Source organism: Oncorhynchus gorbuscha, unplaced genomic scaffold (assembly GCF_021184085.1).
Source record: "Oncorhynchus gorbuscha isolate QuinsamMale2020 ecotype Even-year unplaced genomic scaffold, OgorEven_v1.0 Un_scaffold_3341, whole genome shotgun sequence".
Lineage (NCBI taxonomy): Eukaryota > Metazoa > Chordata > Actinopteri > Salmoniformes > Salmonidae > Oncorhynchus > Oncorhynchus gorbuscha.
In genome coordinates, this window is record NW_025747604.1 from 1 (window position 1) to 50848 (window position 50848).

At 49.1% G+C, this 50848-nt stretch overlaps 1 protein-coding gene and 2 pseudogenes across 1 annotated transcript; 2 read left to right on the plus strand and 1 right to left on the minus strand.

The window, feature by feature from the left end:
• The first annotated feature begins 1136 nt into the window (after positions 1-1136).
• On the plus strand, positions 1137-11982 carry LOC124027535 (annotated as a pseudogene).
• A 3032-nt stretch (positions 11983-15014) lies between these two features.
• Positions 15015-29226, minus strand: LOC124027536 (annotated as a pseudogene).
• Positions 29227-33526: 4300 nt separating this feature from the next.
• Positions 33527-46082, plus strand: LOC124027534 (coilin-like). Its single transcript, XM_046339945.1, is given in 10 exon segments — positions 33527-35353; positions 35812-36793; positions 36796-36910; positions 37076-37185; positions 37419-37508; positions 42611-42658; positions 43150-43256; positions 44507-44511; positions 44544-44596; positions 46023-46082. Coding segments are annotated over 10 exon segments (1821 nt in total). The 5' UTR covers positions 33527-35102.
• Positions 46083-50848: the final 4766 nt, after the last annotated feature.

A 50848-nucleotide genomic window follows, 5' to 3' on the forward strand; every position in this document is an offset into this window, starting at 1 on the left:
CTCTCGCTCCACTCCCCCTTCACCTCTCTCTCTCCACTCCCCCTTCACCTCTCTCTCTCGCTCCCACTCCCCCTTAACCTCTCTCTCTCTCCACTCCCCCTTAACCTCTCTCTCCACTCCCCCTTCACCTCTCTCTCTCTCTCCACTCCCTCCTTAACCTCTCTCTCTCCCACTCCCCCTTCACCTCCTCTCTCTCTCTCACTCTCTTCACTCTCTCTCTCCTCTCTCCTCTCTCTCCTCTCTCTCTCTTCACTCTCTCTCTCTCTCTCTCTCTCTCTCTCTCTCTCTCTCTCTCTCTCTCTCTCTCTCTCTCTCTCTCTCTCTCTCTCTCTCTCTCTCCCTCTCTCTCTCTCTCTCTCTCTTAACCTCTCTCACCCCCTTCAACTCTCTCTCCACTCCCCCTTAACCTCTCTCACTCCCACCTTCAACTCTCTCTCTCTCTCTCTCTCTCTCTCTCTCCCCTTAACCTCTCTCTCCCACCTTCAACTCTCTCTCTCTCTCTCTCTCTCTCTCTCTCTCTCTCTCCTCTCTCTCTCTCTCTCTCTCTCTCTCTCTCTCTCTCCACTCCCTTAACCTCTCTCACTCCACTCTCCACTCCCCCTTAACCTCCCCCCTTCACCTCTCTCTCTCTCTCTCTCCACTCCCCCCTTTACCTCTCTCCACTCCCCCTTCACCTCTCTCTCTCCTCCACTCCCCCTTCACCTCCCTCTCTCTCCACTCCCCCTTCACCTCTCTACTCCCCCTTCACCTCTCTCTCTCTCTCTCTCTCTCTCCTCTCTCTCTCTCTCTCCACTCCCCCCCTCTCTCACTCCCCCTTCAACTCTCTCTCTCTCCACTCCCCCTTAACCTCTCTCACTCCCACCTTCAACTCTCTCTCTCCACTCCCCCTTTAACCTCTCTCACTCCCCCTTCACCTCTCTCTCTCTCTCCTTCACCTCCTATCTCTCCACTCCCCCTTCACCTCCTCTCTCTCTCCACTCCCCCTTCACCTCTCTACTCCCCCTTCACCTTCTCTCTCTCTCCCCTCTCTCCACTCCCTCCTCTCTCTCTCTCCCCCTTCACTCTCTCTCTCTCTCTCTCTCTCTCTCTCTCTCTCTCTCTCTCTCTCTCTCCTCCCTCTCCCCCTTCACCTCTCTCTCTCTCTCCACTCCCCCTTCTCTCAGAGTGTTTTTCTCAGCGTGTGATGGTATCTTCACCAACTATAACTGGACAGAGCAGAACCTGGAGGGAATGAAGGCCTACTCAGCTGCTCAGGGCCGGCTGGCGGACATCTTTGTTGGGGTGGACGTGTTCGCCAGGGGAGAGGTGGTGGGGGGGAAGCTGGAGACTAATAAGGTTAGAACTGGGAGGGTAGGAGGGGGAGGGTAGGTGGGGGAGGATCGGAGGGGAGGGTCGGAGGGGAGGGTCAGAGGGGAGGGTCGGAGGGGGGGGTAGGAGGGGGGTAGGAGGGGGAAGGGGTAGGAGGAGGGAGATGGTGGGAGAAGGGTGGGGTGTGTGGGTAGGAGGGTGGGAGGGGGAGGGGAGGGAGAAGGGTGGGAGGGGGGGGGTAGAGAGTTGGTGGGAGAAGGGGGGTGTGTGTCAGTGCTTAGTCACAGGTACGTGTGTGTCTTCTTAAAGAAGTGGAGTTTATTATGGTTGTGTGTGTGTGTGTCTGTGATCATAAAGTGGTGTGTGCTCGTAACAATATATAAACACCAGTCCCTCCCTCCCCAGGCTCTGGAGATGATTCGTAAACATGACTTCTCCACGGCCATCTTTGCTCCAGGCTGGGTGTACGAGTCCATCCCAGACAAGAATGACTTCAGGAAGGAACAGGACAAGTGAGATGAACTTCTGCTGCTTTTACTGTCTAGTGTAGCGCTGTGGTTGTTTTGTCTAGTGTAGCGCTGTGGTTGTTTTGTCTAGTGTTGCGCTGTGGTTGTTTTGTCTAGTGTAGTGCTGTGGTTGTTTTGTCTAGTGTAGCGCTGTGGTTGTTTTGTCTAGTGTAGCGCTGTGGTTGTTTTGGGGATTTTGTCTAGTGTAGTGCTGTGGTTGTTTTGGGGATTTTGTCTAGTGTAGCACTGTGGTTGTTTTGTCTAGTGTAGTGCTGTGGTTGTTTTGTCTAGTGCAGCACTGTGGTTGTTTTGGGGATTTTGTCTAGTGTAGCACTGTGGTTGTTTTGTCTAGTGTAGCGCTGTGGTTGTTTTGTCTAGTGTAGCGCTGTGGTTGTTTTGTCTAGTGTAGCGCTGTGGTTGTTTTGGGGATTTTGTCTAGTGTAGCGCTGTGGTTGTTTTGTCTAGTGTAGCGCTGTGGTTGTTTTGTCTAGTGTAGCGCTGTGGTTGTTTTGTCTAGTGTAGCGCTGTGGTTGTTTTGTCTAGTGTAGCGCTGTGGTTGTTTTGTCTAGTGTAGCACCGGTTGTTTTGTCTAGTGTAGCGCTGTGGTTGTTTTGTCTAGTGTAGCGCTGTGGTTGTTTTGTCTAGTGTAGCGCTGTGGTTGTTTTGTCTAGTGTAGCGCTGTGGTTGTTTTGTCTAGTGTAGCGCTGTGGTTGTTTTGTCTAGTGTAGCACTGTGGTTGTTTTGTCTAGTGTAGCGCTGTGGTTGTTTTGGGGATTTTGTCTAGTGTAGTGCTGTGGTTGTTTTGGGGATTTTGTCTAGTGTAGCGCTGTGGTTGTTTTGTCTAGTGTAGCGCTGTGGTTGTTTTGTCTAGTGTAGCGCTGTGGTTGTTTTGTCTAGTGTAGCGCTGTGGTTGTTTTGGGGATTTTGTCTAGTGTAGCGCTGTGGTTGTTTTGTCTAGTGTAGCGCTGTGGTTGTTTTGTCTAGTGTAGCGCTGTGGTTGTTTTGTCTAGTGTAGCGCTGTGGTTGTTTTGTCTAGTGTAGCACCGGTTGTTTTGTCTAGTGTAGCGCTGTGGTTGTTTTGGGGATTTTGTCTAGTGTAGCGCTATGGTTGTTTTGTCTAGTGTAGCGCTGTGGTTGTTTTTGTCTAGTGTAGTGCTGTGGTTGTTTTGTCTAGTGCAGCACTGTGGTTGTTTTGGGGATTTTGTCTAGTGTAGCGCTATGGTTGTTTTGTCTAGTGTAGCGCTGTGGTTGTTTTGTCTAGTGTAGTGCTGTGGTTGTTTTGTCTAGTGCAGCACTGTGGTTGTTTTGGGGATTTTGTCTAGTGTAGCGCTATGGTTGTTTTGTCTAGTGTAGCGCTGTGGTTGTTTTGTCTAGTGTAGTGCTGTGGTTGTTTTGTCTAGTGTAGCACTGTGGTTGTTTTGTCTAGTGTAGCGCTATGGTTGTTTTGTCTAGTGTAGCGCTATGGTTGTTTTGTCTAGTGTAGCGCTGTGGTTGTTTTGTCTAGTGTAGTGCTGTGGTTGTTTTGTCTAGTGTAGCGCTGTGGTTGTTTTGTCTAGTGTAGCGCTGTGGTTGTTTTGGGGATTTTGTCTAGTGTAGCGCTATGGTTGTTTTGTCTAGTGTAGCGCTGTGGTTGTTTTGTCTAGTGTAGCGCTGTGGTTGTTTTGTCTAGTGTAGCGCTGTTTTGTCTAGTTGTTTGTTTTGGGGATTTTGTCTAGTGTAGTGCTGTGGTTGTTTTGTCTAGTGTAGCGCTGTGGTTGTTTTGTCTAGTGTAGTGCTGTGGTTGTTTTGTCTAGTGTAGCGCTGTGGTTGTTTTGTCTAGTGTAGTGCTGTGGTTGTTTTGTCTAGTGTAGCGCTGTGGTTGTTTTGGGGATTTTGTCTAGTGTAGCACTGGGGTTGTTTTGTCTAGTGTAGCGCTGTGGTTGTTTTGTCTAGTGTAGTGCTGTGGTTGTTTTGTCTAGTGTAGCGCTGTGGTTGTTTTGTCTAGTGTAGTGCTGTGGTTGTTTTGTCTAGTGTAGTGCTGTGGTTGTTTTGTCTAGTGTAGCGCTGTGGTTGTTTTGTCTAGTGTAGCGCTGTGGTTGTTTTGTCTAGTGTAGCGCTGTGGTTGTTTTGGGGATTTTGTCTAGTGTAGCGCTGTGGTTGTTTTGGGGATTTTGTATGATGTCGTGGAATGTTTTATCGAACACCACACCTTAAATGCCTCTGGGAAATATGAAGTGATGCTGTCTATCTAAGGACTTTAGATGAGTACAAGGCATGTAGCTAACACCTGGCGCTAACACCTGACGCTAACACCTGACGCTAACACCTGACGCTAACACCTGGAGCTAACACCTGATGCTAACACCTGATGCTAACACCTGATGCTAACACCTGATGCTAACACCTGATGCTAACACCTGATGCTAACATCTGGTGTCATGTTTGTTATACATGGTCCCTGGACCCTGTTGAATAAACTAATAAAATAGACTATATTTTCTCTCTTATAAAAGCGCTCACTCATACCACACGTAGCATAGCCACAGTAGAAAGTGACCCTCCTATGTCGTATCCGACAATGTCACATCCTGTTTCCTGTGTGCAGGTTCTGGTCTCTTCTGTCTGACTTCCTGTATGTCCACCGGCCCTCGTCGCCCCTCCCTTTCGTCTCCTCCTTCTGCCACGGTGCTGGGACCAGCCTCTACTGGAGGGGACAGGTGAGTGAGTCAACCAATCAGAGGACGGGTTCTATGTCTAGAATATTCATAAAATTGCCCCCACCATGGCTGCCTGGGTATTGTGATGCAATTTTATTTATTATTTTTTATATATTTTTACTTTCCATGATAATGTAGAATTTTCATTCAAATGATGTTAACTGATGTGGCTCATGCAATATAATGTATTTGTCAGTTGAGTTGTATCAACAAATCACAGCACATATTGACGGGTACACTTCCTGCTTTGCTCCTATGGGTACACTTCCTGCTCTGCTCCTATGGGTACACTTCCTGCTCTGCTCCTATGGGGTACACTTCCTGCTCTGCTCCTATGGGTACACTTCCTGCTCTGCTCCTATGGGTACACTTCCTGCTCTGCTCCTATGGATACACTTCCTGCTCTGCTCCTATGGGGTACACTTCCTGCTCTGCTCCTATTGGTACACTTCCTGCTTTGCTCCTATGGGTACACTTCCTGCTCTGCTCCTATGGGTACACTTCCTGCTTTGCTCCAATGGGTACACTTCCTGCTTTGCTCCAATGGGTACACTTCCTGCTCTGCTCCTATGGGGTACACTCGCAATGGCTGCCAGTCCACCCATTATGCCATAATTGACTTGAATGGGGACGCCTGTTCTATTCATTTTATTTCTATGGCAGCACATGCAGTTAGGAGAGGAGAAAATGTGCTCAGCGGTTATTACGGAGACTGCGGTCGTTTGGCTGCCCAATTATCGGTGTCCAAAATTCCATGACTGTCACACGACTCATAACAACAAGGATCTGGGTCTTCTTTGGAATGCATTGTACTGCAATATGTATCATTGGATGGGATTCTGTCCTCTTCGTGTCCTGTAGTTACCCTCTGACCTTTCCTGTGTGTGTCTATCTGCTGGGTTGTGTAGCGTGAGGTGGATCGTAGCTGGTTCAACCTGGATGCCCAGGAGCTGCAACCTCTATACTACAGAGAGACTCTCGAGGGGGAGGGGTGGCTGAGGACCCAGGGCTGCCCTGAAGATGCCTGGAGCGGGGGCAGCTCTCTGCTCGTAGAGGGCGTCCTACCCTCCATGCTGTCTAAAGTCTGCGCCAGGTAGGGGAGTGTGTGGGGGAGTGTGTGTTCATGAGGGCTTGTATATTCCTCTTACAGCTTTAAGGATTCAAATGCTATGGCCCCTCTCTTCCCCTTCCCATCGCTCCCTCTCTTCTCCCTCTTCCCCTTCCCTCCCCCTCTTCCCCTTCCCCTCTCCCCCTCTTCCCCTTCCCCTCTCTCTCCCTCTCTTCCCCTTCCCCTCGCTCCCTCTCTTCTCCCTCTCTTCCCCTTCCCCTCCTCCCCCCTTCCCTTCCCCTTCTCCCTCTTCCCCCTTCCCTTTCCCCTCTGCCCTCCCTCCTTCCCCTCTCCCCTTCCCTCCCTTCTTCTCCTCCCTCCCTTCCCTTTCCCCTTGCTCCCTCCCTTCCCCTTCCCCTTCCCTCTCCCTTCCCCTCCCCTCGCTCCCTCCCCTTCCCCTTCCCCTCGCTCCCTCCCTTCTCCCTCCTTCCTTTCCTCTTGCTCCTCCCTTCTCCTTCCCTCCTCTCCCCTCCCTTCCCCCCTTTCCCCTCGCTCCCTCCCTTCCCCTTCCCCTGCTCCCCGCTCCCTCTCCCTTCCCCTCCCAGGCTCTTTTCCTCCCTTCCCTCCAGGGTCTCCCTGATCTCGCTCCCTCTCTTCTCCCTCTCCCTCCCTTCCCCTCTCCCTCTCTCCACAGAGGTCTCTCTCTCCTTCCCCCTCCCTCTCTTCCTCCCTCTCACACAGAGGTGTTCCCTTTCCCCTCGCTCCCTCCCTTCCCCTTCCCATTGCTCCCTCTCTTCTCCCTCTCCCCTCCCAGGATCTTTTCTCTCCAGGTGCCTCTATCCTCCAGGGTCTTTGTGTCTCTGATCTATAAGCCGTCTCCTGGGGTCACTGTCTATCTGGAGTTAAAGACTGCTGATGCTACACTCTGCACACACAGAGGTGTTCAGGATATACCTAGTGAGTCATATCACACAGAGGTGTTCAGGATATACCTAGTGAGTCATATCACACAGGTGTTCAGGATATACCTAGTGAGTCATATCACACAGGTGTTCAGGATATACCTAGTAAGTCATATCACACAGAGGTGTTCAGGATATACCTAGTGAGTCATATCACACAGAGGTGTTCAGGGTATACCTAGTGAGGTCATATCACACAGAGGTGTTCAGGATATACCTAGTGAGTCATATCACACAGAGATGTTCAGGATATACCTAGTGAGTCATATCACACACAGTTCACGATATACCTAGTGAGTCATATCACACACAGTTCAGGATATACCTAGTGAGTCATATCACACACAGTTCAAGATATACCTAGTGAGTCATATCACACAGAGGTGTTCAGGGTATACCTAGTGAGTCATATCACACAGAGGTGTTCAGGGTATACCTAGTGAGTCATATCACACAGAGGTGTTCAGGGTATACCTAGTGAGTCATATCACACAGAGGTGTTCAGGATATACCTAGTGAGTCACATCACACAGAGGTGTTCAGGATATACCTAGTGAGTCATATCACACAGAGGTGTTCAGGATATACCTAGTGAGTCATATCACACAGAGGTGTTCAGGATATACCTAGTGAGTCATATCACACACAGTTCAGGATATACCTAGTGAGTCATATCACACACAGTTCAGGATATACCTAGTGAGTCATATCACACAGAGGTGTTCAGGGTATACCTAGTGAGTCATATCACACAGAGGTGTTCAGGGTATACCTAGTGAGTCATATCACACAGAGGTGTTCAGGGTATACCTAGTGAGTCATATCACACAGAGGTGTTCAGGATATACCTAGTGAGTCACATCACACAGAGGTGTTCAGGATATACCTAGTGAGTCATATCACACAGAGGTGTTCAGGATATACCTAGTGAGTCATATCACACAGAGGTGTTCAGGATATACCTAGTGAGTCATATCACACACAGTTCAGGATATACCTAGTGAGGTGTTCAGGATATACCTAGTGAGTCATATCACACAGAGGTGTTCAGGATATACCTAGTGAGTCATATCACACAGAGGTGTTCAGGATATACCTAGTGAGTCATATCACACAGAGGTGTTCAGGATATACCTAGTGAGTCATATCACACAGAGGTGTTCAGGATATACCTAGTGAGTCATATCACACAGAGGTGTTCAGGATATACCTAGTGAGTCATATCACACAGAGGTGTTCAGGATATACCTAGTGAGTCATATCACACAGAGGTGTTCAGGATATACCTAGTGAGTCATATCACACAGAGGTGTTCAGGATATACCTAGTGAGTCATATCACACAGAGGTGTTCAGGATATACCTAGTGAGTCATATCACACAGAGGTGTTCAGGATATACCTAGTGAGTCATATCACACAGAGGTGTTCATAGGATATACCTAGTGAGTCATATCACACAGAGGTGTTCAGGATATACCTAGTGAGTCATATCACACAGATATACCTAGTGAGTGTTCAGGATATACCTAGTGAGTCATATCACACAGAGGTGTTCAGGATATACCTAGTGAGTCATATCACACAGAGGTGTTCAGGATATACCTAGTGAGTCATATCACACAGAGGTGTTCAGGATATACCTAGTGAGTCATATCACACAGAGGTGTTCGATATACCTAGTGAGTCATATCACACAGAGGTGTTCAGGATATACCTAGTGAGTCATATCACACAGAGGTGTTCAGGATATACCTAGTGAGTCATATCACACAGAGGTGTTCAGGATATCCCTGTGTTGTATTATTATTGGTGTGTGTGTGTGTGTGTGTGTGTGTGTGTGTGTGTGTGTGTGTGTGTGTGTGTGTGTGTGTGTGTGTGTGTGTGTGTGTGTGTGTGTGTGTGTAGCCAGCAGTATTGAGCCCGTTGCTTTAACAGAGGACCACCAGTTGATGAGACAGTTCTCTCAGAGCTGTGGACAGTGGAACCCAGACGGATGGACTGTCAGGTAAGAAGACCTCTGTGTTGGAGCTGCAGGGCTGTGCTCTGAGGGATGTGTGAGTGTTGGAGCTGCAGGGCTGTGCTCTGAGGGATGTGTGAGTGTTGGAGCTGCAGGGCTGTGCTCTGAGGGGTGTGTGAGTGTTGGAGCTGCAGGGCTGTGCTCTGAGGGGTGTGTGAGTGTTGGAGCTGCAGGGCTGTGCTCTGAGGGGTGTGTGAGTGTTGGAGCTGCAGGGCTGTGCTCTGAGGGGTGTGTGAGTGTTGGAGCTGCAGGGCTGTGCTCTGAGGGATGTGTGAGTGTTGGAGCTGCAGGGCTGTGCTCTGAGGGATGTGTGAGTGTTGGAGCTGCAGGGCTGTGCTCTGAGGGATGTGTGAGTGTTGGAGCTGCAGGGCTGTGCTCTGAGGGATGTGTGAGTGTTGGAGCTGCAGGGCTGTGCTCTGAGGGATGTTGTGTGAGTGTTGGAGCTAGGGCTGTGCTCTGAGGGATGTGTGTGTGTGTGATATAGGCTAGTAGTACTGTTTGTAATAACGTGGTGTGTGTGTGTGTGAGTGTGTGTGTGTGTGTGTGTGTGTGTGTGTGTGTGTGTGTGTGTGTGTGTGTGTGTGTGTGTGTGTGTGTGTGTGTGTGTGTGTGTGTGTGTGCCTGGTGTTCCCAGTTGGAGCTGCAGGGCTGTGCTCTGAGGGATGTGTGTGATATAGGCTAGTAATACTGTTTGTAATAACGTGTGTGTGTGTGTGTGTGTGTGTGTGTGATATAGGCTAGTAATACTGTTTGTAATAACGTGTGTGTGTGATATAGGCTAGTAATACTGTTTGTAATAACGTGTGTGTGTGTGTGTGTGTGTGTGTGTGCTAGTGTGTGTTTGTGTGTGTGTGTGTGTGATATAGGCTAGTAATACTGTTTGTAATAACGTGTGTGTGTGTGATATAGGCTAGTAATACTGTTTGTAATAACGTGTGTGTGTGTGTGTATGTGTGTGTGTGTCAGGTGTTCCCAGTTGGAGCTGCAGGGCTGTGCTCTGAGGGATGTGTGTGTCAGCGTGCAGCGTGATGGAGGAGATAAGGACACACCCTTCAAATGCCGGGTCGGAGAGATTATGGTGAGAGAGAGACCTCACCACAGAATTACCCATCACCAGAATCATATCTGTCCCCGACTCTTAGGCCTGGGGCCTCACTTATCAATGTTGTGTAGAAACTGTTTTAAAATACGGAATTTAGAATGTTCGTACGCACAGGGAAAAAAAGTGAGATTTCTAGAACAATCCTAAGAGCATTATAGGCCCACCGGTAGGATATAACCACATACAGTAGAATGAACCAGTCGTGTTTCCCACCTGGCCACCACATACAGTAGAATGAACCAGTCCTTCTTCCCACCTGGCCACCACATACAGTAGAATGAACCAGTCGTGTTTCCCACCTGGCCACCACATACAGTAGAATGAACCAGTCCTCCTTCCCACCTGGCCACCACATACAGTAGAATGAACCAGTCGTGTTTCCCACCTGGCCACCACATACAGTAGAATGAACCAGTCGTGTTTCCCACCTGGCCACCACATACAGTAGAATGAACCAGTCCTTCCCACCTGGCCACCACATACAGTAGAATGAACCAGTCGTGTTTTCCACCTGGCCACCACATACAGTAGAATGAACCAGTCGTGTTTCCCACCTGGCCACCACATACAGTAGAATGAACCAGTCGTGTTTCCCACCTGGCCACCACATACAGTAGAATGAACCAGTCATGTTTCCCACCTGGCCACCACATACAGTAGAATGAACCAGTCCTTCCCACCTGGCCACCACATACAGTAGAATGAACCAGTCGTGTTTCCCACCTGGCCACCACATACAGTAGAATGAACCAGTCCTTCCCACCTGGCCACCACATACAGTAGAATGAACCAGTCGTGTTTTCCACCTGGCCACCACATACAGTAGAATGAACCAGTCGTGTTTTCCACCTGGCCACCACATACAGTAGAATGAACCAGTCCTTTCTTCCCACCTGGCCACCACATACAGTAGAATGAACCAGTCCTTCTTCCCACCTGGCCACCACATACAGTAGAATGAACCAGTCCTTCCCACCTGGCCACCACATACAGTAGAATGAACCAGTCCTTTCTTCCCACCTGGCCACCACATACAGTAGAATGAACCAGTCCTTCCCACCTGGCCACCACATACAGTAGAATGAACCAGTCCTTCCCACCTGGCCACCACATACAGTAGAATGAACCAGTCGTGTTTCCCACCTGGCCACCACATACAGTAGAATGAACCAGTCCTTCTTCCCACCTGGCCACCACATACAGTAGAATGAACCAGTCCTTCCCACCTGGCCACCACATACAGTAGAATGAACCAGTCCTTCCCACCTGGCCACCACATACAGTAGAATGAACCAGTCGTGTTTTCCACCTGGCCACCACATACAGTAGAATGAACCAGTCCTTCCCACCTGGCCACCACATACAGTAGAATGAACCAGTCGTGTTTCCCACCTGGCCACCACATACAGTAGAATGAACCAGTCGTGTTTCCCACCTGGCCACCACATACAGTAGAATGAACAGTACCTGGCCACCACATACAGTAGAATGAACCAGTCCTCCTTCCCACCTGGCCACCACATACAGTAGAATGAACCAGTCGTGTTTCCCACCTGGCCACCACATACAGTAGAATGAATCAGTCGTGTTTCCCACCTGGCCACCACATACAGTAGAATGAACCAGTCGTGTTTCCCACCTGGCCACCACATACAGTAGAATGAACCAGTCCTTCTTCCCACCTGGCCACCACATACAGTAGAATGAACCAGTCGTGTTTCCCACCTGGCCACCACATACAGTAGAATGAACCAGTCCTTCCCACCTGGCCACCACATACAGTAGAATGAACCAGTCCTTCCCACCTGGCCACCACATAAGATATAAGATGTCTGTCTTTGTCTCCCTCCTCCCAGATCCTGGACGCTGAGTCCCTCTCCGTTCCTCCCCTCCCAGTCCAGAGTGTGTGTCTTTATGACGTGGTGTGGCTGAGGGGCGCCAATAAACTTAATCTCAACGCCACCCTGCGCTGGCGCTACCCTGCCCAACTCGTACGCCACTTCCTGGTGTACTGGCGCCGGCTGAGGGGTCCAGACCCCGGATCCCATCTGGCAAGCTGGCCCTGATTGGCCGAGCCTACTGCCCCTTATTCCGGGTGACCGAGCTGACGGTTCCAGAACCTCCAGGTCTTCTAGAACTGGTGGTGGAACCCGTGTCCCGGGAAGGGTTCCGTGTTCCTGAGTCCCAATGGGGGAGGAGGAGTCTCAGTTATACTGAGGAGAGGACGGACCAATCATAAGACACTGAAAGGGTAGCAATGTACTGGCTGTCCCAAATGGAACCCTATTCCCTATATAGTGCACTACATGGACCCATAGGGCTCTGGCCAATGTAGTGCACTATATAGGAATAAGGTGCCATTTGGGATGTACTACTATCACTTCCTGTCTCCTGGCCAGTCAGTGATAACCTGATTCAGTAAGCTAGTTTGTAGTGATGTGATCCTCCTAGTCACCTATAGAGTTAAACCATTTTATTCTAGTCAAGAAAGTATTAAAAATATATATGTAATTATCTTCCCAGAACAATTAGGGGAACTCAATTAAGGCCAGAAGTCAACATGAAGCGCTGTAGGTACTTCCTGATTGAGCCGACATCTGCAGCTCTTACTGTGAATGCAATCTGAGCAGATGCAGGGACATTGCCTTTAAAAGGTGCATTGTTGAGAGCTCTCTACAACGTGCCCCCAGATTGAATCCTCGGAGAGCAAGCAGGACTGGACAGGAAGCCAGAACACAGTCCGGTGTCTTCTGGGTGCAGAGCAAGGGAAGGATACTTCAAGCAGAACATAGAGACTCCCCGCAATACATATAGAGACTCCCCGCAATACATAGAGACTCCCCAATACATATAGAGACTCCCCACAATACATATAGACTCCCATATAGAGACTCCCCACAATACATATAGAGACTCCCCACAATACATATAGAGACTCCCCACAATACATATAGAGACTCCCCACAATACATATAGAGACTCCCCACAATACATATAGAGACTCCCCACAATACATATAGAGACTCCCCACAATACATATAGAGACTCCCCACAATACATATAGACTCCCCACAATACATATAGAGACTCCCCACAATACATAGACTCCCCACAATACATATAGAGACTCCCCACAATACATATAGAGACTCCCCACAATACATATAGAGACTCCCCACAATACATATAGAGACTCCCCACAATACATATAGAGACTCCCCAGAAACAATACATATAGGACTCCCCACAATACATATAGAGACTCCCCACAATACATATAGAGACTCCCCACAATACATATAGACTCCCCGCAATACATATAGACTCCCCGGAGACTCGACTCCCCACAATACATATAGAGAGAGACTCCCCCAATACATATAGAGACTCCCATTACGGACTTCCACAGAGGATGCACCAGAGTCTCAATCGCGGAGATCGAGGAGGCTGTGGCCCCTCCCACACCCAGAGGATTTTATTTTTTTTCTAAGGAGAAAAGCAAGCGTTTAAACTACACGCTACGCATCCTTTCATCTAGAAAAACATTATTCACCACATGATAAATTAATTGAAGCATCAATAAAGATACTTAAAAATAAAAATTAAACACATTCTGAATTTTGTTTTTGAGTCATAACATTTTGTTCCATGTTGGTTACTGAATGTCTGACAAGAGATCTGTTTGACAAAACATAATAATAATAATAATATATGCCATTTAGCAGACGCTTTTATCCAAAGCGACTTACAGTCATGTGTGCATACATTCTACGTATGGGGGTCCCGGGGAATCGAACCCACTACCCTGGCGTTACAAGCGCCATGCTCTACCAACTGAGCTAAAAGGACCCAACATCACGGAGGACATTTTAGAAATGTATGAAAGAATTAGAGACTTAGTTTCATATTTTAGTTAACAAAATCTCCACCAAAAACATTCAAACAGGCACACTATTTAGAAAAAAAAAGCTTTTTATTTATTATTGTTCTTAAGCTCAAATTTACAAAGAAAATCCAAATCAGTTAAATCAACAGATCTTAAGTACTGGTCCGTATCCCCTGTAGTAGCTCTGGTGCAGGGTGTCTTTCAGCTGCTCTCTCATCATTGTCCTCCAATAGTGAAGAGCGAAGCCGGAGAAAAAAACACCCTGGACCAGAGCTACTGCTGCAAGAGACGAGCTGAACACTGATATAGTGCACCATCTGAAATGGCACCCTATTCCCTATATAGTGCACCATCTGAAATGGCACCCTATTCCCTATATAGTGCACCATCTGAAATGGCACCCTATTCCCTATATAGTGCACCATCTGAAATGGCACCCTATTCCCTATATAGTGCACCATCTGAAATGGCACCCTATTCCCTATATAGTGCACCAGTATGGAAGCAGATTCTGTGGTGGATAATGGTACAGTGTGGATGATGTGGGACTGAGCAGTTGGTCGTCAGTAATGGTACGAGATAGAGATCAATATATGATGCTGGACTGAGCAGTCGGTTATATTTGGTGATTCTTCCTGATTGCCTTATATCTGACAGAGCCATTCCAGCTGGCATCAGAGAGAGTGTGTGTGTGTGTGTGTGTGTGTGTGTACGTACTAGAGCTGGGACGATAAACCAAAAAATTACAGACACCATCTTCCTCATACCAAATCGTTTTGGGTTATTTTGCTACACTACGTTCCTGTGGATTGTTCTAGAACCATTCTTTGGGGGAATTTTGCTACACAACGTTCCTGTGGATTGTTCTAGAACCATTCTTTGGGGGGATTTTGCTACACAACGTTCCTGTGGATTGTTCTAGAACCATTATCTGGTCAACAGTAATAGCCTATGCATCGTTGTTGATTCCTGCTATGAAAAGTCTCAGCCTGTCCCTCAGGGCTGGCAGCAGGATGAATCAGTTGGACTGGCATTTGATTTCCATAAGAAGACACATGTTTTCTTCACGGGACTTCCTGTGTGTGAAGACATGTCATTTAACTGTGAAAATGTATGACCTTTTAATGTGGCATGAACACTACATGTCTGGTTTTATCTGATTGTCAAACAAATCACCATGAAGTAGGTTAGTATTGATCTTCATGCTTGAGGGACACATGATATTCTAGGAGATTTAAATGTTGGTCAAAAGGAAATAAAATTATGATGAGGGGAGAACGAAACTACCTGTGTCCTAGCTAGCTAGCAACCAGTGTTACCGCTGCCTCCCGCCTTGTGTAAGGGAGTCCTAGCTACCAACCAGTTACCGCTGCCTCCCGCCTTGTGTACCGGAGTCCTAGCTACCAACCAGTTACCGCTGCCTCCTGCCTTGTGTACCGGAGTCCTAGCTAGCTACCAACCAGTTACCGCTGCCTCCCGCCTTGTGTACCGGAGTCCTAGCTAGCTACCAACCAGTTACCGCTGCCTCCCGCCTTGTGTACCGGAGTCCTAGCTAGCTACCAACCAGTTACCGCTGCCTCCCGCCTTGTGTACCGGAGTCCTAGCTAGCTACCAACCAGTTACTGCTGCCTCCCGCCTTGTGTAACGGAGTCCTAGCTACCAACCAACCAGTTACCGCTGCCTCCATCCTTGTGTACCGGAATCTTACTTTTTGGATCGTAGTCTACCATCTCAGTTGTCTTACCTGGCCCTGGAAACACACGTCTAGAGCCCTGCCGCTAATTTACATTTAAAAATGGGTCATTTAGCAGACGCTCTTATTCCCTCATCTTACAGAAGATGCTCTTATTAGCTCTTCGCTAATGTAAAGTAACTAACCATTAAACATGATAGCTAGCTCTTCGCTAATGTAAAGTAACTAACCATTAAACATGATAGCTAGCTCTTCGCTAATGTAAAGTAACTAACCATTAAACATGATAGCTAGCTCTTCGCTAATGTAAAGTAACTAACCATTAAACATGATAGCTAGCTCTTCGCTAATGTAAAGTAACTCACTATTAAACACAGTAGTTACATTCATCACGATAGGACTTTTAGTCCATGTGGTCCGGCTTTAGCACACCTCCCCCAAAATAACTGATTTAACAATATTGCAAAAAATAAAAAAGGAAATATATCATAATCTGGATTGGTTTGTCTCCATATCGTCCAGCTCTAGTGTGTGCGGTATGCGTGTGTGTGTTATTAAGTGAGAGAGTGTGTGTGTGTGTCAGTCCTGCTGTGTGATCATCTTCAGCATCTGCAGTGCCATGGGTCCCTGGTCCGAGGGGATCTGATAACAGAGAGAGAGCAATGAATCATGGGAGTGCAAGACAAAAGGGATACTAGGGGAGGATCTCAATTGCATAACCTTTCTCCTTGTCTCCTTCTCAAAACCCATTGGATGAGAAAGCCAGAGGCCCCTCCCCTCTTATCTTCTCCTCCAACAGGCTTTGAGAAGGAGAGAGGACGCAATTGAGATATTCCCAATGAAAGGCTATAATGACTGAATACTGGGGTTCAATCTTCTGCATCACCTTCCTACTCAGACACTAGGCTCACGTCCCAATAATCTCTCCCTCCTGAAGTGTACACTCATTCACTACTCTCCACCATTGTAAAAACCAAGGGATTTATGTAGGCATGGGCTATAGAGGATGTTTCCATATACCAGTCATTTTGTTTCAAACCCACGAAGGGAAGTAAAACAAGGTTGCACTTTGGGAGAAAAGGAGAGATCAATATTACTGTTCCAACTGATGCTTGACCCCGTCTGAAAAGCTAATAAATATAATGTTGAAAAGAAAAAAGAGATTTTAGGACACACGTTTCTGTTTCCTCACCATGTGACCAGCCTTAAGGATCCAGTAGAAGGAGAAGTTCTTGTAGGTCTTGTAGAAGGCGCCGGTCACCCCCGGGAAGGCAGGGTCATTAAGGGCGGTCCATTTCATTTGGCTGAAGCTCTGGAGCCCCAACCACTTCAGCTGCTTCACCCATTGCTCCTGACCTGTGATAAGACATAATCAATCAATCAGTAATCAATTGATCATCTGTATCCAAATCAACAATCCTCATGTATGAAAGTATCAGGGACCAATAGTCAATGTATTAATGGTAATATTGATTAATGGTTGACTGCACTATAGTCAGGGTTGGGGAGTAACGGATTATAAAAATAAAATAAAAAATCTGTTACCAGCTAAAATATAATCAGATGACTACAGATACTTTTGAAAAACTAGATCACTCAGATTTCTTTTAAATTCAGAAATAATGTTTGCGTAAGTCTTCAACATTGAAAAAAGGAGTAAATTTGTTCCACCTGAGACAGTCTGACCACCAATCAGAAACCACTATGATGACACCAAATGATCCACGTCGCCCCCCCCCCCGCGTCCAGATCCACATTGGGCCCCCCCCCATCCACATCACACCCTGTCAAGCTGCTACTAACTGATTTCATTCAGAAAGTAACATCCCCTGACGACACCTCCCCGGACGACACCTCCCCGGACGACACCTCCCCGGACGACACCTCCCCGGACGACACCTCCCCGGTCTCCACTGTTTATGCTTCAACAGATTTCACTACAAAATGTAAGTGTTGCATGATGATTCTGTGCCCCTCCACCGGTAAACAACTCTCGCTAGGGGAATCACTGACCCATGGTGTCCACTATGAGGTCCAGCTGTCCGTTGTAGACAGTGACGTTGACCCCGGCATCCAACAGCTGATCCACCACGTCCACCACTGGCTTCATGAAGTCACCTGACATGCTGCTGAACACTGCCTCAGCCTGACCTAGAGGGGGAAGGGGTGAGAGAGGAGGGTGAGAGATTGAGAAGTGGAGCGGGAGATATGAGAGACGTCAGAGAGAAGGGTGAGAGATTGAGAAGTGGAGCAGGAGAGAGAGGTCAGAGAGGAGGACACACTTATTTTTAAAGAAAAGGTGCAATATGCAACCATTTCCTGGTTACATTTAAAAAATGTATATATATATATACTTTTTAAATAGTTCACCTAATTTCGGTTTGTGACAAAACAGTCATTGTGTAGAGAATCATTGTACCATCTAAAGCGCGGTGCAACAGCTTTCCATAACCAAAAATATTGTATTTGAGCTGTTTGAAGATGGTGTACAAGACACACAAAATGTAACTTAAGAATGTGACGCATAGAAATAGCACACCTAGAATAGATCTACCGCTTCTTAGACTTCCTTTCAAGTAGAATGACAGATTTATAAAACATATGTCTATGCGAATTTGGTCGGGTTGCCAAAAAAGTTAAATATAAGCACTTTTTAAAATGAATCAATTTTTTGACTCAGTAGCAGTGTCTTACCTCCCCAGGTGACATTCTGAGGGATGATTCCCAGCTTCTTCCTGATTGGCCCGTTCATCAACTGGCTCAGTGATTGGCGGTGGAGGGGCTAATGTGGTGCCGCATCAGCAGGGCTGTGGGAGGGACCACGAAAAGTAAACCAACTTAAAAAACAGGAAGTGACAGTGTAATCTAGAAAGGACAATCTTTTCACAGATTGTATATTTTGTATCAAAACTTGTTTTACTTGTGTTTTAAAATATGTCATACAATATGTACCAGGATGTTCAAATAAACCATTTGTTTGTTTGTTTGTTATTCTCTGGTTTAAGACGGAACTGAAAAGGCATCTTACAGAGGAATCCTTCTCCAGCCACGGAGGACATCTCCTCATCAGGTTCCTGGGTGAGGATGTTGTAGAAGTTGACTCCGTTTGTGTTCTGAAATCAGACGGGAGCTGAATGACCATGGAGTTCACACACACACACACACACACACACACACACACTGACACCATTCTCTCAGTGATTCACACCAACACACACCACTGACCCGTTCCACGACACTCTCAGTGATTCACACCAACACACACCACTGACCCGTTCCACGACACTCTCAGTGATTCACACCAACACACACCACTGACCCATTCCACGACACTCTCAGTGATTCACACACACACAAAACTGACCTGTTCCACGACACTCTCAGTGACAGACCAGAGCTCTGTGGCCTTCAGGTACTGCCCCTGATCCACCGCCTGCTTCACCGCCTCTGCTGCACTGCTCACCTCCCGCAGGCCGTAGTCATCTAGCAGGGACTGGAGGACAATGGGGAGACGGGTCAGAGAACTACATTACCCAACATGCACCACTGCTCACCTCCCGCAGGCCGTAGTCATCTAGCAGGGACTGGAGGACAATGGGGAGACAGTCGAAGAAGAGAAACTACAATACCTAGGTACCAAAACAAGCTGCATTTTGTATTCTCCAGACTTTAAACAACCCAGTCTGCAGAAAGAACTACATAGAATGTAAAACACATCAAAAGCTAAATGTGCCTGTAAAAAACAAACATGGAAAACGCATTTTACTAGGCTGTGTGTGTGTGTGTGTGTGTGTGTGTGTGTGTGTGTGTGTGTGTCTAACAGAGTCTGCAGATGAAGAGGAGAAGAACGTTTGCTGCTTGCTGTGCAGTTCATTAGGCACCGAATGGGGACAAAAACAGAATGGGAAACGGAGGGGACTACCTGGACCGTGGTGTACAGATAAGGACCCCAGGTCATAACAGAGTCTGCAGATGAAGAGGAGAAAAGCATTGCTTTGCTGTGCAGTTGTGCATTAGGCACCATGAATGGGGACAATAACAAATGGGAAAGCACTGTGAACTTGGGACTAAGAGGATATGTATAAGCTGGGTTACCACCTAGCCTATACAGTGAGCAAGTGGACTGAAATCACTGATCCTCAGTGATAAGGGTTAGTGGTCAGGGATTCCACCTGTTTAGTGCTTAGTTAACACGGCCCAGATGTTTTCCCAAATTGAACCTTACCTCTGACCTCTTCAGTTGGTCATACGCGTCAGTAGTGGGTTCGAACACCCACTGGTTAGCTGTAAGCCAGGTCTGTCATATATTATTTATTTATTTATTTATACAGTCAGTAGGAAACACACTGGTTAGCTAGCCAGGGTCATACCGTCAGTAGGGAACACACTGGTTAGCTAGCCAGGGTTATACAGTCAGTAGGGAACACACTGGTTAGCTAGCCAGGGTCATACCGTCAGTAGGGAACACACTGGTTAGCTAGCCAGGGTCATACAGTCAGTAGGGAACACACTGGTTAGCTAGCCAGGGTTATACCGTCAGTAGGGAACACACTGGTTAGCTAGCCAGGGTTATACCGTCAGTAGGGAACACACTGGTTAGCTAGCCAGGGTCATACCGTCAGTAGGGAACACACTGGTTAGCTAGCCAGGGTCATACCGTCAGTAGGACACACTGGTTAGCTAGTCAGGGTCATACCGTCAGTAGGGAACACACTGGTTAGCTAGCCAGGGTTATACCGTCAGTAGGGAACACACTGGTTAGCTAGCCAGGGTCATACCGTCAGTAGGAACACACTGGTTAGCTAGCCAGGGTCATACCGTCAGTAGGGAACACACTGGTTAGCTAGCCAGGGTTATACCGTCAGTAGGGAACACACTGGTTAGCTAGCCAGGGGGGGGGGGGTGGAACAACGCAGAAGCAACCAGGGCTGAAACCGAAAGGGGACCTACCTGAACTTCTCCAATAAGAAATGAGTGTTCACGTTGCAAAAACAGTTTGCTACGGGTGTGCACTTATGAACACACCCCTGGTGACTTTGACCGGAACAGTACAACAACCCCTCATGCATGAAGCTGTTCTGAGCCGTCCAGACAAGGGTTTTTACAAGAGGAGAAACCTGCAGCAGTAGATTAACCGTTTGTTCAGTCAGTCACATGACCACACAGGGAACAACAGCGGAGAACCAAATTACACCTTATTTCCTGTTAGGCCACTACGGTTGACCAGGACCCATAGGGCTCTTGACGTAAGTAGTACCCTATATAGGGAATAGTGTGGCATTTGGTACGCAGTGTGTTCACGTGTGGTTAGTGAGCCTGAACTGGACACTAGTGGTAAATCTCAGGCGTTTCAGGGTTAGAGTAGACCTTTCTGGCCAATACAGTGTTGTACAGACTGGTCTGACTTTTAAACAGCTGTCTGCTGAAGGTTTTATCAGACATGTTCTGATATTCACAAGGGAAAAGTCACGTCCCCACGCTCTAAGTGGGCGTCCCCACGCTCTAAGTGGGCGTCCCCACGCTCTAAGTGGGCGTCCCCACGCTCTAAGTGGGCGTCCCCACGCTCTAAGTGGGCGTCCCCACGCTCCGTCCCCACGCTCTAAGTGGGCGTCCCCACGCTCTAAGTGGGCGTCCCCACGCTCTAAGTGGGCGTCCCCACGCTCTAAGTGGGCGTGTGGATGCTCTAAGTGGGCGTCCCCACGCTCTAAGTGGGCGTCCCCACGCTCTAAGTGGGCGTCCCCACGCTCTAAGTGGGCGTCCCCACGCGTCTACGCTCTAAGTGGGCGTCCCCACGCTCTAAGTGGGCGTTCCGACGCTCTAAGTGGGCGGTCCCACGCTCTAAGTGGGCGTTCCGACGCTCTAAGTGGGTGTCTGGATGTTCCGTGCTCTGAGGTAAATACTGACCCAGTGGAGAGATCCAAGAGTCTCCCAGAGCCACTCCGACAAAGTTACACTTCAGGGTTCCTTTTTCTACGGCCTAGAGAGAGAGAGAGATGTGTTACAGACAATTAGAGAGAGTGTGTGACACACACAATTACTAGTCTTTAACATGCCATTACTAACAGTCATTTTACAACTGGTACCAGAATTCTCGTTATGTATTGTAATTGCTGTTAATATTATTACCACCACAAAGATAATTATTATTGCTTCACCACTAACAGCCGAGTATATTCCGGTCTTATTTGACCATCGTTGTTACACGTTTACTTTGATTCATGGGAAGGTTTTACTTTTGTGGTGCCGATGAAGTGAAGTCCCCCTCAGTTCCCCTCATTTGGGGTCGATGGAGAACAGAGCCGATGAAGTGAAGTCCCCCTCAGTTCCCCTCAGTTGGGGTCGATGGAGAACAGAGCAGATGAAGTGAAGTCCCCCTCATTTGGGGTTGATGGAAAACAGAGCCGATGAAGTGAAGTCCCCCTCAGTTGGGGTCGATGGAGAACAGAGCCGATGAAGTGAAGTCCCCCTCATTTGGGGTTGATGGAAAACAGAGCCGATGAAGTGAAGTCCCCCTCAGTTGGGGTCGATGGAGAACAGAGCCGATGAAGTGAAGTCCCCCTCAGTTGGGGTTGATGGAGAACAGAGCCGATGAAGTGAAGTCCCCCTCAGTTCTCCTCAGTTGGGGTCGATGGAGAACAGAGCAGATGAAGTGAAGTCCCCCTCAGTTCCCCTCAGTTGGGGTTGATGGAGAACAGAGCAGATGAAGTGAAGTCCCCCTCAGTTCCCCTCAGTTGGGGTCGATGGAGAACAGAGCAGATGAAGTGAAGTCCCCCTCAGTTGGGGTCTGATGGAGAACCAGCCAGGCTACATCCCAGATGTACAGGTCCGTACCAAGAGACGGCGCCGCGTACCAAGAGACGCACAAGACGAATAAACTGCTCTACGCGTACCAAGACTGAATGTCCAAGAGGAGGTCAGAAGACAGTCTGTCAGCAGTACACCAAGTGATCTGCATGGGTTACCACCAGCCAGGCTTGAGAGCCCAAGAGACGCGCGTACCAAGAGACGCGTACCAAGAGACGCGTACCAAGACGCGTACCAAGAGACGCAGAGAGACGCGTACCAAGAGACGCGTACCAAGAGACGCAGAGACGCGTACCAAGAGACGAGAGACGCGTACCAAGAGACGCGTACCAAGAGACGCGTGAGAGACGCGTACCAAGAGACGCGAGACGCGTACCAAGAGACGCACCAAGAGACGCTGTACAAGAGACGCGTACCAAGAGACGCGTACCAGACGCGTGCCAAGAGACGCGTACCAGACGCAGAGACGCGTACCAAGAGAGAGACGCGTACCAAGAGACGCAGAGACGCGTACCAAGAGACGCGTGCCAAGAGACGCGTACCAAGAGACGCGTACCAAGACCAGCGTACCAAGAGACGCGTACCAAGAGACGCAGAGACGCGTACCAAGAGACGCGTACCAAGAGACGCGGACCAAGAGACGCGTACCAAGAGACGCGTACCAAGACGCAGAGACGCGTACCAAGAGACGCGTACCAAGAGACGCGTACCAAGAGACGCGTACCAAGAGACGCGTACCAAGAGACGCGTACCAAGAGACGCGTACCAAGAGACGCAGAGACGCGTACCAAGAGACGCGTACCAAGAGACGCAGAGACGCGTACCAAGAGACGCGTACCAAGAGACCAAGAGACGCGTACCAAGAGACCAAGAGACGCGTACCAGGAGACGCGTACCAAGAGACGCGTACCAGGAGACGCAGAGACGCAGAGACGCGTACCAGGAGACGCAGAGACGCAGAGACGCGTACCAGGAGACGCAGAGACGCGTACCAAGAGACGCAGAGACGCGTACCAGGAGACGCAGAGACGCGTACCAAGAGACGCGTACCAAGAGACGCGTACCAAGAGACGCGAGACCAAGAAGACGACGCGTACCAAGAGACGCGTACCAAGAGAGACCAAGAGACGCGTACCAAGAGACGCGTACCAAGAGACGCGTACCAAGAGACGCGTACCAAGAGACCAGGAGACGCGTACCAGGAGACGGACGTACCAAGAGACGCCAAGAGACGCGTACCAGGAGACGTACAGAGACGCACGTGCAGAGACGCGTACCAGGAGACGCAGAGACGCAGAGACGCGTACCAGGAGACGCAGAGACGCGTACCAAGAGACGCAGAGACGCGTACCAAGAGACGCAGAGACGCGTACCAAGAGACGCGTACCAAGAGACGCGTACCAAGAGACGCGTACCAGAGACGCGTACCAAGAGACGCGTACCAAGAGACGCAGAGACGCGTACCAGGAGACGCAGAGACGCGTACCAGGAGACGCGTACCAAGAGACGCGTACCAAGAGACGCGTACCAAGAGACGCGTACCAGGAGACGCGTACCAGGAGACGCGTACCAAGAGACGCGTACCAAGAGACGCAGAGACGCGTACCAAGAGACGCAGAGACGCGTACCAAGAGAGAGACGCGTACCAAGAGACGCGCGTACCAAGAGACGCGTACCAAGAGACGCAGGAGACGCGTACCAGGAGACGCGTACCAAGAGACGCGTACCAAGAGACGCGTACCAGAGAGACGCGTACCAAGAGACGCAGAGACGCGTACCAGAGACGCGAGACGCGTACCAAGAGACGCAGAGACGCGTACCAAGAGACGCAGAGACGCGTACCAAGAGACGCAGAGACGCGTACCAAGAGACGCAGAGACGCGTACCAAGAGACGCAGAGACGCGTACCAAGAGACGCAGAGACGCGTACCAAGAGACGCAGAGACGCGTACCAGAGACGCAGAGACGCGTACCAGGAGACGCAGAGACGCGTACCAAGAGACGCGTACCAGGAGACGCGTACCAGGAGACGCGTACCAGGAGACGCGTACCAGGAGACGCGTACCAGGAGACGCGTACCAGGAGACGCAGAGACGCGTACCAAGAGACGCAGAGACGCGTACCAGGAGACGCAGAGACGCGTACCAGGAGACGCAGAGACGCGTACCAAGAGACGCAGAGACGCGTACCAAGAGACGCAGAGACGCGTACCAAGAGACGCAGAGACGCGTACCAAGAGACGCGTACCAGGAGACGCGTACCAGGAGACGCGTACCAGGAGACGCGTACCAGGAGACGCAGAGACGCGTACCAAGAGACGCGTATTGAAAGAGAGAAAGAGTCTGACTTTTTCGTCCCATTTTTTTGTGACAAAGAGAAAATGGAGCCAATAGCACAAAATGACAAAGTAAACACGTTTTCTTAAACACTGTTATTTTATATGAACCTTTATTTAACTAGGCAAGTCAGTTAAGAACAAATTATTAATTTGTGACTGTAATGATAACGGAGCAAGTGACTGTAATGATAACGGAGCAAGTGACTAATGATAAATTATGACTGTAATGATAACGGAGCAAGTGACTGTAATGATAACGGAGCAAGTGACTGTAATGATAACGGAGCAAGTGACTGTAATGATAACGGAGCAAGTGACTGTAATGATAACGGAGCAAGTGACTAATGATAACGGAGCAAGTGACTAATGATAACGGAGCAAGTGACTAATGATAACGGAGTAAGTGACTAATGATAACGGAGTAATTGCCTGTAATGATAATGGAGTAATTGACTGTTCATTAAGACAATTGTTGATATAGGATTAAGTGGTATAACGGCTAGTGATAACTACCGATAAAGTTTATTCAAAAGGTCTCCAATCCAACCCTTAAATGGTGACCCTCAGATTCATTTGGATAGGATAACCTAATTTTATTTGATTTATTTCACCTTTATTTAACCAGGTAGGCAAGTTGAGAACAAGTTCTCATTTACAATATCGACCTGGCCAAGATAAAGCAAAGCAATTCGACAGATACAATGACACAGAGTTACACATGGAGTAAAACATACAGTCAATAATACAGTAACCAAATCAGATCAATGAATTATTCCAGGAATTAACCAGTCAATTATTATCTTGAATATCATTAGCCAAGAGGCACAACTCCTCCCATGTCATTAAAGTATATTGAATTGAGAGAGACAGAGACAGCTAGAAAGGCCGAGACAGACAGGAACCCAAGGTACTGTGCTGACCAGTGTGGGTAGAGGTTTGAGGAAGTAGGCCCCAACTTAGCACCAGTCATTAGTTCCTCTCTGAGTCATGCATGGCTCAACACATGACAGTGAATATCAGTCTTTAGTTTGAAAACCCTGTTCCATTATCGAGTCAGGTACAACTGAGCTACCAGTTTCTCCATGCGTGGTTCCTATTCACTTACATACCAAGTGTTAGAACTGGAAAAGGTTTCCCCACAGCAGAGACAGAAGGTTCTCATCCCAAATGGCTCCACTACTCCCTTTAGAGTGCACTGCTTTCGACCAGAGCCCATATACACTATACAGGGAATAGGATGCAATTTGTGCCTACCTTAGTGAGTTCCAGTGAGATCGCGGCAGCCATCTTCCCTCCATAGGACTCTGAGAATATGTAGAAGGGCACGCTCTAGAGAAGACAAAAAATAACAATAGGTTAAAAATCTATATTATTTTAAAAAATAATTTAAAAAATGTAAATTTAAAAAATGTAAATGTATTGAGTAGTTTGAGACAATACAGCCCCGACCCGTGTGAAGCTGAACCCACCCCTGGTGATCCGACCCGCGTGAAGCTGAACCCACCCGGAACTCTCCCCTGGTGATCCGACCCGTGTGAAGCTGAACTCACCCCTGGTGATCCGACCCGTGTGAAGCTGAACCCACCCGGAACTCACCCCTGGTGATCCGACCCGTGTGAGGCTGAACCCACCCCTGGTGAGGCTGAACCCACCCCTGGTGAGGCTGAACCCACCCCTGGTGATCCGACCCGTGTGAGGCTGAACCCACCCCTGGTGATCCGACCCGTGTGAGGCTGAACCCACCCCTGGTGATCCGACCCGTGTGAGGCTGAACCCACCCCTGGTGATCCGACCCGTGTGAGGCTGAACCCACCCCTGGTGATCCGACCCGTGTGAGGCTGAACCCACCCCTGGTGATCCGACCCGTGTGAGGCTGAACCCACCCCTGGTGATCCGACCCGTGTGAGGCTGAACCCACCCCTGGTGATACGACCCGTGTGAGGCTGAACCCACCCCTGGTGATCCGACCCGTGTGAAGCTGAACCCACCCCTGGTGATCCGACCCGTGTGAAGCTGAACCCACCCCTGGTGATCCGACCAGTGTGAAGCTGAACCCACCCCTGGTGACCCGACCCGTGTGAAGCTGAACCCACCCCTGGTGACCCGACCCGTGTGAAGCTGAACCCACCCCTGGTGACCCGACCCGTGTGAAGCTGAACCCACCCCTGGTGACCCGACCCGTGTGAAGCTGAACCCACCCCCCACCCCTGGTGATCCGACCCGTGTGAGGCTGAACCCACCCCTGGTGATCCGACCCGTGTGAAGCTGAACCCACCCGGAACTCACCCCTGGTGATCCGACCCGTGTGAGGCTGAACCCACCCCTGGTGATCCGACCCGTGTGAGGCTGAACCCACCCCCCTGGTGATCCGACCCGTGTGAGGCTGAACCCACCCCTGGTGATCCGACCCGTGTGAGGCTGAACCCACCCCTGGTGATCCGACCCGTGTGAGGCTGAACCCACCCCTGGTGATCCGACCCGTGTGAGGCTGAACCCACCCCTGGTGATCCGACCCGTGTGAGGCTGAACCCACCCCTGGTGATCCGACCCGTGTGAGGCTGAACCCACCCCTGGTGATCCGACCCGTGTGACCCACCCCTGGTGATCCGACCCGTGTGAGCTGAACCCACCCCTGGTGACCCGACCCCGTGTGAAGCTGAACCCACCCCTGGTGACCCGACGACCCGTGTGAAGCTGAACCCACCCCTGGTGACCCGACGACCCGTGTGAAGCTGAACCCACCCCTGGTGACCCGACGACCCGTGTGAAGCTGAACCCACCCCTGGTGACCCGACGACCCGTGTGAAGCTGAACCCACCCCTGGTGACCCGACGACCCGTGTGAAGCTGAACCCACCCCTGGTGACCCGACGACCCGTGTGAAGCTGAACCCACCCCTGGTGATCCGACCCGTGTGAAGCTGAACCCACCCCTGGTGATCCGACCCGTGTGAAGCTGAACCCACCCCTGGTGATCCGACCCGTGTGAAGCTGAACCCACCCCTGGTGACCCGACCCGTGTGAAGCTGAACCCACCCCTGGTGACCCGACCCGTGTGAAGCTGAACCCACCCCTGGTGACCCGACCCGTGTGAAGCTGAACCCACCCCTGGTGACCCGACCCGTGTGAAGCTGAACCCACCCCTGGTGACCCGACCCGTGTGAAGCTGAACCCACCCCTGGTGACCCGACCCGTGTGAAGCTGAACCCACCCCTGGTGACCCAACCCGTGTGAGGCTGAACCCACCCTTGGTGATCCGACCCGTGTGAAGCTGAACCCACCTGGAACTGTTCCTCCTTGTTGAAGAAGTGTTTGAGCAGCACCAGCATGTCGGAGGCGACCGTAGACACGTCAGTAGCGAAGGCCTCGTCTGAGTCCGTGTAGCTGAAGCCTGTTCCTACCGGGTTATCAACGAACAATACACTGGAGTACTGAACCTGCAGGGGCAAAACACACACACCTTAAACACTGACATCACAGTTTCCATTGATGAGCCGTGTGTGTGTGTGTGTGTGTGTGTGTGTGTGTGTGTGTGTGTGTGTGTGTGTGTGTGTGTGTGTGTGTGTGTGTGTGTGTGTGTGTGTGTGTGTGTGTGTGGAGTTTTTCCTAGGCTCAAGGTCTCTGTCCAGGGGTCCGATCTCCTCAAAGTTCCCGAAGCCACAGCCTGATCCTCCCGGGCCTCCCTGGAATGGAGACATGTACCACTATTAGAGATATATCCTCTACCCTCCCTCTCCCTGTAAGAGATACTTCCCTCTACTCTCCCTCCCTCTCCCTGTAGGAGATACCTCCTCTACCCTCCCTCCCTCTCACTGTAAGAGATACAGAGGGAGGGATGGTAGAGGATGTATCTCTTGCAGTTCCACTCCAGTCATTATCATGAGCCTGCCCTCCCCAATTAAGGTGCTACCAACCACCTGTGGTGTAAGGTTACCCACTTGTAGCTAGGTAAGAGTCGTGTAGTGTAAGGTTACTCACTTCACTCCCAGATGGGTAAGAGAGTAGTATAGTGTAGACTAGTGTAGTGTAAGGTTACTCACTTCACTCCCAGATAGGTAAGAGAGTAGTATAGTGTAGACTAGTGTAGTGTAAGGTTACTCACTTCACTTCTAGATGGGTAAGAGAGTAGTATAGTGTAGACTAGTGTAAGGTTACTCACCTGCAGCCACATCACGAGAGGCAGCTGGGAGTAGCTGGCGGACGGGCTGTCAGCATAGTAAAGCCACCAGAACATATGTGCCCCCTCGCGTACGTCAACATATCCCCAGGATTCTTTTGATTTGAGGGGATTCGAGAACCCTGCAAACAAGAGTTGGAGACATTGAAATGATGTTATTAAAAATGCTGCGGTTGGTCTTTAAATGCAGTCTAATTGCAAAATCCCCAGCCCGGATTGCTGCAGCAGACGTCGTGGAACAGCGCAGTGGGGGGGGTTTCTGATCAGGAAAACGTTAACATTGTATCTAGCCAACTTTTGCTTTCACATTGAACGCTGACATGAAACCCGACCAAGTAAAGCACATTAATCGATTTAATCCATTTGATTGCTGGAGCCTGAGTCACCGTACTTAGCGGACTAAACTCTGTGGAGTCACCGTCGTGATTTCAAGCATGTTTGGATAACGGCGCAGTTAATATTCAAACTGGAATTGAACTATTTGAAACACAGATATATCGGACACAATCACTAGACAGAGCTAACTAATTACCTGTATCAATTGCCACGACAAGTAGCAACACAACGCTGCAAGCGCTTGTTTTCGTCAACCCCATCATCCCGACTTGATCACAAGAACTTCACAATGACAACACTTTTCATTACACTATTGTGTCATGTCAGACTTTAGTCACATGACTGACCGACTCCTCAGCTGACCAGAAAATGGGGAGAGACCATCAGGATATTTAGAGCCAATCAATGAGCATTGTGAAGCTAGCCACGCCTACGCTCCGCCTTGAATTGTGTCAAAATAAAAGTCCCGGGCAAAATGTCCTGTGAATTTTCCATATTAAAAGCCACGGAACACAGGAGCGGTATAAAATGAAGATTGACCAAGAAAAATACATTTATTTATCAAGTCATAAGAACGCAATGATGGTCGTATACTTCGGCCGGAGGACAAAAGAGCTAATCAAATGAATCAATCAATCTCAATCAATCAAACCTCCAAATCAAGTGACTGACTCTGGAAACTTTTTTTTCAAACAGCACCTAGCAACAAATTTAGCTACTTTTAAAACATTTATTTTGAACTTTTAGCGACTTTTGAAAAGTGACTCATGTTAAAATGCACGCATTTTCCCTCTAAATGACACAAAAACGTTTTTCTGTCACACACTCAGTCACAACACACGTGCCTGACTGTAAAAGTGCATTGTGAGTGACGTCAGCAGCAGGCGCTCAGCTCGTGCACAGGCAGCAGCAATTTCAACAAATTGCAAATCATTGTTGGATGACTGCAGCTGCAGTGGCACGGGTTTAACAAGCCAAACCCAATGAATATAGTTGGTCACGAATGCTTGATCTTGAACAGAACTTACAACATCAATCAAAATTGTACAGCCATAAGAACAGAAACGAGTGGGAGTCGGTACCTGAACAAATGTCAAATCATATTTTTCGCTGAGATGGCCAGTAGCCTAGTGGTTAGAGGGGCGGCAGGTAGCCTAGTGGTTAGAGGGGCGGCAGGTAGCCTAGTGGTTAGAGGGGCGGCAGGTAGCCTAGTGGTTAGAGGGGCGGCAGGTAGCCTAGTGGTTAGAGGGGCGGCAGGTAGCCTAGTGGTTAGAGGGGTGGCAGGTAGCCTAGTGGTTAGAGGGGCGGCAGGGTAGCCTAGTGGTTAGAGGGGCGGCAGGTAGCCTAGTGGTTAGAGGGGCGGCAGGTAGCCTAGTGGTTAGAGGGGCGGCAGGTAGCCTAGTGGTTAGAGGGGCGGCAGGTAGCCTAGTGGTTAGAGGGGCGGCAGGTAGCCTAGTGGTTAGAGGGGTGGCAGGTAGCCTAGTGGTTAGAGGGGCGGCAGGTAGCCTAGTGTTTAGAGGGGCGGCAGGTAGCCTAGTGTTTAGAGGGGCGGCAGGTAGCCTAGTGTTTAGAGGGGCGGCAGGTAGCCTAGTGTTTAGAGGGGCGGCAGGTAGCCTAGTGGTTAGAGGGGCGGCAGGTAGCCTAGTGGTTAGAGGGGCGGCAGGTAGCCTAGTGGTTGGAGGGGCGGCAGGTAGCCTAGTGGTTAGAGGGGCGGCAGGTAGCCTAGTGGTTAGAGGGGCGGCAGGTAGCCTAGTGTTTAGAGGGGCGGCAGGTAGCCTAGTGTTTAGAGGGGCGGCAGGTAGCCTAGTGTTTATAGGGGCGGCAGGTAGCCTAGTGTTTAGAGGGGCGGCAGGTAGCCTAGTGTTTAGAGGGCGGCAGGTAGCCTAGTGGTTAGAGGGGCGGCAGGTAGCCTAGTGGTTAGAGGGGCGGCAGGTAGCCTAGTGGTTAGAGGGGCGGCAGGTAGCCTAGTGTTTAGAGGGGCGGCAGGTAGCCTAGTGTTTAGAGGGGCGGCAGGTAGCCTAGTGTTTATAGGGGCGGCAGGTAGCCTAGTGTTTAGAGGGGCGGCAGGTAGCCTAGTGTTTAGAGGGGTGGTGGGTAGCCTAGTGTTTAGAGGGGTGGCAGGTAGCCTAGTAGTTAGAGGGGCGGCAGGTATCCTAGTGTTTAGAGGGGTGGCAGGTAGCCTAGTAGTTAAAGGGGCGGCAGGTAGCCTAGTGGTGAGAGGGGTGGCAGGTAGCCTAGTGGTTAGAGGGGCGGCAGGTAGCCTAGTTGTTAGAGGGGCGGCAGGTAGCCTAGTGGTTAGAGGGGCGGCAGGTAGCCTAGTGGTTAGAGGGGCGGCAGGTAGCCTAGTAGTTAGAGGGGCGGCAGGTAGCCTAGTGGTTAGAGGGGTGGCAGGTAGACTAGTGGTTAGAGGGGAGGGGCGGCAGGTAGCCTAGTGGTTAGAGGGGAGTGGCGGCAGGTAGCCTAGTGGTTAGAGGGGAGGGGCGGCAGGTAGCCTAGTGGTGAGAGGGGTGGCAGGTAGCCTAACAGAAGAATACGAAACGGGTGGGACTATCCTGAATTTGTCCAATAGAAACTCTTGTTTTCATTGCAAAATTTTTTGCTCAGTGTACACTAATCAATACACTCCTGTCTGAACAACAGGAGTGTGGCGCAAAAGGTTATCTACAAACTTATTAGATTACTTTGGAATGTTGTTGATGCAGTTCATGTTAGCAATCAACTAAATATAACTTGAAGCAATCCTACATCTTTACATACTAGGTAGTTTCTTTATGTAGCTCTGATATATATATATATACAATACTACGTTGAAGCAATAAGACCCGAGGGGCTGTGGTATATGGCCAATATACCACAGCTAAGGGCTGTTCTTTCACGCGATGCAGTGCGGAGTGCCTGGACACAGATCTTAGCCGTGGTATATTGACCATATACCACAGCCCCTCTGGCCTTATTGCTATTATAAACTGGTTACTAAAGTAATTAGAGCAGTAATAACACATGTTTTGTCATACCTGTGGTATACGGTCTCATGTACCACGGCTGTCAGCCAATCAGCATTCAGGGCTGGAACCACACAGTTTATAATTGCGGGTAGATTTTAAGGAGGACTTTTTAGTTGACCAAAATTGCTTCTACTTTGTTGTCTACTCTGTTTAAATCAGTTGTAAATCAAATCAAATCAAATCAAATCAAATTTTATTTGTCACATACACATGGTTAGCAGATGTTAATGCGAGTGTAGCGAAATGCTTGTGCTTCTAGTTCCGACAATGCAGTGATAACCAACAAGTAATCTAACTAACAATTCCAAAACTACTGTCTTATACACAGTGTAAGGGGATAAGGAACATGTACATAAGGATATATGAATGAGTGATGGTACAGAGCAGCATACAGTAGATGGTATCGAGTACAGTATATACATATGAGATGAGTATGTAGACAAAGTAAACAAAGTGGCATAGTTAAAGTGGCTAGTGATACATGTGTTACATAAGGATGCAGTCGATGTTGTAGAGTACAGTATATACATATGTATATGAGATGAATAATGTAGGGTAAGTAACATTATATAAGGTAGCATTGTTTAAAGTGGCTAGTGATATATTTACATCATTTCCCATCAATTCCCATTATTAAAATGGCTGGAGTTGGGTCAGTGTCAATGACAGTGTGTTGGCAGCAGCCACTCAATGTTAGTGGTGGCTATTTAACAGTCTGATGGCCTTGAGATAGAAGCTGTTTTTCAGTCTCTCGGTCCCAGCTTTGATGCACCTGTACTGACCTCGCCTTCTGGATGGTAGCGGGGTGTAAAAAGCATTGTAAAAGCTGTTTGTTAAAAAACATGGTTTGATACATCTTCTGTGAAGGTTTCCATGGTTTGATACATATTCTGTGAAGGTTTCCATGTCTTGATACATCTTCTGTGAAGGTTTCCATGTCTTGATACATATTCTGTGAAGGTTTTCCATGTCGTGATACATCTTCTGTGAAGGTTTCCATGGTTTGATACATCTTCTGTGAAGGTTTCCATGTCTTGATACATCTTCTGTGAAGGTTTCCATGGTTTGATACATATTCTGTGAAGGTTTCCATGGTTTGATACATATTCTGTAAAGGTTTCCATGGTTTGATACATATTCTGTGAAGGTTTCCATGGTTTGATACATATTCTGTAAAGGTTTCCATGGTTTGATACATCTTCTGTGAAGGTTTCCATGGTTTGATACATCTTCTGTGAAGGTTTCCATGGTTTGATACATCTTCTGTGAAGGTTTCCATGGTTTGATACATCTTCTGTGAAGGTTTACGTGTCTTTTGTATATCCATGTTTCCTAACCAGCGGTACCAGAACCCCCGGGGGGGTAATGGGCCTATCCACAGGGTGTACCTGATAAGACTGAGGCCATAGGCTTACTAGTAATGGGCATGAGGGGGTACTCTGGGCAGAGTCAAATGGACTTGGTGGTACATTAACCAAAAGGTTGGGAACCACTGATGTACATTATGAAAATGCTTGGTTGAAAACACTGCCACTTGGTGTTTACAACTACTACTACCAAAGATAGAGTATACTCTGCTGTCGCCTATTGGCAAGAAAGGGAATCGCACATTTAAGCCGTGTTGAAACATTCGGCTCCTCAGTGCTTCCAGTCAGAGCGTTTGTTTTGAAATGGGGAAGTCAAGTTTTGTAACAATCCAATAGGAGGAATGAAAACAGCAGCTTCACATTACAGTTGGTCGAATAATCCGATTTTTTACAAATTTATAAGAATGCAACTGGCCAGCTAAGCAACTAGTTAGTTAGGTAGCGGTCGAAATTTAAGCAATTGTTACATGGAGGAAAATGGGGGAGGGTTTAGTATTTTCTTGTATTTAGTCCAGGGGAGGGTCATGTAATTTGTAATCGATTTATATGTCAATATTTGTCAGCATTTTGGAATGTACGTGTTGAATTCGGCTATGTAACTTTGGTGTACAACCCTGCTCTCTCTCGTTCTCCTCGCTGAGCTCGGCTGGGTGGGCACTTAGCTTTCCATCGGCTTTTCGATCAGACCCTCTCTGTGCTTGGTGTATCAGAACGTGGGCATGTAGAGTATCTGGTGAATCAAATGGTGCTTGTAGTGATGACGTAGGGAGCTAGCGCACAATAAGAACGATGGTAGAAATGCTGCATTCAAAACAACTGGGAATTCAGAAATCTCAGACTTCGGTGCATTCAAGACAATTCGGGGAAAGGGAGGGGAGAACGAGCTCCGACTGGGGGAAAATAGTTTTGAAAGGTCATCCAACTCCGAATTCAAAGTCGGAAACTCAGGCATCTTGCTAGAGCTCTGACTTTCCGACCTGAAGATCACTGACATTATTTGTCTTCTTTTGTGTGTGTGTGTTGAGTTCCCAGTTGTCTTGAAAGCGCCAAAAAACTCTGGTGTATCACAACAACACGCATGGCGTTGCACAATTATGGAAGGACCACAGCTCGTGAAACATGCATCTTCACTACAATTTACAGGTTTCTTTGCACTGAAGAGAGGTCTCTGTCTCTGTCCGCTGAAGAGAGTCTAGAAAAGTTTCATATAATTTTGGAGTTGAATGGAGATGGTTCCTCAATGTGGAAAAACGTGAAGGGATAAAATCAGGTGTTTGAGGAGTTACTGATTTTTTTCAACCAATATGTTTATCATAGGCTGCCTGTCATTACGCCATGATTTTGTTTTTTATTAGAAGCATTAGTCTTACATTCTATAGTCAACTTACACACGACACTGACATGCACTACCTCATCAGCTATGTGTCTACATACATAAATGTATGTAGATATGTCCTTAATGAATGTTTTGTTGTTGACCAAAATGGTTCCTACTGTTGCCTACTACTAGGTTCTGCTCATCAATTGTTTGGCTATTTGTTCATAAAACATGTAATTGTTCTTTTGTTAAGGGTTTTACGTTTTTGAAAAAGACTGCCTCTTTACCGGACTTGTGTTTTTTAAAATGTTTTCAACTACCCCTACCAAAGCTTTTAGAGTATAATTGACCCTGTGGATGTGTTATCTAGTGGGAGCCGGCTAGTGCTTCCGGTATGAGGGAGAGTTGAATGAAATATTTAGCTGGCGAATTCCCTTCCGTACCAACAGGTGGCAGTAACTGAACGAGTCAACTCTTCAAAAGACAGGCAACTAGTTTTCTGAACGGCGTGTGAGATAGATTTCCTTCTACACAGCAACAATGGCAGCCTCCAATACCAATGTGATACGGGTGCGATTGTATTTTGATTACCCGCCGCCCTCGGTATCCGACTGTCGCATGTGCTGGGTCCTCGTGGATCTGAACAAATGCCGCGTGGTAGCAGACATAGCCAGCGTGATCAGGGAAAAGTTCGACTTCAGTCGCAGGAGCATTTTGAGTCTGTTCATCGAGGACTGCTACCTGCCGCACACAGAGAGCATCTACGTCGTCCGAGATAACGACAGCATCAGGTGCGACACACACACACACACACACACACACACACACACACACACACACACACACACACACACACACACACACACACACACACACACACACACACACACACACACACACACACACACACACACACACACACACACGCCTAGCCAGACATGTTTTTATCCAGTCTGATCCACGCTTAGATCTAGACCTGAGCTAGTGCCTTGGACAAGAGCTAATGGCGCTCTTAACTTTCGTAAGGATTTCAGTCTGTGATCTAACCCACGTGGTTGGTTCATTCAATTTATTTGGGTTGGTTATACAGCCTAGCTAGGTAGCTAGCTACACCGGCTAGCAACAAAACAATAGAGGGTTTGCACTCCAAGCCTGGTCTTAGCCTAGGCCAATATGTTTTCACACACACCACCCCTAGTACTTTAAGAATATCTACCGTTCCAACCCTCCGTGTTGTGTTGATTGACAGAGTGAAGGTGGACACCCTGACCCTTTCAAGTGGAAGTCAGTCGAACACATCTGTTGTGAAGTCCAAGAAGAGGAGGAGAGCTGCCGAGGAGGAGCCCACACAGAACCGAGTGAGTGAAGAGTGGAAGAAGAAGAAGAAGAAGAGAAAGGAGAGTCAGGAGGCTGATTCCAACGAGGCTGTAGTTGAAGAGAGGAGGAAAGAAAACAAACAGAAACAGAAGAAGAAGAAAGATAAGAAGGTGGCGACCAAAACCACTGCCTCGTCCACAGGACCCTCTCACACCTCGTCCACAGGACCCTCTCACACCTCGTCCACAGGACCCTCTCACACCTCGTCCACAGGACCCTCTCACACCTCGTCCACAGGACCCCCTCCCACCTCGTCCACAGGACCCTCTCCCACCATAGTCAAAGCGGACAAAAACACCAAGAAGGCTCCATCGGCCAAAGTAGTATCTGTTAACGGTAAAGCCACAGCAAAGACCCCGAATGGGGAAATGGACGACTCATCTGATTCCAGTGAAAGCAGTAGTGAGGAGGAGGAGGCCCCCAGTAAAACCCCCATGCAGAAACTACCCCCCAAATCACACTCTGCTAGCTCTACACCCCCTGTCACATCTAAAGCCACCCCTGTAGTTAAACCCCGTGTCCCTGTTAAGAAACCACGCCCACCTCCCTCATCTGATTCGGACTCCTCAGACTCATCGGGTGACGATGCCTCTAGCAAAGCCACCACAGGCCAACCTCCCGTTAAAAACCAAACTCCTCTATCCAAACCTGCTGCCACCATACCGACCGGCTCCGGAGCTGGTCCTAGAGACAAAACCACCCACTCCAGGCCCAGCCTCCCATCCTCAGGTCCCAGGACCTCTGTATCGCCTGGCCAGAGAGCTAATGCTCTAGGGCCAGGCTCTACCCCAGCAGTGCAGAAGGCCCACAGGAGGCCTGAGAGCCCAGGCTCTAGTAGTAGTAGTAGTAGTAGTAGAGTGAGGAGATCCAGCTGGTTATCAAACAACCGGGCCTGGGGATGGGGATAGTCCCTGCTATGGCAGCACAACCCACCTGGAGAGGCAGGGGAAGCCCTATGGGTGCAGAGAGAGGTGGGGGTAGAGGGGTTAGGGGTAGAGGGGATGGAGGCCAGAGTTGGGGTGGTGGAGGTAGGGGGTTAGAGGGGAGTGGGACCGGGGTCCTCGTGGTGGGGGTAGAGGTGGGGGTGGGACAGGGGTCCTCGTGGGGGGAGAGGGGAAGATAGCGGGGCAGGGGAGGAGATAATGCAGGGTTTTATTTCAACTATGAAGGTGGACAGCGACAGCAGACTCCTCAGCCACCATCGTACCAGAAGGACTCCCTGATTAACAGCTCTGTGGTGTTCCAGGTAAGTCAACTGACTGCTACACGGTATTCCAGGGTTGGTCATTTCAAGTCATTTAGATTTTTCTTTATTTAAAAAATTCTCATTGAAAAGCACAGAACTGGAATTGGCATTTCAGTTTACTTCCTGAATTGAAATGGACTCGACACCGACCCTGTGCCATTCTGTAACCTACTTCTGTTGCTGCTGCAACGAAGATGTGGGAGGTATGACATTTATAGGTGTGTGTGTTGTAGAACCCATCAGAGAGTGTCCCCAAGAGGGACTACAGTGAGATGCCCCTCCTAGCTGCTCCCCCTCAGGACGGACAGAAGATCGCCTTCAAGGTAACCCACCGCTTATAGACCGTCGAGGTAACCCACCTCTTGTAGACCGTCGAGGTAACCCACCTCTTGTAGACCGTCGAGGTAACCCACCTCTTGTAGACCGTCGAGGTAACCCACCTCTTGTAGACCGTCGAGGTAACCCACCTCTCGTAGACCGTCGAGGTAACCCACCTCTCGTAGACCGTCGAGGTAACCTACCTCTCGTAGACCGTCGAGGTAACCCACCTCTCGTAGACCGTCGAGGTAACCCACCTCTCGTAGACCGTCGAGGTAACCCACCTCTCGTAGACCGTCGACGTAACCCACCTCTTGTAGACCGTCGAGGTAACCCACCTCTTGTAGACCGTCGAGGTAACCCACCTCTTGTAGACCGTCCGTCGGTAACCCACCTCTCGTAGACCGTCCGTCGTAACCCACCTCTCGTAGACCGTCCGAGGTAACCCACCTCTTGACCGTCCGTCGAGACCCACCTCTCGAGACCGTCCGTCGACGTAACCCACCTCTCGTAGACCGTCCGTCGACGTAACCCACCTCGTAGACCGTCCGTCGACGTAACCCACCTCTCGTAGACCGTCCGTCGAGGTAACCCACCTCTCGTAGACCGACCCTCGAGGTAACCCACCTCTCGTAGACCGACCCTCGAGGTAACCCACCTCTCGTAGACCGACCCTCGAGGTAACCCACCTCTCGTAGACCGACCCTCGAGGTAACCCACCTCTCGTAGACCGACCCTCGAGGTAACCCACCTCTCGTAGACCGACCCTCGAGGTAACCCACCTCCCGTAGACCGACCCTCGAGGTAACCCACCTCTCGTAGACCGACCCTCGAGGTAACCCACCTCTCGTAGACCGACCCTCGAGGTAACCCACCTCTCGTAGACCGACCCTCGACGTAACCCACCTCTCGTAGACCGTCCCTCGACGTAACCCACCTCTCGTAGACCGACCCTCGAGGTAACCCACCTCTTGTAGACCTGCTGGCGGTTCCGTACTCGCCACACAGCTCAGTCTGATACACTGGGTTCAAATGGAAGCAATGCGTTTTACCTTCACTCAGGTCATGTGTCTTTATTTAACCAGGGTGGTCCACTCAGTAACACGTACCACTGGTTCCCAGCGGTTCAACTGGAAGGGCCTTAGTGTACTGGTAGAAAGAAGACCATAGTTAGTGTATAGCATCACTCCATTCAGACACTGGAGCCTTCTTCCTGCTCAGGTCATGTGACCAGGAAACTCCTAGCTGTACTAATTCAGTCGACTCTCCCTGGTCGAGGAGGGAAAGAGTTAAAGATGCTGCTGATGTACAATGGCAAGAGAAAGTATGTGAAGCCTTTGGAATGACCTGGATTTCTGCATCCATTCATCATTTGTCTGATCTTCACCGCAGTCACAACAATAGACAGTCTGCTGCTTAAAGCTACTTGTGTACAAAACAACTTGTGTAGGTTTTCAAGTCTTTCTTGAACCCACTTGTGTAAACATGCACGTAAACGCAGGGTTGTGTAAACATGCACAGTGCAGGGTTGTAAACATGCACAGCGCAGGGTTGTAAACATGCACAGTGCAGGGTTGTAAACATGCACAGTGCAGGGTTGTGTAAACATGCACAGTGCAGGGTTGTAAACATGCGCACAGCGCAGGGTTGTAAACATGCACAGTGCAGGGTTGTAAACGGGCACAGTGCAGGGTTGTAAACGGCGCACAGTGCAGGGTTGTAAACGGCGCACAGTGCAGGGTTGTAAACGGGCACAGTGCAGGGTTGTAAACGGGCACAGTGCAGGGTTGTAAACGGGCACAGTGCAGGGTTGTAAACGGGCACAGTGCAGGGTTGTAAAGCGCCGCAGCGCAGGGTATGTGAAGCCTTGGATTTAATAACTGGCGCACCGCCTTGTCACAAATAACGGCGCAACTAAATGTTTCCTGTAGTTGTAGGTCAGACCTGCACAACACAGCGCAGGGTTTTAAACGGACCATTCCTCTTTGTGTAAAACCGCACGGTTCAGCAATGTTCAAGGGTTGTCTGGTGCACGGCGCAGGGTTGTGAAGCCTTGATTTAATAACTGGTTGACCCTCCCCACAACAATAACCTCAACTAAATGTTTCCTGTAGTTGTAGGTCAGACCTGCACAACGGTCAGGAGGAATTTTGGACCATTCCTCTTTACAAAATTGCTTCAGTTCAGCAATGTTCAAGGGATGTCTGGTGTAAACCGCTCTCTTGAGGTCATGCCACAGCATCTCAATCAGGTTGAGGTCAGGACTCTGACTGGGCCAGACCAGAAGGTCAGGACTCTTGACTGGGCCAGACCAGAAGGTCAGGACTCTTGACTGGGCCAGACCAGAAGGTCAGGACTCTGACTGGACCGCTCCAGAAGGTCGGGACTCTGACTGGACCGCTCCAGAAGGTCGGGACTCTGACTGGACCGCTCCAGAAGGTCAGGACTCTGACTGGACCGCTCCAGAAGGTCGGGACTCTGACTGGACCGCTCCAGAAGGTCGGGACTCTGACTGGACCGCTCCAGAAGGTCGGGACTCTGACTGGACCGCTCCAGAAGGTCGGGACTCTGACTGGACCGCTCCAGAAGGTCGGGACTCTGACTGGACCGCTCCAGAAGGTCGGGACTCTGACTGGACCGCTCCAGAAGGTCGGGACTCTGACTGGACCGCTCCAGAAGGTCGGGACTCTGACTGGACCGCTCCAGAGGTCGGGACTCTGACTGGACCGCTCCAGAAGGTCGGGACTCTGACTGGACCGCTCCAGAAGGTCGGGACTCTGACTGGACCGCTCCAGAGGTCGGGACTCTGACTGGACCGCTCCAGAAGGTCGGGACTCTGACTGGACCGCTCCAGAAGGTCGGGACTCTGACTGGACCGCTCCAGAAGGTCGGGACTCTGACTGGACCGCTCCAGAAGGTCGGGACTCTGACTGGACCGCTCCAGAGGGTCGGGACTCTGACTGGACCGCTCCAGAAGGTCGGGACTCTGACTGGACCGCTCCAGAAGGTCGGGACTCTGACTGGACCGCTCCAGAAGGTCGGGACTCTGACTGGACCGCTCCAGAAGGTCGGGACTCTGACTGGACCGCTCCAGAAGGTCGGGACTCTGACTGGACCGCTCCAGAAGGTCGGGACTCTGACTGGACCGCTCCAGAAGGTCGGGACTCTGACTGGACCGCTCCAGAAGGTCGGGACTCTGACTGGACCGCTCCAGAAGGTCGGGACTCTGACTGGACCGCTCCAGAAGGTCGGGACTCTGACTGGACCGCTCCAGAAGGTCGGGACTCTGACTGGACCGCTCCAGAAGGTCGGGACTCTGACCGGACCGCTCCAGAAGGTCGGGACTCTGACCGGACCGCTCCAGAAGGTCGGGACTCTGACCGGACCGCTCCAGAGGTCGGGACTCTGACCGGGCCGCTCCAGAAGGTGGGACTCTGACCGGGCCGCTCCAGAAGGTCGGGACTCTGACCGGGCCGCTCCAGAAGGTCGGGACTCTGACCGGGCCGCTCCAGAAGGTCGGGACTCTGACCGGGCCGCTCCAGAAGGTCGGGACTCTGACCGGGCCGCTCCAGAAGGTCGGGACTCTGACCGGGCCGCTCAGAAGGTCGGGACTCTGACCGGGCCGCTCCAGAGGTCGGGACTCTGACCGGGCCGCTCCAGAAGGTCGGGACTCTGACCGGGCCGCTCCAGAAGGTCGGGACTCTGACCGGGCCGCTCCAGAAGGTCGGGACTCTGACCGGGCCGCTCCAGAAGGTCGGGACTCTGACCGGGCCGCTCCAGAGGGTCGGGACTCTGACCGGGCCGCTCCAGAAGGTCGGGACTCTGACCGGGCCGCTCCAGAAGGTCGGGACTCTGACCGGGCCGCTCCAGAAGGTCGGGACTCTGACCGGGCCGCTCCAGAAGGTCGGGACTCTGACCGGGCCGCTCCAGAAGGTCGGGACTCTGGCCGGGCCGCTCCAGAAGGTCGGGACTCTGGCCGGGCCGCTCCAGAAGGTCGGGACTCTGGCCGGGCCGCTCCAGAAGGTCGGGACTCTGGCCGGGCCGCTCCAGAAGGTCGGGACTCTGGCCGGGCCGCTCCAGAAGGCTTATTTTCTTCTGTTGAAGCCATTCTGTTGTTGATTTACTTCTGTGTTTGGGGTCGTTGTCCTGTTTCATCACCCAACTTCTGTTGAGCTTCAATTGCCGTACAGAGAGCCTTACATTCTCCTGCAAAATGTCTTGATAAACTTGGGAATTCAATTTTCTGCCGACGATAGCAAACTGTCCAGGCCCTGAGGCAACAAAGCAGCCCCAAACCTTGATGCTCCCTCCACTATACTTTACAGATGGGATGAGGTTGTGATGTGTGCTGGGCTTTTTTTCTCCACATAGTAATGTCTGTTCCAAACAACTCAACTTTAGTTTCATCTGTCCACAGAATATTTCACAGTCGTCTTTGCAGGACGGCCACTCCTAGGGAGAGTAGCAACAGTGAAGAACTTTCTCCATTTTATAGACCATTTGTCTTGCCGTGGACTGATGAACATCAAGGCTTTTACAGATACTGTTTAACCCTTTCCAGCTTTATGCAAATCAATCATTCTTAATCTTAGGTCTTCTTGTGAATAGCAAACTCAAATTTTGTCAGTGTTTTTATGGGGCGGGCCAGCTCTAACCAACATCTCCAATCTCGTCTCATTGTTTGGACTCCAGGTTAGCCGACTCCTGACTCCAATTAGCTTTTGGAGAAGTCATTAGCCTCGGGGTTCACATACTTTTTCCAACCTACATTGTGAATGTTCAAATGATGTATTCAACATAGACAAGAAAAATACACTCATTTGTGTGTTAATAGTTTAAGCGCACTGTGCTTGTCTATTGTTGTAACTTAGATGAAGATCAGGTCAAATGTGATGACCAATTTATGCAGAAGTCCAGGTAATTCCAAAGGGTTCACATGCCTTTTTCTTACCACTGTAAGTCCCTCTGTTTTCCATGTGAATAAAACCTCTTTAATTAACATAGAAGAACAGTGAGAGACGACTGTAGAGTTGTGTGTTGCTAAGGTGCTACACACCTCCATGTAACTCATTATCACTCTGTCGTGTATGTTTGTGTGTGTTCACAGCTACTGGAGCTGACAGAGAACTACACACCAGAGGTGTCTGAGTATAAAGTAAGTAAAAATAGTTTTCTCTCTCTCCTCTGTCTCGTATAACTTGAGGAGAAACAGCTGTCTGAACACGGTTAGGAACTGTTTTCTCTCTGTCTGGTATAACTTGAGGAGAAACAGCTGTCTGAACACGGTTAGGAACTGTTTTCTCTCTCTGTCTGGTATAACTTGAGGAGAAACAGCTGTCTGAACACGGTTAGGAACTGTTTTCTCTCTGTCTGGTATAACTTGAGGGGAAACAGCTGTCTGAACACGGTTAGGAACGGTTTTCTCTCTCTGTCTGGTATAACTTGAGGAGAAACAGCTGTCTGAACACGGTTAGGAACTGTTTTCTCTAACCGTAGGTGGACAGCACTTTTTTCTTAAGTTATGTCCTGAACTAAGGACTAAATGCTTGTGGGAAGAAATGTTTATATGCTACATATTTAAATATATAATCGGTTTCATTTGGGTAATGTTCTTTCTCACTGTGTGTCTCCCTGTTTGTCTATCAGGAGGGGAAAATCATTCATTTTGACCACAGCACCAAACAAATTGAGCTAGAGCTGCTCTCTACTTATCAAGGTAAGACCAAACGGATGACTGCTCTCTGCTCATCAAGGTAAGGCCAAACGGATGACTGCTCTCTACTTATCAAGGTAAGGCCAAACGGATGACTGCCCTCTGCTCATCAAAGTAAGACCAAACGGATGACTGCTCTCTGCTTATGAAGGTAAGACCAAACGGATGACTGCTCTCTGCTCATCAAGGTAAGGCCAAACGGATGACTGCTCTCTGCTCATCAAGGTAAGACCAAACGGATGACTGCTCTCTGCTTATCAAGGTAAGACCAAACGGATGACTGCTCTCTGCTTATCAAGGTAAGACCAAACGGATGACTGCTCTCTGCTTATCAAGGTAGGATGAAGATCCCTCACTTAACAGTTTAAATGAATGGGGGGAAATGAAGTAACTGTTGAATGGCGATACTCCACCCTTCTCCCAGAGTGCACTGGTACAGCTTCCTGTCATTGTATTGATGTAATGATTGGCTGGAGTGAGCTTCCATTGTTACATCCATGATGAGAAGTGTTCCAGTGTGTAACTTTGGGAGGAAGGTGGAGAATCGGGACTCGGGACGATGTTTCCCTCAGCCATCTGAAGGCCCCTTGGCACTTCCTGTCATTGTCTGCCCCTCACCTGGCACTACCTGTCATTGTCTGCCCCTCTCCTGGCACTACCTGTCATTGTCTGCCCCTCACCTGGCACTACCTGTCATTGTCTGCCCCCTACCTGGCACTACCTGTCATTGTCTGCCCCTCACCTGGCACTACCTGTCATTGTCTGCCCCTCTCCTGGCACTACCTGTCATTGTCTGCCCCTCACCTGGCACTACCTGTCACTGTCTGCCCCCTACCTGGCACTACCTGTCATTGTCTGCCCCTCACCTGGCACTACCTGTCATTGTCTGCCCCTCACCTGGCACTACCTGTCATTGTCTGCCCCTCACCTGGCACTACCTGTCATTGTCTGCCCCTCACCTGGCACTACCTGTCATTGTCTGCCCCTCACCTTGGCACTACCTGTCATTGTCTGCCCCTCACCTGGCACTACCTGTCATTGGCCCCTCACCTGGCACCCTGATGTCTGCCCAACCTGGCACTACCTGTCATTGTCTGCCCCTCACCTTGGCACTACCTGTCATTGTCTGCCCCTCACCTTGGCACTACCTGTCATTGTCTGCCCCTCACCTGGCACTACCTGTCATTGTCTGCCCCTCACCTGGCACTACCTGTCATTGTCTGCCTGGCACTACCTGTCATTGGACCGTACCAAGATGGACCAACCTTAACATGTCTGTCTGCCCCTCAGCGCCGGTGGAGCCAAAAAGTTTGACCTGGTGTATCAGAATACCCCCACGGATCAGAGAGTGTGGAGTACGCTGTGTCCCGGGGCTCCAGGGTAAGACATAAAATACTGTTACTGTACGTTTATATATACATGAATACCCCCAATAGAATCAGGGTGGAGTACGCTGTGTCCCGGGGCTCCTGGGTAAGACATAAAATACTGTTACTGTACGTTTATATATACATGAATAAAACCAATAGAATCAGGGTGGAGTACGCTGTGTCCCGGGGCTCCTGGGTAAGACATAAAATACTGTTACTGTACGTTTATATATACATGAATACCCCCAATAGAATCAGGGTGGAGTACGCTGTGTCCCGGGGCTCCTGGGTAAGACAAATACTGTTACTGTACGTTTATATATACATGAATACCCCCAATAGAATCAGGGTGGAGTACGCTGTGTCCCGGGGCTCCTGGGTAAGACATAAAATACTGTTACTGTACGTTTATATATACATGAATACCCCCAATAGAATCAGGGTGGAGTACGCTGTGTCCCGGGGCTCCTGGGTAAGACATAAAATACTGTTACTGTACGTTTATATATACATGAATACCCCCAATAGAATCAGGGTGGAGTACGCTGTGTCCCTGGGGCTCCTCTGGGTAAGACATAAAATACTGTTACTGGGGGTGGTTTATATATACATGAATAAAACCAATAGAATCAGGGTGGAGTACGCTGTGTCCCGGGGCTCCTGGGTAAGACAAATACTGTTACTGTACAGTGTTATTTCACAGACCCTGCCTATATGCACTGATCCTGCAGCACAATTGATCTGCACACATTCATCACAATTTAGACTTCATTTCTACAATAATGTAATTATCAGATTGTATGTCAGAGCCAGGGTCTGGGGGTGGCTTAACACTCTGGGGGTGGCTTAACACTCTGGGGGGTGGCTTAACTCTCTGGGGGGTGGCTTAACTCTCTGGGGGTGGCTTAACTCTGGGGGTGGCTTAACTCTCTGGGGGGTGGCTTAACTCTCTGGGGGGGGGTGGCTTAACTCTCTGGGGGGGGGTGGCTTAACACTCTGGGGGGGGGTGGCTTAACACTCTGGGGGGGGTGGCTTAACACTCTGGGGGGGGCTTAACCTTTGAATGTTTTGGTTCCATTGACCATCCTCTCTTCACTAAGCAGTTCTCTTCTCACTCTATACTGGCTGTGTGACACTGTATGGATGAGCTTGACCCCCTCTATTGTCCCTGACTGCAGTTTAACCACATCACCCACATGTTGAGGGAAGCTGGTCATTGTCCAATGAATGTCCCTTATAATCGTTTAGTTGAAAGAGAAACCTGTTGGGAGACTTTAAACCAGGCATAATGGGGTTAAATACTTTCCAATAAAACAGCTGTATGTGCAGAATTCAGAATGTTGTGGTTTTCCGGTTGCCATGGGGATGTGTTTGTGATGTCACTCCCATAGGAATTGAATAGAATCTCATTTCAGTGTCTTTCTCTCTCTCTGCAGGTGACTGAACGTTGGGACTCACTGCTGGAACCCAGGCTAGTTGTTGGGAATTTGAGCTGAGGAACAAGATGGACGTTCTTGGTCGATTTGGACCAGGCATTTCTAACACACTGGCATTTCCCCCACTCGAGTTCCCCACTATTGGCCAAATTATAATAATTCAGCACACAACCCCAATTTAGACTAAGTTAAAGATGGACCAGCCCAAATCTGGCATTTGCCGGATCTTCCCCATGGCCAGTCCGTTTCTGGTTGGATGGACTGGGGCTTGTTCTGACACCTCCATAGACAGTTTACCCTGAACCCAGATTAAGCTGGAGATGTTCCATTTACTATGATTATGTTTAGTTCAGGAGTAGAGCCTTAATCTGGGTCTGGGAAACCAGCCTTACTGTCAACATGTGGTTGATTCTACAGTCTCTCTGATGAAGAGCTATATACTGGTAGCTATTTTACCTTACCAAACCCCTTATCCCAGTCTTACTGTCAACATGTGGTTGACTCAACTAATTCAGGATGTTTCTTTTATGGAGATTTGTTAAATGCAATAGTTTTGTGTTTCAGTTTATTTCCTCAGTAGACACGAGTTAAAATGAAATTGACCAGAACCTTGGATTCAGCTAATCAAAGTCTGGATTAAAGCTATTGATTAGTTTTAGTTCTGGGTGTGATGAGCACCATTTTAATGACCCACTTAAACATCTTGTAATGTAGTATTGTGGAAGGGAGGGCACAGGGTTGGTTGCATAACTACCTTCAAATGTTATTTAATATTTGGTCTCTTTACTTTTTTTTTTTTTTTACACATTGATATAACTGTGAATGTCCCATCTTGAATTTAAAAAAAACTTGTTTGTAAGATAATAAAGTTGGATATCCTATGGACCGGATAGGTGGGGTTTCTTAAGCTATCCCATAGTTCCGGTAGTTATCATTTAACGGAACGTAAAGTAGCTATTCAGGGTAACCATGGAGCTGGCGCGTGTACAAGGACAATACATACATTGGCGGTTGGAAAACGTGTCATATTTAGTTCTGTTTTTACTTTTTCAAATATCACCATTTTATTTTACATTGATTTATAGTAATGATTAACTTTTAACAATTTTCTGTTCAATAGTCCTATGGTTGGAAAATAATCAAGGAGCGAGATGGTATCATAATAACATTAAATTGTATCTTTCTCAGTATCATAACATAAAAACACCTGACCTGACAGTTTAAAAACACGTTCATGGGCAGATGTTTACGTAAGTCGATTTTTTTTCTTCCCCCCCCCCTTCATGATCGTGAATCGTTGCCATTTATCGTCTCTACCCGCCGCCCGTCGATCAGTGGTCCTTCCCGGTCGGTAACGGGATGCTGCTGATGTCACAGCACCAACCGAGCGGAGAACAGCAACCGGAATGATGGCGAATACAGGACCAATTCAAACAAAGTCCGTTCAATAACGACGTTAACTGACAAACCGAACTCTTAAGATGGAAGGAAACGTCTTCCCCGACCAAGAACAGCTTCTAGGGTTCCTGAAAAAGCTCAAGGAGGTTTTCGACGTGTGTGATGAGGATGCTGATGGTTATATTCGGGTCCAACATTTTGTGGATTTGGGGCTTCAGTTCGGGCAGGGGGACAGAGATGAGGTAAGTCCATCTGTCGGTTAACGACATCCACGGATAATGATGATGATGATGAATGAGAATTTGGAGGATATTTGATCGAAGGAAGCTCCTGTCTGTGCAAGTGTTTTGAAATATGATCATCACAACATGTATTAGGCCGTGTGTTTGTGTGTGTGTACGTTTATTATAAATGTATTCATCGCCAACGTCGATATGACACTGAGACAAACAGGTTGCCAGACAGAACCGAATGAGATCTCGAGGTGACCGTTGGATTTATTTTCTGATGGATTATACGATTTGGTGTAAAACGATCAAATCTGTCTGATTGGGATCATTTCGTTGACACGGTTTAAATAGAACGATACGTTCTCATTGACGTCAACACATCTGTACGCGCGCCAACCACAGGTAGGCATATTCCTCCAGGATATTCAGACATCGATAGGTCTTTCATAATGGGGATGGTGAGTCAGATAGACCTAATGGGGAGATGTGTATTACATTTACATTTAAGTCATTTAGCAGACGCTCTTATCCAGAGCGACTACAAATTGGTATTACGATTGTACCGGAGATCGTGTGTGTCTGTATAACTGTGGTTACATTTGCCAGGTTGCCATTAGGCTTCTTTATCAATGCACTCATTCATTTCACATGAATCATTATCATTTCTCTATAATGAATTAGAAATAAAACCATTATTATAGATTTGGAAAACTATTGGTGTCTGCTGTTTCACTTGTCACTGTACAGGTTTTCCGATGCACCTTTATAGACTTGAGAAGCTTACATTCAACCAACATCAACAACATCAATACAAACACATTGAAATGACATGTTTTAGTATCATGTGGAAGCTTATTTAACCCTGTTACAATATCCTTATAACAGACAGGCAGGGTAGGCAGACAGACAGGCAGGGCAGGAAGACGGGAACGTAGGCAGACAGGCAGGGTAGGCAGACAGACAGGCAGGGTAGGCAGACAGACAGGCAGGAAGACAGGTAGGCAGACAGGCAGGAAGACAGGTAGGCAGGGTAGGCAGACAGGCATACAGACAGACAGGTAGGCAGACTGACAGACAGGCAGGGCTGGAAGACGGGAACGCAGGCAGACAGACAGGCAGGGCAGGAAGACAGGCATGGAAGGTAGGCAGACAGACAGGCATGGAAGGTAGGCAGACAGACAGGCAGGGCAGGAAGACAGACAGGCAGGGCAGGAAGACAGACAGGCAGGCAGGCAGACTGACAGGCATATAGACAGGCAGTGCAGGAAGACAGACAGACAGGCAGGGCAGGAAGACAGGCAGGAAGACAGACAGACAATCAGGAAGACAGGCAGGGCAGGAAGACAGGCAGGAAGACAGGCAGGAAGACAGACAGACGAGCAGGAAGACAGACAGACAAGCAGGGCAGGAAGACGGCCAGACAGGCAGGCAGGGCAGGAAGACGGCCAGACAGGCAGGCAGGGCAGGAAGACGGCCAGACAGGGCAGGAAGCAGGAAGACAGGCCAGGGCAGGGAAGACAGACAGAAGAGCAGGAAGACCAGACAGGCAGGGCAGGAAGACAGACAGGCAGCTGAGGAGCCCAGACAGGCAGGGCAGGAAGACTAGCCAGACAGCTTTTCTGAGGGCAGCTCTGTGTATTTTTGCTCGGCCTATCTAGACTAAGCAGGAAGACTATCTATCTATCTATACTGAGGCAAAACATTAAGAACACCTGCTCTTTCCAGGACAGACTGACCAGGTGAATCCAGGTGAAATCTATGATCCCTTATTGATGTCACTTGTTAAATCCACTTCAATCAGAAAAAGGGTTCCAAAGTTCTCTGGCTGTCTCAGCAGGATATCACTAAATTACTATCTATCTATCTATACTGGTGTCCAAAAATTAAGAACACCTTTTCTTTCCTGGTAGAAAGACTGACCAGGTGAATTTTTGTTCCAGGTGAAATCTATGTCCCTTATTGAGAACCCACTTGTTCCTGGTAAATCCACTTCAATCAAAAGAACCCTTTTTGTTCCAAAAGGGTTCTCTGGCTGTCCCCTAGAGAGAACCCTTTTTGTTCCTGGTAGAAAGGGTTCTACGGCTGTCCCCTAGAGAGAACCCTTTTTGTTCCTGGTAGAAAGGGTTCTACGGCTGTCCCCAAAAGAGAACCCTTTTTGTTCCTGGTAGAAAGGGTTCTACGGCTGTCCCTAAAAGAGAACCCTTTTTGTTCCTGGTAGAAAGGGTTCTACGGCTGTCCCCAAAAGAGAACCCTTTTTGTTCCTGGTAGAAAGGGTTCTACGGCTGTCCCCTAAAGAGAACCCTTTTTGTTCCTGGTAGAAAGGGTTCTACGGCTGTCCCCAAAAGAGAACCCTTTTTGTTCCTGGTAGAAAGGGTTCTACGGCTGTCCCCAAAGAGAACCCTTTTTGTTCCTGGTAGAAAGGGTTCTACGGCTGTCCCCTAAAGAGAACCCTTTTTGTTCCTGGTAGAAAGGGTTCTACGGCTGTCCCCTAAAGAGAACCCTTTTTGTTCCTGGTAGAAAGGGTTCTACGGCTGTCCCCAAAAGAGAACCCTTTTTGTTCCTGTTAGAAAGGGTTCTACGGCTGTCCCCAAAAGAGAACCCTTTTTGTTCCTGTTAGAAAGGGTTCCACCTGCAACCAAAAATGGTTCTTCAAAGGGTTCTCCTATGGGCACAGTTGAAAAACCCTTTAAGGTTCTAGATAGCATTTGTTTTCCTGTGAATGTAGATGAACGGGAGGAGACAGGTTAAATATAGATGTTTGGGCATGGATTGTGTATGCGTGCCATTCAGAAAGTGAATGACAAGACTAAATATTTAAGTGCCTATGGTAGTAGATGGCCGGCGCACCGATTGGTGTCAAAAACTGCAACGCTGCTGTGTTCTTCACGCTAAACAGTTTCCTGTGTGTATCAAGAATGGTCCCCCACCCAAAGGACATCCAGACAACATGACACCGCTGTGCCTCCACAAACAGCCTGAATCCTTCAGGGGCCATGGATTCTACAAGGTGTTGGAAATGTTTGTTTCTCAGTTGGTGTCAAGGGACCAAACGTGTGCCAGGAAAACATTCCCCACACCTTTACACTACCGCCAGCCTGTACCAGGCAGGATGGACAGGGAAACGGGATACCTAGTCAGTGGCACAACGGAATGCATTCAACTTAAGGACTCTTGTTTCAGGACTCTTGTTTCAGGACT